The sequence below is a fragment of the Nicotiana attenuata genome, chromosome 1 (assembly GCF_001879085.1).
Source record: "Nicotiana attenuata strain UT chromosome 1, NIATTr2, whole genome shotgun sequence".
NCBI lineage: Eukaryota > Viridiplantae > Streptophyta > Magnoliopsida > Solanales > Solanaceae > Nicotiana > Nicotiana attenuata.
In genome coordinates this window covers 29508212-29580300 of record NC_031989.1, presented here as the reverse complement: position 1 = coordinate 29580300, position 72089 = coordinate 29508212, and the positions used below count along the sequence as shown (strand labels likewise).

The following is a 72089-nucleotide window of genomic DNA, read 5'->3' as shown; positions in this document are numbered from 1 at the left end:
TTCAGCTTTAGAGCTGAATTTTGACAGTTACAAACAAAAACTTCAGCTCTAGAGCTGAAGTTCCCCAGTTACAAAAATAAAAACTTCAGCTCTAGAGCTGAAGTTCGCCAGTTACAAAACAAAAACTTCAGCACACTTGGTTCAACACACTTGCTACTTCAGTCCCGTATACTAGAATGCTGAAGTTTTGCGTGATTGCCTTTGCTACTTCAGCCCCGTATGCTGAAGTTACGCGAAAAAGTTGGTACGCTTGCAATTTTTTTTGCAAAGGGGGCACAAGTTAAAACGTGACCCAAAAAGCGGGTATAGATGCAAATGCCCCATAATAATCTTAGCTTTAGTACAAGCAAAGGCCTAAAACTAAATCCAGTATGTCTGATTGGCAAATTAATCAGTAGAAGGAACGCATGGAAGTATTAGAAGTGTGCTAAATAGTAATTCTTGGAAATATTCCAATTTTGGAAGCTTTAGAGCTATTGGACAAAGGGCACGGTATCTTTTGTGCTATATCGAAAGTGATTAGAAACGAAGATGCCTATGTCACCTTCCTCTCCTACTAAATTTCATATTATCCCATCCAATTACACTTCCAATATGTGCATTTAGCTCTAGGAATACAAGAGAAACCAGCAGATTAAAAATTAAAATATTTTGAACAATATTATGCCATGGAGAAGGTATTGAAAACAAAATCAAATGTTAAAGTAGGAATTAAGGCCATATGGAAGGTTCTTGCGATGGATTTAAGCTCTGTGATGCCCAAAATTATACTCCACTAGTAAAAGATTTAGAAAGGATTCAGGGAGATGGTAGCTAGCCCTGGTAGTGTCTATCTCTTCAATTTTGACTCTGGTCAGTTTTACTTATTCTGCTTTCCTTCCCCTTCCCCACATCCCACACCTCTCTACAAGTAATTTGGCTTCTTCTTCCTTTTTTTTTTAAACAAATTTTTTGATGTATCAGTAGGTATATCCTATATCAACCTGCACCAGTCTACACTACAGGGGTGAGCAAATATGTTAAAAACAGGATAAACTCGAACTAAAATCACATGAAAATAAGTTGTTTCAAAAGAATTAAATTCTCTTAGAATCCATATATAAATAGTAAAAAATGGTGGTACAATATACTAATGAACGTGGGAATTATGTTTTAATCATGTTAGTATGTTTATTTTATGTCTGTAAAGATATAAAATATAGTTGAGACATTTTGTACATGTGTTATTTAATGTGTACTCTTCTAGATACATCCATTAGTTAGTTAGTTAGCACACATTAATGACTTTGTATATATTAGTTATACTCTGTATATTGTGTAAATAACTGAAGGAATACAATTTACATTTTCTCTCTCTCTCTCTATGTTCTATCCTTTCTTACTCTGTATCTTCTCTCTTCTTATCACCGACCTTGCCTCCATTTCCATGGCAGATCTAGGTTAGTTTTAACATGGTATCAGAGCAGGTCAAGTACGATCTGGAATCTGAAGCTTCAAGTTATTCTCAATTTCTCCAAATCAAGTCTCCTCTTTTTCGATTTTCATCCTAACCCTAATTTTCTGACCAATGACGAATTCAGCTACGATGACGAGTGATTCTCCCCAAATTAGAATTGGAACTTCACGCAAGCACTTAATTGCTTGATTGCAATGACTCGTTGTTTTTTCATCCCTCAGACACGCCGGGGATTGCGTTGGTTCCTCAATTAATGGTCGGAACGAAAAATTACTCGAAATGGAGCCATAATGTCACTTCTAGTGAAGAACAGAATAGGTTTCATCGACGGAACTTAAACTAGGGGGAAATATGGAGCAGATTCATTCAAATTACACCAGTGGGATCGATATAATGTCATTGTATAGTCGTGGATCATGAGTTCAGTGGCTCGAGAGCTTAGGAAAGGAATTGTTTACTCCTCGAATGCGCAAAATTTTTTGACAACATTTAGAGAAATGTTTGATAAAGTAAACGCGACTAAGGTGTATCACATGAACATGTAGTTGTTTGACTCAGGGAATATCGAGTGTCTCGATCTATTACTCAATATTAAGTGATCTCTAGGCTGAGTTTGAGTCGATTATACCATTTCCTGGGTGCGATTGTGTGAAATCTAGGGAGTTTGTTGAACTTTTACGCCAACAAAAGTTGATGAATTTTATAATGGGGCTAAATGACACATATGCTACACAGAGGAGCCAGATCCTGATGATGAATCCTACACCTACAATATACAAAGTCATTAATGTGTGCTAACTAACTAACTAATTGATGTATCTAGAAGAGTGCACATTAAATAACACAATGTACAAAATGTCTCAACTACAAAATGTTAATCCAGGAAGAAAGCTAGTGATTGAATAGCAATTTAGGGGTGCAAAGTGGAATTCTAGGGAGTACACCTATGAACGGAGAATCCGGTGCTATGATATCGATTAACACCTCTAATATAAAGCCTAGGAGGAATGAGAATCTGCAGTGTGACTATTGTCACATGAGAGGACACACAAAGGAGAATTGCTACAAGCTGATTGTTTATCCAACAGGGCCCAAGTTCAATAAAAACAATAGGAGAAGAGCAGGATATAATAGTGTTCCAGCAGTGTCACATAACGCCAATATAAAGGCACAAAGAGAGGTGCATGCTACTGGGACAACAAACACTGGACATACAAGAGTTCTGGTATCTGCACCTATTTTTACTCATGAGTAATATCAACAGATACTCATGTTGCTGGACAAGAATAAATGATCAGCTGCAATAGAGATGGCAAATATAGCAGAGTCAACTGCAAATGAGACAGCTAACATGGCAGGTAAATCCGGTACTAACTATGGTTGTTGGATAATTGATTATGGAGCCTCTAATCATACGGCTTCCTCCTTGCATCAGTTTTCTCCCTCACAACCTATATCCACTGATTCTAATTCTAATTCTGTGCACTTACCAAATGAAAATAGCACTAAGATTACTCATTCATGGTCTTATTCTCAGTCCAACTCACAAGTCTTGCCCAATGTATTATATGTTGCACAATTTAAATACAATCTGTTGTCTGTCTCCAAATACACTAAGGATTTAAAGTGCTTAGTAGCTTTTTATCCTGATTTCTGCCTGTTTCAGGACCTCCTTAGTAGCAAGGTGAAGGGGATTGGTAATGAAAAGAATGGGCTGTACATTCTCAATCCTTGCACACCTGTTGCTGCTCCTGCCTCCAAGTGTTTTGTCCTCTTCCTTCTAGAATAATTCCAATGTTTTGTGGCATCAAAGGCTTGGTCATGCTCCTCAAACTGTTCTACAGAGAATTCCTGCAATTAAAAATCATTTGTCAAAGCCCAATGATTGTAGTTGTTAAATTTGTCCTTTAGCTAAAGAACTAGGTTACCATTTCCTATTAGTACTTCAAGGTCTACTTCTGCATTTGAATTGGTGCATATGGATATTTGGGGTCCATATAGAGTCTGTACTCATTGTGACTTCAGATACTTTCTTACACTTGTTGATAATTACTCTAGAATGACATGGACCTTCTTGTTGAGAGTCAAAAGTGATGTATTTGTTGTTTTGAATGATTTCCTTCAACTGATTGAAAACTAATTCTCCTCCGGTGCTAAGATTTTTCGATCAGATAATGATTTTGAATTCTTTAATATACTTTGTTCAACTCTTTTTAAATCCAAAGGAATTATACACCAAAGCAGTTGTGTCCACACTCCTCAACAGAATGGGGTAGTGGAAAGGAAACATAGACATCTTCTTGAAGTTAGTTGAGCCTTGAGATTTCAAGCTCAAATTCTTTTGAAATACTGGGGGTGAGTGTATTCTTGAAGCCTCTTACATCATTAGTAGATTACCCATTAGTGTCTTGAATGGAAAGACTCCTTATGAGTTGTTCCATGGTCTATCCCCTAACCTACATTATATGAGAACTTTAGGATGTTTGTGTTATGTCAGAAGTCCACACTACAATGATAAGTTCTCTGCCAAGTCTTGGCTTGCTGTCTTCATGGGTTATTCCTTAAATCAGAAGAGTTATAGACTATATGATATTGAGTCTGAGAAATTCTTTGTCAACAGGGGTGTTGTGTTCAAAGAATACATTTTTCCTTTCAAATTCCCCAGATCCCACTTCCTTCCTTCTAATGCACCAACTCATGCACCATATCATCTTGAGCCCCTTCTTAATCCTATACCTGAACCTTCCTTTGATCTATCTTCTCCTAATAAGTTTACTATTTCTCCAGAATCATCATCACCTACTCCAACCTCTCCTGCTCTTCCTCCTATCTCTATTACCCCAGTCGACGCCACTCCTGATCAACCTAGAAGATCAGGAAGGGTAACCAAACCTTCCATTTGATTAACTGATTATGTACATCTCATTCAATATTTTATCTCCTACTCACATCTGCCATCACACTTTCAGTCCTTCCTTGATTCTTTTTCTTTAGATACTGAACCCTCTTATTTCTCTCAAGCTAGTAAAGATGTTAGGTTATTAAAGCCATGCAATTAGAAATTGAGGCTTTAGAGCAAAACCACACATGGGAAGTAGTGGATTTGCCTGTTGGTAAGGTCCCCATTGGCTGTAAATGGATTTACAAGATTAAGTATAGTGCAGATGGTTCAGTAGAGAGGTTCAAAGTCAGACTGGTTGCTAAAGGCTACCTACAACAAGAAGGTATGGATTTCCATGACACTTAATCCCCTGTGACCAAGCTCACCACTGTGAGGTCTGTAGTTGCCATTGTAGCTCTTAAAGGCTGGCCTATTTTTCGAATGGGTGTTCATAATACCTTCCTCAATGATGACATTGAGGAAGGGGTGTACATGTCCCTGCCTCGGGGTTTTAGTAGCCAGGGGGAGCATAGAGTATGTAGGCTACTAAAATCTTTGTATGGTTTAAAACATGCATCTAGGCAATGGAATTTAAAATTAACTCAAGCTCTCTTAGATTCTGGTTTTATTCAAAGTAAACATGATTACTCATTGTTTACTAAGGCTAACACGAACAAGTTTGTACTTGTGCTTGTATATGTGGATGACTTACTTGTAACAGGGGATGATCTAGAGGAGATTCAGAATGAAAAGATTGCGTTACACTAGAAGTTCAAGTTAAAAGACCTAAGGGAGTTAAGGTACTTCCTAGGGATAGAATTTGCAAAGTCTAAAGAGTGCATACTGATGTCACAAAGCAAATATGCACTGGAAATGATCTCAGATGTGGGACTAGTAGGCTCAAATCCTAAAGATACACCTATGGAGCAGAATATAAATCTCACAAGTACATAATTTGATGAAAGTATTAATGCTGGCAACTATGATGAAGTAATGGAAGACAAGGGGAGTTTCCAAAGGTTAATAGGAAAACTTTTGTACCTCACAATAAACAGACCGAACATATCTTATGCAGTTCAGTGCCTCAGTCAGTTCATGCATGCGCCCAAGAGATTTTATTACGAGGCAGCTCTACATGTAGTTAGATACATAAAAAGATAGCCAGGTTTGGGAGTCCTCATATCAAGCAAAGGGACACAACAGATTGAAGCCTACTGTGACTCTGACTGGGGATCTTGTCCCATATCAAGGAAATCTATGGCTGGATACTGTATTAAACTAGGAGATTCATTAGTCTTTTGGAAAGCTAAGAAGCAAAATACTATCTCTAGAAGTTCTGCAGAGGCAGAATATAGAAGCATGGCACACACGGTGGCAGAGTTGGTTTGGCTCATTGACTTGCTGAAAGAGTTGAGAATGGATGTGCAGTTAATAACAAAGTTGCACTTCAAATGTAGCAAATACTATGTATCATGAGATAACAAAACACATAGAAATAGATTGCCACTTCATAATAGAAAAAATACAAGAGGCGTTGATCGAGACTTCACACGTATCAAGCCAGCAACAACCAACAGGCATTTTGACAAAGCCACTGGGGCATCAACATCATACCTTTCTGTTATCCAAGTTGGGAATGAAAAATATTTTTCATTCTCAACTTGAGGGAGAGTGTAGAGATATAAAATGTATTTGAGATATTTGTACATTGTGTTATTTAATATGTACTCTTCTAGATACATCCATTAGTTTGTCAGTTAGCATACATTAATGACTTTGTATATATTAGTTACACTCTATGTTGTAGAAAAAATTGAAGGAATACAAATTAAATTTTTCGCTCTCTACGTTCTATCCTCTCTTACTCTGTATCTTCTCTCTTCTTTTTACCAGACCTTGCCTCCATTTTCATGGTAGATCTAGGTTAGTTTTGACAATGTTCACTGTTGGCTAGGAGTCTTTTTATCTTATTATAGATTTATAGGCCAATAGGGAATGTTGAGAACTTCTAGTACTTGAAGCACTAACTTTTTATAATATCTGACTATGACAAAGCTTAAATTAATAAAGCGACATGAACAGTAAAGATTTATATAGTCAATCCCAAATTTCTTGGGACTGAAGTGTATAATAGTTGTTATTATTATTTTTATTTCTTTAGATGTATCAACTGTAAGGCAAGGAGAAGGTTGTGGAGTTTGATGCATCCGTTCATCGAATTGGGTTGGGTTGCAAGTGGTGGAAGGAGGTCATCTTGATCACGGATATTCTTTCTACAAGACTAGCTTCCAGCTAAATAGACACTAGGAGACTCTGTTGATATTATGGTCATGTGGTCTATAAAAGTAATGAAGAAGAAACAACAACTCATATGCCCTGGGAGATGACAAAATTCATACTTCCCTTCATCAAGTGCCTCGAAAAATTTCTGTTGCACTAAGGTTTATAGATTTTTATTGTTACTATTCTCGAGTGTCTTTCTCATCTGAATTAAACCTTAGTCTCATCAATCTCATGATTTAGAGATAAAAATGCACGTTTCATACTTGTGAGGCAGTGCTGATCAGATTGCTGTGGTATCTGAAGTTAAAGGACACAAAAAGAAAAAGAATTAACCTAAATAGCTGCTAATAGAAAAAAAAACTACACCCAATCATTTTTATTCAAAAATAGTCACCGCATGTATAATATATGTATAATTTATATATAATGTGTATATAATTAGTGTATACCGGCTGAAAAAAGTGAACACAAAAATAGTGGCATTTGTAGCTGAGCATATTCATAGCTCAAAATATGGGAAGATTAAGAGCAACAACAACCCTTTTTGTTCTTGCTGATGAATGGTAAAACAGAGAAACAACATATGGGAAACTAATTTGGATTATAAATTATAGGTAAATGAGACCAAAAGGTAGTAGAATGAGATGCGATTAAAGAGAGTACATAAAACTTTCTACTGTAATCTTTAATTGAATTTTTTAATTTCAGACTGCTGACCAAGTAGGATGGCCTGAAAAATAAGTAGGTCATTCAAAGTAAAGCAAAAAATAGTCCATATGTTCAATAGGGCGATAGCTAAATTTCAAGGGAATTCTTGCCAACCAGAATGTTCAATTGCACAAAAAGGGATGTAATGTTGAAATTTATCAAGGTATAGTTTCCAATCTGAAACATTCTTATCTTGACAGCCCAAAGGCCACAGAGCCATCATTCGAACTAACTGCACGAGTTCAAATCTCATACCATTACTATTTTAATTAGGCATTCTCTAATCCTCGTAGTTAGAAATTCTTTTTGAAACATTCTTAACTAAATGTGTAACTAAAATGAGGAGATAATAATATCATTTTTACCGCACCCCAAAGTGATTAATCAAAACAATGAATCTGGACAAAATTTCACCAAATTTACACATACATGAAATTGTACATATTACTATTTCATATAATTCACCGAGAATAATAGAAATACTAGAATTGTAAATATGAGGATATTTGAAATAAATGTTTTGTGTATCTTTAAAGAATAATCGAAATTTATCAAAAAAATTGAAAGTTTAGTCGCCTCAAAATCATATTTCAACATGCACATTACGAGCTCAATATATACGACTGTTATTCAGTGAAATAAATTGAATTTCAAATCTCATACCTCATTTCTAAAGTTTGAATGAAGTTTACGTTAAGACATAAGGTCTAAAGAAGTTTGATTTTTATTTCAAACTTCAAACCTTCGGGGTGTAAAGTTAAGCTTGGCACAATAAAGCCTGTATGTGCCAAAACTACAGAGAATTTAGAGGGAAAGAGCGTAAATAATGTAAGATGAAGTTGAAGACTGGCATTGATATCTAGCATATTTGAAAATATCAAACTTGCAAAAATACGACAAAAAAATTCCTACATCCGTTAATGTTTCTAGAAATCGACAATCCTAAATATCCTAAAAACTAGCTTTCGAGCTTCCATTGTTTCATTAAGCAAATTGTTGTTACAAAAACATGGATTATTGTAGTAGTTCAGAAGAAATAGTAGGTGCGAAAAGAAGCAACACCATCGCTGATTTGTCCGAAGTTGCCATATTCATACTAAAATTTAAATAGTTTTTGGCTAGGCTTTAAATAGTTAAAATATCCTGGTATAGCCAGTTTTCACACTGGTCAATGAAAAATAGCCAGCGTTTATCAAGTCAATGAAAAATAGCCACTATTTTGCTGCAACAGGGACCGGTCCAGTATAATATACGGGAGTTCTGGTGCATTTGTGTACGAACTCCAGCATATTATGCTGGACCGGTATACTTTGCTAACTCCTGTAAAATTTGCGGGAGACTGGAGCACCAGTGCTCCAAACTCCAGCCAGATTTACCACTGGTCGTTGAAAAATAGCCAAGTTTCAAAAGTCATCGAAATTTAGCCACTTTAAATAACATATGTAAAAGCAACTAACTAGAAGCTTGGGCCTTTTACATTTAAAATCACAAGACCTTGTCTCTTGGCAAAAGACATAAAGAGATCTTTACACAAATAGTCGGTCATATTCATTGTTTACTTTTTTTGTCATATACATAGATTATACACAATTATACATATATAATACATAAATTATGCATATCATATACCTGCACTGCTATTTTTAGTTTAAGCAGTTGGATGGATGGTTATTTAGGTTAATTATTCAAACATAAATGGCCATTATTCTTGTCTTTTTCCCAAAGTTGGTCCTATTGAAATAGCATTGATCACACCCAACTATGCCTCTTAAGAGGTCTAGCGGTCATTGCAAATATAATTCGATTTACAAGTCCGGAGTCGAATCCTACAAGGAACTAACCTACTAATCACAACTACTAGTTTCGCAAGAATTCAAGTAATCAACCTTCAGAAATATTAAATAATGATTTGAGTGGTTACTAACTAAGAGAAAAGTATTTAGAAAGCTGTAATTTTATTACTAACAAAGCAAATGTTATAGATAAGATTGGAAATGTCTAGGGTTTTGATTTCTCCTATTTTCGAAACCTCTCCCGCTACGTTTCCTATGAATTCGCCCAAGTATTCTCTACCGATAGTGAGTACTTTGAGTGCGGTATCTCTCTCTCGAGCAACTACCACAATTTACTAGACGTATTCTCTCGAACTACACTAGCTGGCACTAATTCCCGCGCACTATGATCGCACCAAAGTTTTGTTATCTCTAATCCCGCCTTTAAACCCTCCTTATCGATCTCCCAAATACTTTAGGAGTGGTGTTGTTCAACAGTTACCTAAATATGTACTCTATCTCGAGTAGTACACACTAAATAGGCACAACAATTGTGGGCCCTTTAACCAACAACAATAATAATATAGTTGAACAAGTACAGAAAAGTAAATGGCAAATTATATCAAACTCAGTGGAAAAATCATCCTTCAATAGGTTCCATCAAACCCTAGATGAGAATTTAGCTATTCATAGTTGTTTGCACAAATACAAGACTAGAATTCATAACAATAGAAAATAGGAAGAAAGAGGAAAACACGTGAAGTTGAATCCTTCTCCTTGATCCAAGTGTGTTCTTGCCTCTCCAAAGTCTTCTCTCCATCCAAAGTAGTGTCTCTCCCTTAAAAGCACGTTTTAGGATGTATCTATAGCGACTAGAGTTTGTAAGAGGCGGAGTTTCCTTCTTCTATTTTGGATTGGAGAAGCTGGTTTCTTCTGCTCCGATTTCGGTCTAGCGAAGTGAACCTCGCTTCGCTGTCCGAAACTTTTCTGATTTCTTCTGCTCCGATCCCGGTCTGGCGAAGTGAACCTCGCTTTGTTGTCTGAGACTTTTCTGGTCAGCTTTTTTTTTCACCAATTTTTCTCCTATTTGATCCTTTTCCGCATAAGTTTGTTCCTACACATAAGAAACACGTAATGAGCATATTTTAACTTCAAAAGCGGTGTGAACTCCCGCAAGTCCCACAAGGTATAACACACAAACACACTCAAAACATGCACTTTTCATTCTTTATCACCACCCCACACTTAAATTCTTGTTCGTCCTCGAGCAACTTAAAATTAAGCTCATAGGCAAGAAATATCTTTCAAAACATACTCAAACATCACACCAATGACAGTGGTTTATATCAACGCTTAGAACCCAACATATGCACTCTTCATACATTTCCTCAAGTTTTAAACTCATGCCACGATTACTTAAAAATATTCATGTGGCTCTTTCTAACATGCTCGCCTTAAAACTTGACTCCAATGCATTTCACACCATGACTCGCTCCTTGTGTCAACTCAAAAATCAAGGTCTGCACTAATCCTTTGCAAATCATGTGCCCTCACCAATAAACCACAAGAAAGTAGTTCACACACTCAATATAAGTTCAAGTTTATTTTAAGGACTTAAATATTGAAAGAAATTGCTCACTCTCACAAGAAACTCTTATGCCACCAAAGCTCGTACCATAGGCTTGCCCGTAGTGTAAGTCTCTACTAATTTAAGCTCGCAACATCCAGGATCAAGTAGGACTTTATAGGTTGTAATGTAGGCTAAAGACGGGTAGGATAAATTTGAGAAAATAGTGACTAACCCTCCTAAGTACTTTAATACACTATACTTCACTTCTAAATACTTCTTGTCATAACCAATTCAATGTCTTGCCATGAAACCATACACATGTAGGCCCTTATTCATTAAGCACATCAACATATAGATATTTACTGGCCCAGACAAAGATATAGAGCTGTTATTCCTTTTTTTCACTCTCCTTAATTTGGTATTTTTGGCTAGTATCTTTTTTTTGTTTGTACACAAGTGCACCTTTTCGGCCTTTCTATGGTTCCACTCAAAATCTTCCTAATCTCTTTTTTTGCTCTTCTAGTTACTTAAGTGCTTTCGGAGGTAAAGGTTCAACAAGATTTGATTAAGAATAAAGGGGATCCGGCTCGTAATGTGGTTACCAAAGAAAAGGTCTACAGGCTCAAAAGGGGTGACTACAGATAATATTAGCACTGGTAGGGAAATAAGCTAAATGGTCAATCAAAGAAAGCCTACATCACTACTCAAACTTACAAAACTTATCATTTCGCTTTGACTCACACACGGGGCAAGTTCTAGATTAGCAAGGATGGCATAGAGTACACCAAAATCTCACCTCACACAATGAACATGACCCACTTACGACGGCTTGGACCTGACTCTCGAGTTAAAGCAACTAGCACAGTCATCATAAAATTTGAGCACACAAAAATTAATCACAAGAGTAAAAAAAATGAGCCTCGATGTCAAAAAAAGCCACACATATTATCAAGGCACGTAATTATAACGATCATGAAGAAAGTTCTTAGTTCAAATGCTCCAGACTTAAGCCTCGATATAAAACATGTCAAAAAGCACAAATTACTCAAACTTCTTCCAATTCCATTGTCAGTTCAACCAGAAAAAAAATGTATTTTTCTCTAGACTTTAGTCCCTCAAGAAAACTGTCTAGGTAATCCATCATCGGGGAATGTCCATAATTCTTTAAAAGTTTAAAAAAAATATACCTAAAAATACCCGGTTCAAGAAAAATGACATCCTCGGGAAAGAAAACATGGTTTAAAGACAACCTGGGATTAAGCCACAAAAAAAAAAAAACTACTACAATTATATAATTACAATGGCCATAAGAGTGATCATGCAATTCAAAATGTATCACTAGCAATTAAGCACATACCACAAAAATTGAAGTCTGACACCCCACCCCACACTGAAGAATGTGCACTGTCCTCAGTTACACAATATCACAAAAATACAAATAAGCAACATCAAAAGTAGAACGGGTGTCAGAAACTCCTTCAAAATCACTCGGGTCGTGGTAAGGACCGGGTGTGAACCTCGGTCCCGTATCCTCTAGTGCGACGCTAGGCACGTCAACTTCATCGATCAGCTCGCCCTCCGCAATAGGAGGAACCTCAGTCCCAACATTCCCCACGCCCGCTACAGTCACAGTGGCCAGTCCTGGCTCCTCCGCAATAGTGCTATCAATAGAACTCAAATCAACGATGTGGGTCCCCTCTGCATTAGTCTGCATACCAATAGAATGGGTCAGCAGGGTACCTTTAAAGACAACAATCAAGTGTGCAAAGTGAGACTGCATCCTGTGCTCCCAAGACTCTGCTGCATTAGCCAGTGTGCGATCTCGAGCCTCTAACTCCAGTCTCAACTGGTGTATCTCACTCTTTATCGCTGTCAACTGCATATCCTTACTGATCCTCTGGACCCGCTCCTCATTTGGGTCCGACACATCACATATATCATGCAATACTCCTTCAGTGCCAACTCTAATATCATCTCCAGGTCTAGCTAACTTATATTTGGCCAAGAGTGCGATCAAGGTATGCACAAAGTAAAGGCTGAGTTGCTGGTTACCTCGTGTTCGGCGCATCTAACTCCGCATCACCTACCCAAGATTCACGAAGATATTCGCCATCAATGTGTATACCAAGAACATATGCTCCCAATATATAATCGATTTATGTGTCGTCGGTATCAACTTGTTACTCACCCAGTTCAACCAAGTCCTAGTCTCCCTAGTCATGCATCCCTTTCCCAGACCTCTGGTGTTGGTCCACGACGGCTCCGTCATTGGGTCACACATTAGCTGCAACATGTGGCGCTGGTCTGGCTACTTAAATTACCGTAAATACTCATCATGAGCTTGGAATGGAATACAGTAATGCTTATATTACATCGAGAGATGTCAACCTTACGACTGCGGACCCACACAATATCATCACCCTTTTCTGGGTCCTAAATCCTAATTAACATATAATTCCTGTACGAGTGCCACATTCGCCTCACCCTCGGGTCCTTGAGCAAAACATGTCCAACCATACCTTTCAATCTTCTGCACGATCGGCAAGAAATATTTCCTAATTAACGGCCTCAAAATTCAACGGCCTCTCGAATAAAGCTGGGTTGACTTGCTTTCCTTTAAGTGTCTTCCAATGTAGCCACGCCTTCTAATCATATCCAAATCCACGCCTCTAAAGAGGTATGACTCGGTCGTTTGCAATAATAAAATCCAATAAAGAGTCGGGATCGAATCCACAAGGAGCTAAGATGGGAGTTAGTAGTATATATTCGGAATGAGTAAGTGAAGTATCTAAATTGCACTTCCACAAATAGGGTTGTTTCTACTTCTAAAATTAAGCTAACAATTGCAAATCTAAAGATATAAAACTAAAGATGATTGCTTTTTTTTTTTTTTGGTGTTTCCAAATATATAAAAGTCCTAGGGCTGTGACCATGACCCAGGTGTTTGACTAATGAGATAAAGACTTTTATGCTCGTTTTATTGACTGGGGTGTATTATAGCTTACAACACTACGTTGCCAACTCAATACCTCTCGGTCAGAGAGTGGTTTTTGCCCAAATTAGCTTTCTCAAGTCCAAAAGAGTATCTACTAAAATAGTTGAGAGCTCAAGTCGGGTTGTAACTATCTCTAGGTTGAATCCTTTAATTGGGTTAATCAATCTCTCAATTGACCTAATTCCTTGTTAGCTAAGTTAACCTAGACTAGGTCCCTCTTTCTCAAGAAGAGACTAAGTCAAATAGGCATGAATCAATATTTGCAACCATTAATTCTACAATTGAAGCATGAACCTAGCTAAATAACAAACAACCATTCATAAACAAGCATAAAATAATCACCCATAAGGTTTACACACTAGGGTTGGGTCACAACCCTGGTAAAAATCTATCTACTCATAGTGGGTGTAGAAGAAAATAAAGAAGAAAAGATAATAAAACTCATATTGAAGGATTAAAATAGAGAAATCCAATGTTAAATCACCAAAATAAGCTAAAGTTGCCTAAAGAGGCAAAGAGAAACGGCTACAGTACTTCAAATATTCAAAACTTGACCTAATTTCGTGAAACTCTTCTATTTATACAAAGCTTACAATTTCGGACAAAATTGTTCCTCGGAATGTTTTGCGGCCGCACAATTCTTGACATTGGCCGTGAGGCATCATTTCTGCGGTCCGCAGATTTATCAATGTGCCCGCAACTTGGTCTTCTACGGTCCGCACCTATACTTCTGCGGCCGCAAGGCATTTGTTCCGCAATTCTGAGGGACTAGGAACTTGGGAATTTGCACACTCTTTGAACTTTGTTCCTAGCCCAGCTTTTGCGGCCGCACAACTCATGTGCGATCCGCAATATGCTCAAAGTTTGCTGGGCTTTCCTTCATCATCTGCGTCCGCAAATGAAATTCTGCGGTCCGCGCTTTGTGAGCTTCTGTGCCTTTTATTGCCTTGAGTTTAGATTACTCCTTTTTGAGCCTGATTTCATCTCGGGAGTCCAACTTCTAACATTCCTACAATTTAGCACATTTCATCAGTTTCGGGAACACAATTCAATGCTTTTAGACTAAAACAAAAGCTAAAAGGCGCTAATAAGTAGTTAAAATCACCACTTATCACCTTCTTGCTAACAAAGATCTTATTCCACATTGAATCATCCACTGGTTCACTAGGTTCATCATCACCATTAGATAGGGTAACCTCTACATACTCCTCTTCATTGGACTGGTCCTCCTCAGGATCAGGTTCCGTATTGACTACAGTTTTGCCTCGCCCTTTCACATCAACCATCTTGCGCTTCTTAGCCTTGGGTAGCCTCAAAGCTCCTTCACGAATTAGGAGTGGAACATCTCTCGAACTAGACGAGCGTGTGTGCTACACTTTCTGTGGTACTGCTTCAGAAAGATCTCGTACATCCCTATCGTTCCTTGTCTTTGTTCGAAGCTCAGTAGCACGCTTAGCCCGTGCCCCAGTTTTAGTGGAAGGCTTCTCTGAGGGTAGGTTACCCTTACCATGATTACTTGTCCGTGTCTTGGAGGTGGTCATAGTACCTGGAAAGAGCCAAGAAACAACATTAGTTCACTCTAGCCACATCAAGTCATAGTGGTGTATGTCGTATCGCACACGCAACATTTGAGCATATGTGCACAAGAAGAGTTACGAGCACTATTAAACGCTTTATACTTATTCCATGTTAATTAGCACCATGTAACAACATGTGGGTAAGGCAACATGTAAGCCATGCCTAAGTTGGCCGCGGATGACACTTGTCTTAAAAAGAGCACAGTTGAAGTACATAGGACACCCAACGGTCACCCCACACTTAAGATATGTCCGTATTGCCAATAAAGTTAGGTTAGCTACTCAGAATTCACGAAACCTTACCAAAAAACTCATTCGGGCAATTCATCAAACTATTTATGTGCACAACTTTTGTTAAGCTTCATTGGTTCAATTTGCCAATAGTGTGCCCTCCCAATTAGAGTGAGGTGGTGAGAATTGTAGTTTTTCACCTCAATATGTATAACCACCAATAAATTTTAGAGAAAAATATGCTCCACCATTCAAAAAAAATCTCATTAATCATCATACCACATAAACAACAACACAACTAGAGAGAGAGAAAGAAAAAAAGAAAACAAAAAAATAACTAACCTAAGGAAAATAACCGGTAGGGACTGTGGGTGGGAAATAAAGACGAACAAAAATAAAGAAAAAGAAAGAAAGAAAAAACTGAGAGGGGGAGGGGGTCGTACCTGGTGGAGGAGGCGATGGGGAAAAAACAAGAAATCTGAGAGGGTTTATGTTTTGAGTGTGTGTGTGCGTGCGTGTGTGTGTGTGTGTGTGAGAGAGAGAGAGTTTATGTTTATATGTTGCTTTTCTCTTCTTTTTAATCATTATTTTTATTTGGAAAATTAACGTAAAAACAGAAAAATAAAAAATAAAAAAATGCAAAGTTACCAGGGGTCATGCCAGGACAGCGCGACGCGTGACCTGGATACGCACCCCTTTACCTGGTTAAGTTGTGCCCGGTCCCGGTCTCGCGAAGCCATGGGCACTTCGTTGTCCCCTCATATCTTTTTCTTTCTCTTTTGGTCCCGGTCTCGCGAAGCGAGACACACTTCGCTGTCCCCAAAAGTTTTCTCCTCAACATTCTTGGTCTCAGTCTCGCAAGCGATCTTCGCTTCGCTGCTACCTCCCCACTTTTTTTTTGACTAAGTGACAACTAGATGAAAACAAAAATATTGGGTTGCCTCCCAACAAGCGCTTGATTTAACGTCGCGGCACGAAGAATTACAATATTACAATGGGTCACGAAGCGCCTGATTTAACGTCGTGGCACGACGCAGACTTTCGGGATTATACTTCGCTCACATATTGAGGTTCGTTCAATCGTATCACATCTTTTTCTGATTTTTCTTCACTCATTCCAACGTAGTATTTCAAACATTGCCCATTCACTCTAAACATGTTCGTCCCATCCTCGGACTCAATTTCTGCAACTCCATTTGAGAGCAGCTGCACTACTTTAATTGGTCCTGACCATCTAGATTTCAGCTTACCCGGAAATAATTTCAGTCTTAAGTTATATAGCAACACTACGTATCCAGGTTTAAAATTTTGCTCAAGAATATTTTTATCATGCATCATCTTCATTCTCTCCTTATGTAGCCTTGTGCTCTCAAAATCTTGGTAACGAAACTCATCAAGCTCGTGCAACTCTGTGACTCTACTTGTACCCGCTATTTCTATATCGAGATTCAGCTGACTCAATGCCCACAAAGCTCCATGCTCCATCTCCACGGGTAAGTGACATGCTTTCCCAAACACCAGTTTATATGGAGACATGCCAATTGGAGTTTTAAAAGCGGGATAGGCCCAGAGTGCATCATCTAATTTTTTTGCCCAATACATTCTTGTAGCATTCACAGTCTTTGTTAACACACTCTTTATTTCTCTATTCGACACCTCCACTTGCCCGTTTGTTTGTGGATGATATGGGGTGGCAAACTTGTGGCGAACACCATAGTTTTCTAACAACTTTGCGAATGCTCGATTGTAGAAGTGAATGCCTCCATCACTGATTATTGCCCTTGGGGTGCCAAACCGGGTGAATATATTCTTTCTCAAAAAACCAATTACTCCCTTTGCATCATTTGTAGGGAGTGTCGCTGCTTCCACCCATTTTGACACATAGTCCATAGCTACAAGTATGTACTTGTTTCCATATGAGCTGACAAAAGGCCCCATGAAATCGATTCCCCATATATCAAACACTTCCACCTCCTGAATTGGGTTCATGTGCATCTCATGTTGGGGAGAAATATTCCTGGTCCGTTGGCATTCATCACAACTCTTCACCCAGAGGTGTGCATCTTTGAACAATGTCGGCCAATAGAAGCTCGACTCCAACACTTTCGCGGCTGTCCTTACTCCCCTGAAATGGCCACCATATGGGGATGCGTGACAAGCCTACAAAATAGAAGATTGGTCTGTCTCGGGGATACATCTCCGGATCATGTTATCAATACAAATCCCGAACAGATAAGGCTCATCCAAATAATACATGCGACAGTCACGGAAGAAAATTTTGTTTTGAACAAAGGAAAGGTCATAGGGGACAATACCACTAGCCAGGTAGTTTGCAATGTCTGCATACCATGGCACTACCTCAAGGCTCGTGGCCAACAGTTGTTCATCCGGGAAATTTTCCACAATCTCTTCCACTTCAACCTTCTTCTCTGCTCCTTCTAGCCTAGACAAGTGATCATCCACTTGGTTCTCCGTTCCTTTTCGGTCACGGATTTCCAAGTCAAATTCTTGCAGCAGTAGCACCCATCAAATCAGGCGCAGCTTTGACTCCTTCTTCTCAATTAGGTACTTGAGAGCAGCATGGTCAGTATAAATAAGTACCTTTGAGTCTATCAGGTATGGCTTGATTTTGTCAAATGCGAACACCACTGCTAGCATCTCCTTCTCGGTCACTGTGTAATTTAGTTGAGCACCACTCAAGGTTCTACTTGCATAGTAGATTGGATGCATGACTTTATCTTTTCGTTGCCCAAGAACTGCCCCGACATCATAGTCGCTTGCATCAGACATCAGCTCAAAAGGTTGCTCCCAGTCAAGTGCCACTATGATTGGTGCAGTCACCCGCCTCTTCTTCAATTTCTCAAAAATGCAGTCATTAGAAAACACAAAGGAGTGATCTTTTTCAAGCAATTTACACAAAGGGTTAGCGATTTTAGAAAATCTTTTATAAACCGCATGTAGAAGTCGGCATGACCAAGGAAACTTCTTATGGCCTTGACGGGAGTGAGTGGAGGAAACTTCTCAATTACATAAACCTTAGCACGGTCTACCTCAATGCCCTTACTTGACACTAGGTGTCCCAAGACTATACCTTCCTGTACCATGAAATGGCACTTTTCCCAGCTCATACTAGATTAGTCTCCATACACCTCTTCAATACTCTTTTTATATTGATAAAACAGTCATCGAATGAGTTCCCCACCACTAAGAAGTCATCCATGAAAACCTCTATTATTTCTTCTACCATATCTGTGAATATGGCCATCATGCACCTTTGGAATGTGGCAGACGCATTGCATAGTCCAAACGACATTCTCTGAAAGGCACAGATGCCATATGAACAGGTGAACAACATTTTCTCTCTATCCCCCGGGGAAATAGAGATCTGGTTATACCCCGAGTATCTATTCAGAAAGTAAAAGTGGGACCTCCCAGCCAATCTATCTAACATATGATCAATGAATGGCAGCGGGAAATGGTTTTTTCGGGTGGCCTTGTTCAACCCTATGTAATCCGTACAGATTCATCATCCCGTGACTGTCCTTGTTGAGATCAACTCGTTGTTCTCGTTTTGCACTACAGCATTCCACCCTTCTTTGGCACACATTAAACTGGGCTGACCCAGTTGCTGTCAGAGATGGGAAAGATTATTCCCGCATCTAACCACTTGATCACTTCTTTCTTCACAACTTCTTCCATGTTAGGGTTCAGCCTTCTTTGATGTTCTTTGGAAGGTTTGTGCCCATCTTCCAGTAGAATCTTATGCATACAAACGTTGGGCTAATACCCTTTATGTCTGTAGTGGTCCACCCAATTCCAGTCTTGCATTCCTTCAGAACCTGCAAAGTTGTTCTACCTGCACATTTAGCAAACCAGATTAGATAATAATAGGTAATGTCAAACTAGGTCATAAGAAAGCATACCTGAGGTGAGACGATAATGGTTTTATCTCCAACTGAGGTGGATCTTCAATTGATGGCTTAGACGGAGGGGTCTTTCTTTCTTCTAAGTGTAAAGTCTCGAATCAGAGCTCTCTTTTCTAGTACCCTTGGCATTCAAGGGCCAAATTCCATTCCGCCAAGTCCTCACCATCTACCTCTTCTAAGTTCATCAGGCAGGCTGCTAATGGGTCTTATATGTTCAGTGCCTCATCTTCCTCCTCCAGAATCACATCCACAACTTCAATCAGAGAGCAGTTAGCAAACTTACTAGGTCACCGTATAGACTTCTGCACATTGAGCGTTATTTCTTCATTGTTCAGTCTCATCTTTAGCTCCCTAATTTCACAATCAATCAGAGCTCTTCCTGTGGCCAAGAATGTCCTTCCCAAAATTATGGGAATCTCTTCATCAACCTGACAGCCCAGAATGACAACATCTACCGGAAACACAAACTTTTCAACCTGCACAAGTACATCATCAAGTATACCTGATGGCCTCTTCACCGTTCGGTCGGCTAGCTGTAGTAATATGGATGTGGGTCTTGCCCTTCCAATGCCTAACCTTTTATAGATAGACATTGGCATCGGGTTTATGCTCGCCCCCAAATCACACAATGCTTTGGCAAAAGCATAGTTGCTTATGGTGCACGGAATTATGAAACTCCCTGGGTTGCATAACTTCTCCGTTATAGATCTTGTCATGACAATACTACAGGTATGAGTCAGTGTCACAGTTTCCAAGTCTTGAAAGTCAAACTTGCGAGACATCAATTCCTTCATCATTTTTGCATAATCGGGCATCTCCCTCAAGGCATCAATCAATGGAATGTTCACCCGAATCTGCTTCAACATCTCCATGAATTTCTTATATTACTCATCCTTATGATATTTGGCCAACCTCTGCGAGAAGGGTGTTGGTGGTCGCTTCTTTCCTGTGATTTGAGTTAGATCCTTCTCAGGCACTTTTTCTATTGCTTTCTCTTGCATTTTCTCAGTCTCCTTTGCAACCTATTTCTCTTTTGTTAGTTCCTCCTAGGCTAGCTACACTCTTACTTCTGTTAACTTAGTTGACTCATCTACCTCAATTGCTCTAGATCAAGATCGCTACCGTTTCTCAAACTCACCGCCATCAACTACTTTGGGCCCTGCTCTTTCAGATTGACATGTGTGTCCGCAAGTAACGTCCCAGTGAGGATGATTATTTAGAGCCATAGATATCTTCCCCAATTGAATCTCAATGCCTTTTATCACCGAGTCATGTGCTTCAGCCTTCTCTTCCATTTTTACATTGGACCCAATCAATTGTTGCAACATTTCTTTAATTTCAGACAACCCATCATCTTGTCTCACTATCTTTTGTTGAGGCTGTTGATAAGCTAGCTGCTAATTTTGCTGATTGTATTATTGTTGCCTTTGGTAAGGCACAACTTGACTCTATGGTCGCATAACTCCAAGATTGTTGCTGTTATTGTACTGTTGTTGTGCTGGTCTATACTGTTGATTCTGCTGCCCCCAATTCTGACCACCTTGCCTCTGGCCTCCATAATTTCCCACATAGTTCATATTCTCTTGATAGTTCTGATTGTCACTCTCAACACTCCACGAGCATACATATGGTTGGTTAATGCATGGTGTGCGTAATCCTCCATTTTTCGTGTTAGCTATGTGCACTTGCTTTTGGACCGACTCATTAATCTTTTTTGGTGAGGATACTCAATTGCGTCATCATAATAGCCATATTCTCAACCATGGATTTGTTTGGGTCTAGAGCTACTGAGTGAACTAGCGGAGTGATTGTAGAGTCCCTTGTCATCCATCCTGAGTTTTGAGCCATTTATCAAGCAAAACCTTACACTCTCTGAATGATTTGCTAAAAAATGCTCCACCTACTGAAGCATCAACGTTGGCCTTCAAGCTGTCTGCCAACCCCATGTAAGACCTATGTCCCAACATCTGATACGGAATGCCATGGTGTGGACACTTAACCAGCATTCCTTAGAATCTCTCCCACGCCTCTTGCAATGTTTCAGCTGGTTTCTGCCTAATGCTCAATATCTCATCAACTTGCTTGGCAGTCCTATTGGGTGGGTAGAATTTATTCAAAAACTGCTTGACTAATTCCTCCCAAGTAGTGATGGAGTTTATGGGGAGCGAATTGAGCCAAGTCTGAGCCTCTCCCATCACTGAGAATGAAAACAACAACAACCTTATTGCTTCCGGTGTCACATTTGGTTGCCTTTGTGTGGCACAAATCGACAAGTACTTTTTCAGATGTTGCTGAGGATCTTCAATGTAAGACCCCGAGAACAAACCATTGTTCTGCAACAAATATAGCATGTTGTTTGTGATTTGAAATGATTTTGCTTGTATTTGAGGGACTGCAATTGCGGTTGCCAGATTTTTAGCGGTGGGTTGTGCCCAATCATACAAGGATGCTTCTGCAACAATAGGTACCACAGCCTGATTGTTCGGGTCATTCGCATTGTTACTATTGTTTTGATTGTTTATGACGTCACCCATGTCTAGTTCAATTTGTTCTCTTGGGTACTGTTGTTGTTTGTCTTTCATGTTCGCACGATTTAATGTCTTGAAAGCTTTCTCAGGGTTCGGTAATGCTTCAAACATTTCACCAGTTCTCGAGTAGTTTCTAGGCATGTACCTGTAATGCACAAGACAACAAACGTTAGAATTTCAATGTAATGAAACTAAAGTCAAGAAAGTTGACTAAACTAAGAATCCTAGAAATTCTTCTTGCTATAATTAATAATACTGTTAATTCCCCGGCAACGACGCTAAAATTTGATCACACCCAACTATGCTTCCTAAGAGGTCTAGAAGTCGTTGCAAATATAATCTGATTTACAAGTCCGGAGTCGAATCCCATAGGAAAGTAACCTACTAATCATAACCACTAGTTTCGCAAGAATTCAAGTAATCAACCTTCAAAAATATTAAATAATGGTCTGAGTGTTTACTAACTAAGAGCAAGGTATTTAGAAAGCTGTAATTTTATTACTAACAAAGAAAATATTGTAGACAAGATTGGAAAAGTCTAGGGATTTGATATTCCCTATTGTTGGAATCCCCCCCTCTACGTTTCTTATAAATTCGCCCAAGTATTCTCTACCGATCGTGAGTACTTTAAGTGTCGTTGCTCTCTCTCAAGAAACTACCACAATTTACTATACGTATTCTCTCAAACTACGCTAGTTGGCACTAATTCACCGCTCACTATGATCGCACCAAGGTTTTGTCATCTCTAATCCCGCCTTTAAATCCTCCGTATTGATCTCTCAAATACGTTAAGAGTGCTGTTGTTCAACAACTACCTAAATGCATCCTTTCTCTCGAGCAGTACACACTAAATAGGCACAGTCAATTGAGGCCCTTCAACCAACAACAATAATATAATAGTTGAACAAGTATAGAAAAGTAAATGGCAAATGCATATTAAACGCAGTGGAAAAATCATCCTTCAATAGGTTCCATCAAACCCTAGATGAGAATTTAGCTACTCATAAGTTGTTTGCACAAATACAAGACTAGAATTCATAGCAATGGAAAATAGGAAGAAAGAGGAAAACACGTAAAGTTGAATCCTTCTCCTCTCCAAGCGCGTTCTTGCCTCTCCAAAGTCTTCTCTCCCTCCAAAGTAGTGTTTCTCCCTCAGAAGCACGTGTTAGGATATATTTATAGCGACTAGGGTTCTATGGGGCGAATTTTTATTTTTCTATTTTGGATTGGAGAAGCTGGTTTCTTTTGCTCCGGTCCCGGTCTGGCGAAGTGAACCTCGCTTCGCTGTCCGGGACGTTTCTGATTTCTTCTGCTCTGGTCCCGGTCTGGTGAAGCGAACCTCACTTCGCTGTCTGCGACTTTTCTGGTCAGCTTTTTTTCACCAATTTTTCTCCTATTTGATCCTTTTCCGCATAAGTTTGTTCCTACACATAAGAAACACGTACTGAACATATTTTCACTTCAAAAGCGGTGTAAACTCCTGCAATTCACACAGGGCATAACACACAAACACACTCAAAACATGCACTTTTCATCCTTTATCACCACCCCACACTTAAACTTTTGCTCGTCCACGAGCAACTTAAAATTAAGCTCATAGGCAAGAAATATCTTTCAAAATTGAAGTTTTGACCAAGCTTTTCAAAATTGGAGAAGCTTGACCAAACATGCTATAAGTCTAGCAAGATTTGGCACCTTTAGACTATTGCTCTTCATCTTTCCTCCTCCTTTGCCTTCTTATTCTCTCTTTTTTTTATTTCAGACCTTTGAGTCTGAAGTTTTGAACTGCCAGATCCTAACTAAGACCCGGAGAGGGCTAAACTTTAAAATGTTTATAAATTTCGACTATAAATTTTTGTTGTTACTTATGAATTTATAAAATATTTTATAATCTACTTATATTAGAACTACAAATTCTACAACAAAATATAAAAGATACACTCTAAAAATATGGTAGATTCCTTTTAATGAGGAATCCTATTTGGAAACGTATCCTTATTTTTCCCTAAAATTTCTCCAATTTATTAATATTGATTACCACTATAAAAACCCACTTGCCTTAATCATTCGTGTATTATGCATCAATCAAATCATATCCCCTTGTATTATGCATTAATCAAATCATATTCCTTACCAAAAGAAAGCCTTTTTTAGTTTTAAATTTTTTTTACGAAATTATTTCTCTCTATTAGAACCCCTATGCTATACACCATCCAAAAATCTCAAAGGATTCCCCCAAATTTGATTCTTCTTCACCTCTCTGTCAACGCAAAACCTTGTTTCGCCCAAGTTCTCTTATAATATAATATTGTATATTTTTTAATATACACATGTATATATATACATGATATATATATATATATATATATATATATATATATTATATAACATATAATTCATACAAGAAATATACAATATATTAATGGAGAAATTAGGAAAAAATTAATATGATAGATATTTTTAGATGAGAGAAAATTGTAAGAGAGACATTAGGACATTTTAGGTGAGAGAATATTAAGATAGATATTAAGAATATGAAAAGTTGTAAATTTTAAAATAAATTGTATATATGTAATTTTATCAAAGCAGTTGTAGAAAGGTCATATTCTATGTAAATTCCTCTAAAAAATATGGGTTTGTGCACTTGGGCCGAAAATAACAAATGAATGGAGTTTTAAATTCGGACCCTAATGCCGATGAATGATTTTGGCCCGCCAATTTCAAATGTCGCCGGAGTAAAGCTCTCTGCTGTCAATCTTTGCTTCTCTCCGCCTGAATCAAGCTGTAAGTTCCCCTTTTTCATTCCTGCTCTTTCCCTCTCCTCCTCCTCACTGTTCCTCACGAGACAAAAACCCTAATCCCTGTATGCCATAGTATAGTTTGAATTGGGAATTGAGATGCAGTACTTTATTACTCCTTCGGTCCTTCCACAAAACGACTGCCTCTTTTAGTAGTAAATGGTCAACTTTTAACACCCCCTTTTTCTGGAAAATTTCTTTTACCTTGCCGAGATTGCTCAAGACTGAACTAAATTGATATGTTGATAGCAAATTACCCAGACAGTTGAACTTTGAAGTAAATATGGACCGATAATTAGGTTGAATTCACATTCACCGCTAAAATTCATGATATCTGAAGCCATAATAGGCTAAAAGATCCATTTGTTTTCGAATTGGATCCATCATTTAGAGCTTGGAAGAAAAGAAAAAAGGAAAGAAAATGGAGACCCCAAAATCACAGGGTTCGATCTCAAAGAGACCTGTCAGAATGAGGGTAGCTTCAAGGAATTATAATGAGAATTTGATGGATGAGTTGATAGAGGAGCAGTTGGGTGGCTCTGTGAGGAAGAGGAATAGAACAAAGAAAGATTTGGAGAAAGAAACTGAAATAGAGGCCATGATTGCTATTTCTTTGGGCTTCCCCATCGATGACCTTCTTGAAGAAGAAAGAAAGGCTGGAGTCGTAAGTGAACTGGACGGGAAAGAGCAAAATGATTACATTGTTGTGAGAAACCATATCCTTGCAAAATGGAGAGAGAATGTGCATATTTGGCTGTCCAAAGGAAAGATAAGGGAAACTGTAAGTGCCGAGTATGATCATCTGGTGGCCGTAGCATATGACTTTCTTTTGCATAACGGGTATATAAATTTTGGGGTTTCACCGTCAATTGTATCTCTTATTCCCGAGGAACCTAGTGAAGGGTCTGTAATTATTGTTGGTGCTGGACTCGCTGGTTTAGCTGCAGCAAGGCAACTGATGTCATTTGGATTCAAGGTGGTTATCCTTGAAGGTAGGAACCGACCCGGAGGGAGAGTTTATACTCAGAAAATGGGGCGGAAGAGCAAGTTTGCTGCTGTGGATCTTGGTGGCAGTGTCATAACTGGTATCCATGCAAATCCTTTGGGAGTTTTGGCTAGACAACTTTCCATTCCGCTTCATAAAGTTAGAGATAAGTGTCCTTTATACAAGCCTGATGGAGCTCCTGTTGATGCAGAAATTGATTCCAGAATTGAACTCATTTTCAATAAGCTACTAGATAAAGCTACCGAGCTAAGAAAAATAGTAAGTGGATTGGCTAATGATATCTCGTTGGGCTCCGTTTTGGAGATGCTTAGACAACTATACGCTGTGGCTAAAACTACAGAGGAGCGGCAACTTCTGGATTGGCATTTTGCAAACTTGGAATATGCAAATGCTGGATGCCTCTCAAAACTCTCTGCTGCCTATTGGGATCAGGATGATCCTTATGAAATGGGCGGTGATCATTGTTTTCTTGCTGGTGGAAATTGGGGTATAATCAGAGCACTGTGTAAAGGAGTTCCTATATTTTATGGCAAGACTGTTCAGACAATAAAGTATGGAAATGAAGGAGTAGAGGTCATCGCTGGGGGCCAAGTTTTTCAGGCAGACATGGTCCTCTGTACTGTTCCTCTTGGGGTACTAAAAAGAAAATTAATTAGATTTGAACCAGAGTTACCTGAGAAGAAGCTTGAAGCTATTGATAGGCTAGGATTTGGGTTGCTGAATAAGGTTGCCATGGTATTCCCTCATGTTTTTTGGGGGGAAGACTTGGATACCTTTGGTTGCCTCAACCATTATAGCCATAGACGAGGAGAGTTCTTCTTATTTTACAGTTATCATACTGTTTCTGGGGGTCCAGTTCTTATTGCACTTGTTGCTGGTGATGCTGCTCAACTTTTTGAATCCACAGAGCCAGCCACTTTAATTAATCGAGTTATGAGCATTCTCAAAGGTATCATCTTCTTTTTTGTATTTTTATATTTTTCTATCGGTGGTGTCTGGGTCAGCCGACGAGCACCTTGACTAATCCACCAGACAGCTCATCCAGCTTACAAGCAGCAGGTTTCCCAGGTAATCCTGCTCAATAACATCCAAAAAAGAAAAAGATCCTGCTCACTTAGGCTGGAGCGGATGGGTTCATACCAAGTGTTTAGTTGGTATTCCAGCCTTATTCCCATGTCTCAACCACTTGGCGATCTCCTTGCGGATGTATCGTCCATCTTTATGCAGGACTAGATAGATTTAATTTTCTTTTCCCTGTTTTTGTTCTTTGAGGAAGAACATGAAATCTGGTCTCATATTCATCTGGCTGCGTTGACAGGCATCTATGAGCCAAAAGGCATAAACGTGCCTGATCCTATACAATCCATATGTACAAGGTGGGGAAGTGATCCCTTTTCGTTTGGATCATATTCACATGTTCGCGTTCAGTCTTCTGGCAGTGATTACGACGTACTCGCAGAAAATCTTGAAGGTCGGCTGTTTTTTGCTGGAGAGGCTACAATTCGACAACATCCAGCCACCATGCATGGCGCCTATTTGAGTGGCTTAAGAGAAGCTTCTCGCATTTCCCAATCCATGAAAGGGAGGCAAAACAATCCAAGGAAAACTGTACCAAAGAATGTCGGACCAAGCAATGATGTATTGGAAGAGTTGTTCAAGAGGCCAGATCTAGCATTCGAGGACTTCTTGTTTGTATTTGATCCTTCGACCTATGATTCTAAATCTTTAGGACTCATGAGAGTTACTTTTGCAAAATTCAATGATGAACTTAATGCAGAACTGTCTTGTGGCAAGGAGGCCGATAATATGCCTCAGCATTTATTAAATCAACCATTGCAGCTTTATACGGTTGTGTCTCGTGAGCAGGCGGTTGAGTTGCAGTTGGTGAAGGGTGGAAATGATTGTAAATTGTCATATTTGTTTAAAAGTCTTGGCTTGAAGTTACTGGGAGCTAATGCATTAGGAATTCTTGGCAACTCTTTAGCTGCTAACATTTCTAATTCTCGAAGAGGCAAAGGCCGGAATCGAAGTTATGGTGCCCAACAGAATGCAGGCTACACGAATATTCAGCTATCTTGAATAATGCTGAATGTATCTTCAAATTTGTGGAGGAATGCAGTAAAGATGGCATCTTTTACATCTTACATTGACTGTGTGTCGCTGACTGACCAGATCAAATATTAGTATGTTAGTTAGTCATAGCATGTGCATTCATGTTGCTCGCTGGTACATCTTGTGCAACTGGCGTCGTAGTATGTGCTCCAAGACCTCATTCAGATACATATTATTTAGCTGTGAAGTTGAGCAGTCCTTGGTGAAAAAGGCTCGAGGATTCTGCACAGTTTGCATAGAGTTTCAAGCCTTCCTGTTCTATATCTGTTGGTTTTGTTGTGGATATTCTTTTGTATGTTTGTCCTTTGTACTCCTGGAAAATGCAAAGTGTAGACTAAAAAGTTTGTTGGTCCCTTTTGTAGGCGAACTCGTATAATTTTTGGAAGAAAAGAAACAAGTAGGATGGGGTTAGACTTGTTGTAAACTTGTACCAGTAAAGAGCTGAAAATGAAAAAGAAACCAGTTGAACGCATGTCAGCTCTGTGTCAATTTATTTATTTCTTGTTTAACTTTGTTTTACACAGATTATCAGCTCCTAGATGTCTCTTGTTATATATACCGCAGTTTATTAGCTATTTAAGCTAGTTATCAGTTCTCTTTCTCTATCTCATTTTTCGTTTAAATAAGAAATGTCTAATAAACTATTTATTTAAGTTGTACTCAAACTATGAAACAACTGAGAAGAAATACCGTTTGTCCGTTAAGAGAATGTTGCATTTCACACCTTTGGTCACGTTTGAATGTTTCTGGATATTGGACCATCCCGATTACATTTCTCTTTTTGCTATTAATAGATATATATAATAATCTAATTTTGGACCAATCTCATAAAAATCATAAAATCTATAAAATCTTAAAAGGTAATGTTGTATACAACGCCTCAATCTCAAACAACTTGAATCGGCTATATGAATCCACACTATGAGACGTTGTATACAAGCAAAAGAGCAGGTAGTCGTCTAACATCAAATGTTCTTAAGAAAGTCAACACATGCACGGCAATTGCAGTCCTCGAATTTGCACATGCTACAACCAAAGCAAACACACCTCACGCAACCATTGCATTTAGCAGTTCTGGGACAAGCCCTGCATGCTTTTCTACTTTCTCTTTCTTCAGCATCATTGCAACTCATTCTGGAAAGAAAAAAACACACACACACACACACACACAGTGTTGTTAGTAAAGTAATTTGATTTGTTCGAATATCAATGTAAACTCTTCAATTAAAACACCTCTTTATCTCACAAATCCAAGGTATCAGTTATTATACGCCTAAACCAGTTGTATCTCATGTCCTATATATCCGAAATGCATGTAGGTTATGTGCATGTGTGATTTTGTTTGAATATTTGTAACAGATAATCAATTAATCAGAAAATGCTGGTAATATGTTTCTTTGATTATGAAAAATAATCAAGAAACGAATCATTCAAGAGCTGAATTGCTGTTCTAAGGCTGAAAGATTACCCACATCAAGTACAAGCTACAAGCATGTATCTTCTATGTCACTGTACGATATATAGTTCCAAGCATTATTTTATCAATTGATTGTCACTTTTTCAATAATCTATTTAGCCATTGAAGTAGTATATATTTTCTAGTTATTACCAACTAATAGTAAACCTATTTCACATAACATAAAAACAAACAAACTGAACAAATAAAGCAGATTACCTGTTACAACATATTAAAAGACACTAATACTATAACACAAGAAATCGGGAATTAATATTACCTTTTGTGAGGCATATCAGAGCATTTCCAATCCTTGTTAGCAACAGCATCATGATAAATCCTGCATTCTTCTTTAGTCCGTAGAAGAAATCGACGTTCTTTGTTACAATTAGTGCAGCAAATGAACTCATCACGATGTATGATTTGGCCACGAAGAGGCCTACGGAATGTATCGGTGTGATACTTCAACAAACATGTCTTCCACAATTTTTCTCTTCGCCCTTCCTTATTATTTACCCAAATTTGGCTTTTCCAATTCTGAATTGCCGTCTTCCTCCCAGCATGTTTTGCAAACTCAATTGGTGATAATTTCACTGCCAAAAGAACCAAAGAAACAAGTTTTCTAGGGGGACAATTCAATAAATAAGAGGCTATAATTCAAACTATAATACATGGTATCGAATCCCTTTTTCGCTTAGTTTAGTGGTGAATTCAAGATTTAAAGTCAGAGAATTCTGCTCTTTAATAGATGTGTCAATATTTTTCTAACACACATATAGTTTGAGCTAAACGTATTGGATTCTGTTCATGAACCGTTGTGTCTAGTATAGATCCGTTAGTGGGACGTTTTCGGCTCCTTGTTAACTAGGTGGAAAAAAAATCTATGAAATAATAATAATAATGAAAAATAAATAGGACCTTGTGGGCAACCACGATAGCATTGACAATCAATTTCAAGCCTCCCGTCTGGGAAAATTCTGAGCTTTCCATTTGTGTCACCAAATTTGGTAACAGTACAGCCACATTCGATCTCGACATAGTCCGATCCTCTCTTTAACACACCCATGAAGTTTTCTAACTCTTTTTCTGTAAACATGTCTGCAACCTTATAAAGACAAAAAATTGGTACAAATATGTCATTTGAGGATCTAGTCACAGAATGTCGAAAAATCAAAAGAAAATAAAAAAAATCCTTTTATTGACGCGACATAAATCGTCAGATCTATTAATTAATATTTAAAGCTCAAACATTGAACGTTTTCTATTTCGTACCATAGCAATCAATAGAGTTAATGTCTTGATACTATCACAAAGTTACTTGAATGCATAACAATTTATTGATCAAGAAGATACGCTAGTTATGTTCCTAAACAATAAAAGAAAAAAGTAAATAATAAAAGTAAAAGAATAACAGTACTTGTACACTTGGTGCAAATTAATAGAGCCGCTAAAATAGCCTTTTTTGAATAGACATCTGAAATAACATCAAGTCGAGCACAAAAACATATCTAAGTCGCTAACAAGAAAAGACATACCTTTTTAAACTCGAAACCTCAATTGTTTATGAGAATTCTATTAAGTTATGTTCAATTTTTGTGAATTCTTATATAGAACTATGCGCCTCCAAAACCTTTTAAAGTGCTAATTTTCAATTTCTCATATTCATGTAATCAGAGTTTTAAATAGTAATATATCTATAAGGTATATAATTAAAATGAACAAGATTATGTCTTACCTGGAAAATTGACCGTTGACGTTAGGGTGGCATATTTCGGTCAGAACCGAAGAAATCGACCGAATCGAAAATATTTTTATTTCGGTTTCGGTTATTCGGTTTTTTCAGTCGATTTCAGTTTAAAATTTTAAAATTTCAATTTTTCAGTTCGGTTGTTGATTATTAATTTATTTGGTTCGGCCAACCGAAAAACCGAATTATTAGCAGATAGATTTTTCAAGTTATATATAGGCTAAGCCCATAGGTAATAATATAGGCCCAATTTTGAAGTCTATCAAAGACCCAAACCAAATAAGTAACCCAATCGGCTATTCCTAATTTCTCATTCCTTATGACTTTTAACTCTACCAATACTTACCATTTTTTTCTGAGTTGCCACTAGGGTTCTTCAAGCTTCAACTGTGCCTCTCTATCGCCATTGATATGCTTGTACCAGTGGTGCTCCATCAGTTTTCGTTGTCGTCGGATTTCTTGTTGCTGTCCAGGTAAGCTTATCTTTTGTTATATTTCTCTCCTTCTTGAACAATAGTATTTGGCAAATCAAATTTATAAAAATAACAAACCAAATTTATGATTTGTCACATTCAAGCGACAAAAGAAGCCGAAATTTTGAAAGAAAACCAATAAATTCGCCAGTCCAATTATTATATAGAAAGAGCCCAATATAATAATGTTCAAATCGAAAATCGATTCGAAATAAACCAAACTGAATCAGAAAACCGAACTGAACCGAACTTATTTCAGTTCGATTTTGTTAGAGTAGATGAAGGCCTAACTTAGTTCTGTTTTCTTTTTTATGTACAGGCCCATACTATAAGGCCCAATTATTTATTCTGTTGTAGTAACATTACAGGCCCATACTATAAATAGTTAGATGATTGTAATTACTAGACCAATTTTGTTCTTACAGAAGAGAATGAGAAATATCTTTCTCTATGTCGTCTTTTTCTCTCGAACATTCTAGGTCTCACCTTGCTAAATTTGGTTTGATTTCTTTCATTTTCTTTGATTTTAACATGGTATCAGAGCAAACCTGGTTAATTCCGGGAGGAACTACGTTTCTATTGTTCGATTTTCTGATCTAGAACATTTTTTGTTGCACCGTCGATTTCTGCAAATTTTGGTGATTTTTGTTCGTCAGAGCTGCGGTTTTCAGTATTAATGTCAATTTTGTCTTCAATTTGTGTTGTTGATGCAAAGTTTGTTTGAAATTTCAAGCTTCGCGCCATCAACATATTTTAGGGGTTTCTCGCACAATTGGTGACATTACTTCTCAATCTTTGCATATTCTGATAGATATTTTGTGTGAATTGTTGTTTTCCTTATGATTTTTTCATAATCATGGCTATTGATTCTGAAACACCTATTGTGCCTGAACCTCCAAACACAAATTTAAACCCTAATCTCGATTCTTTTCATCCTTTATATCTTCACCCTTCTGATACTTCGGGTACAGTGTTAGTCTCTGTTCCTTTTGCTAGGATAGGGTATGTAGAGTATGATTATCTCACTCTCAGCTAAAAACAAACTCAAAGTTATCAATGGTTCCCTACCCAAACCTGCACCTACCTCAGCACTCTATCCTCATTGGGGGAGATGCAATAACATGGTTAAATCTTGGATTATGAATGCATTATCTAAGGACATATCCAAGACTTTATTGTATTACAAAACTACTAAGGAGGCTTGGGATAATCTAGAGGAGAGGTATGGTATTGCAAATACCTCTCAATACTATAGTATTCAAAGAGCCATAGCATCCACTACACATGGATCTTCTGATATAGCTATGTTTTTTACAAAGTTGAAGGGTTATTGGGATGAAATTGGTAACTGTACTTTTGGTAGGCCTTGCACTTGTGGTGCCTTGCCTGAGTTTATTGAGGGACAACAACTTGTTCAATTTTTGTCTGGGTTGAATGATACATATGCTACTATGCGGAGCAACATCCTGATGATGAGTCCAGTACCATTAGTTGCAAAGGCATACTCTATTTTGATCAGAGATGAAAAGCAGAGAGAGATCAAATCTGATTCCCCTATGTTCTCTTCTGATTCAGCCTCATTCCTAGCCCACTCTCCTGCTCCTCAGATTGGTTCCTCTCAAGTTAATAACTTCAGAAATTATCCTCAAAGAGTGAATTTTGATTCTAAGAAATCCATGCTATTCTGCAAGTACTGTAAGAAGTCTGGGCACACAGTAGACAAGTGTTACAAGCTTCATGGATTCCCCTCAGATTTTAAGTTCACTAAGAATAAAAGAGTTGCAGCTTCTGTACATATGGGTTCTACTCCTGAGACTCCTCCTCTTTTTGATCCTCAACAAGCTGTTGATAATCCACATGGTTTCTCGAAGGAGCAATATGCTCATATTCTGTCACTTTTTCAGCAGGCACAACTCTCATCCTCTGCTCTAACATCATCATCATCATCTACTACTTATGCCAATTTTGCAGGTTTGGTAAACAGTACTGTTTTTAACTTTGATGGTTCGTTTGCATCTAGTGCTTCTAAAACATATTCAATATCTTGGATTTTGGATTCTGGGGCCACTAATCACATGACCCCTCACAAGCACCTACTTCATAATATACAACCTTTAGTCACACCTTCTCTTGTTACATTGCCAAATGGATACAAAGTTAAAGTTACCTCTCTAGGCTGCCTATCACTGTCTTTTACTATCACCCTGAATAATGTACTTTTGGTACCTTCTTTTTAATTCAATTTAATCTCTATACATTAACTTCTCACTGAACTCAGTTTCTATGCTATTCTCACTACTATTTCCTTGTTCCTACAGGGCCCTTATCTGAAGAGGCCACTGGAAATTGGTAGAGTTGAGCATGGCCTATACATTCTGCATATGGGTTCCAGCAAATCTGACTTTGTTTCTATTTCTTGTTCTGATGTAAAATCTAGTGATTGTTCTTTTCATTCTGTCATTAGTTCTGTTCCCTATCCCCCTGTTATTGATAGTTAAGTGCTTCCTACTTCTTATAATTCTACTTCCATTAATAAAAATGATGTTTTGTGGCATCAAAGAATGGGACACATTCCTTTTGTTAAAATAATCTCTATCCCACATCTATCTTGTAAATTTTCATCTAAACAATCCTTTGTTTGTTCAATCTGCCCCATGGCAAGACAACAAAGGAATCCATTCCCTGCTAATATTACACATCCTTCAAGTCCCTTTGAACTTGTTCATGTTGATCTTTGGGGCCCTACCATACTGCCACCTACAATGGTTACAAATATTTTTTGACCATTGTAGATGACTATAGTAGGGTCACCTGGACACATCTTCTCTCTTGCAAAGGAAATTCTTTTTCCATCAAAGAGCATTTACATCCATGGTTTCCACCCATAACAATAGTAGTGTCCAGACCATTAGAACAGACAATGCTTCTGAACTAGGATCTTGTTCCTCCTAAACTGATTTTCTTAGTTTTTCGGGTATCTCTCGTCAGACAACTTGCTCTCATACTCCACAACAAAATGGGGTTGTGGAGAGAAAACACAAGCATCTCTTAGAAACTGCTAGAGCCCTCTTGTTTCAGTCCAAATTACCTACTAAGTATTGGGGTGAATGTATACTCACAGCTACATACTTAGTTAATAGATTCCCTTCCACTGTTATTTCAAACAAAACCCCTTATGAGGTCTTGAATGGTCAACCACCCTCTTATGATCATTTAAGATCTTTTGGATATTTAGCCTATGCTTCTGTCCCTATGCCTCATAGAGACAAACTCCAATCCAGAGTTATACCTTGCATTTTCTTGGGGTATCCCTTTGAAAGAAAGGGTACAAACTCCTTCACTTACACAGATCTATTATATACTCTAGAGATGTATCTTTTGTTGAACACATTTTTCCTTCTACCTCTTCTCCTTCTACTTTCTTTCCTTCTTCTTCTGATACAACTTTTCCTTATTTTGATCTCTCAAATCCCCCTTCTTCTCCCCATTCTTCTTCTGTACCAACATCATTGCCCTCTAGTTCTTCTATTACACCTTCTCCTCCTCCACTTAGAAGGTCCTCTAGACCACATAACCCTCCAGTTCATCTTCAGGACTATGTTTGTAACTCTGTTCCTCAGTCTTCAGCTCTTCCTGTCACACATGAACCCCAACATTATCAGCAAGCTATCTCCAATCCTGCTTGGCAAGAAGCTATGCTAAAAGAGTTTCAGGCTCTTGAGGCTAATCAGACTCGGAATATTGTCCCCCTTCCTCTTGGCAAGAATGCCATTCCCTGTAAATGGGTATATAAGATCAAACAGAGGTCAGATGGGACCATTGAGAGATACAAAGCAAGACTTGTTGTTAGGGGTGATACTCAACAGGCTGGGATTGATTACAGTGAGATATTTTCCCAGTTGTCAAGTTCACAACTGTCAAATGTCTCCTTGCTGTTGCAGCCAAGAAGTCCTGGACTGTTTACCAACTTGATGTCAACAATGCATTTCTGCATGGGGACCTTTATGAAGAAGTGTATATGAAGGTTACCCTTGGGTTGTCTATCTCTGGTTATTCTCCTGATGATTCTCCTCTTATTTGTAGACTTAGAAAGTCTCTTGATGGTCTCAAACAAGCATCAAGACAATGGTTTGCCAAGCTCTCCAGTGATCTTATATCCAAAGGATACCAGTCTAGTCTTAATGATTACTCCCTTTTCACAAAAATTTCTGCCACTTCTACTGTTGTCCTTGCAGTATATGTGGATGATATATTGTTAGCTGGTGATGACATTATGGAGATGAGGTCTTTAAAATCTTTTCTGGATGCTCAATTCAAGATCAAAGATCTTGGTAATGTTCACTATTTTTGGGGCTTGAAGTTTCTAGTGTTGTTGAAGGCTATCTTGTAGATCAAAATAAGTTTGCCAAAGACCTTTTGGATGAATTCATTATTCTGACTGCACTCCTATTGTGGCTCCTTTAGATCTGAATAGTAAGCTCACTCCTACTTCTGGGGAGCTGCTTCCTAACCCTTCTCTCTTCAGACGACTGGTTGGGAAACTCAACTTTCTCCAGCACACCAAACCTGACTTGTCCTTTTCAGTGCAACATCTTAGTCAGTTTTTGAATGCCCCCAGGTATCCTCACATGCAAGCTGCTTTGCATGTCCTTAGATACCTGCTTAATGATCCTGCCAAGGGCATCTTGTTCAACAGTTCTATGAACTTCTCTCTCAAAGCTTATCCTAATTCAGATTGGGCCACCTGCTATTCTTCCAGAAATCTATTACTGGATTCTTCGTTACATTGGGTGATAGTCCTATTTGTTGGAAATCAAAAAAGCAGCCTACCTTGTCCCCGTCTTCTACAGAACCTGAGTACAAGGCTTTGAGGAAGACTGTTGCTGAATTAACTTGGCTTGTTCGACTCTTGGGTAATCTTGGTGTTCATGTGTCACATCCTGTCCCTATTTACTGTGATAACCAAGCTGCCCTAAGCATTGCCAAGAACCCTGTGCAGCATGAAAGGACCAAGCATATAGAGCTTGATTGCCATTTTGTCAGGGAGAAGCTTGGAGATGGTCTGATTACTCTTCATTACATCCCCACTGCTTCTCAACTAGCAGATATCTTCACAAAATCCTTATCTGGTGTTCATCACAACAATTTACTATCCAAGTTGGGGGTTCTTTCACCCCACAGATTGAGGGGGGGGGGGGGATGATAGAGTAGATGAAGGCCTAACTTAATTCTATTTTCTTTATTATGTACATGCCCATACTATAAGGCCCAATTATTCATTCTGTTGTAGTAACATGTACATGCACATGCTATAAATAGTTAGATGATTGTAATTAGTGGACCAATTTTATTCTTACAAAAGAGAATGGGAAATATCTTTCTCTATGTCGTCTCTTGCTAGATTTGGTTTGATTTCTTTCACTTCCTTTGATTTTAACAAATTTTGGTTACTACTTTTACAAAACCGAAAACCAAATAACCGAACCGAATTTCTTCAAATCGAACTGAACCGACCGAACGTCCACCCCTAATTGACATCACAACAACCTAATAAACGTAAGAAAATTATATTAAATAATTATTTTTCCTCTTCCAAATGACAAATATGATCCCATTTATTCTAGAGAAAATTGAACCACCAACTTGTAAATTGAAAATGAAAGAGCTTACTCCTTGCTCATCTTCACTCATCTTACTGAGTCAAATAGTATAAGGTATGTGTATTGCACGTGTAGTTCATATAATATTTGAAATTTATTATCTAAAGTAAGTTAATTTTACATTAGAATTGTAACGACCCAGCCGGTCGTTTTGAGAGTAATAGCCCCGATCCCCTATCTACTGCTATCCCCGTATCTTTCCCTGCTTATGTGACTTGCCAGGAGGTTTTGTTTTTGATTTCGGAGCGTTTTGGGACACTTAGTCCCTAAAACGGAAGCTTAAGACCGTAGTCAGAACTATGTGAAGACGACTCCAAAATGGAGTTTTGTTTGTTCTATTAGCTCCGTTGGGTGATTTTGGACTTAGGGGCGTGTCCGAATTGTGTTTGGAGGTCTGTAGCTGATTTAGGCTTGAAATGGCGAAAGTCGATTTTTTGGAGATTTTGACCGGTAGTGAACTTTTTGATATCGGGGTCGGATTGGATTTTCGGAAGTTGGAGTAGGTTCGTGGTGTCATTTATGACTTGTGTGCAAAATTTGAGGTAAATTGGACGTGGTTTGATAGGTTTCGGCATCGATGGTGGAAGTTTGAAGTTTCAAGTTTATTAAGTTTGGATTGGAGGGTGATTCGTGCTTTTGTTGTTGTTTGAGGTGTTTTGAGGGCTTGGCTAAGTTCGTATGGTGTTTTAGAACTAGTAGGTATGTTTGGTTGAGGTCCAGGGGGCCTCGGGTTGATTTCGGGTGGTTAACAGATCATTTTTGGACTTAGAAAAATTTCAGATTTCTGGTGTTCTTCAGTTCTGGTTTCCTTCTTCACGTTCGTGAGGGGAGAGTTGCGTTCGCAAAGAGGAACTGGTGGCAGGTGAGATTTTGTGCTTCGCATTATCAAAGGAGGTCCCGCGTTCGCGAAGCACTGGGTTAGTTGGCCTACGCGTTCGCGATGGAGGTCCCGCGTTCGCGTAGAGGAACTGGCCAGCTGGGTCCCCAGGCCCCTTTGCCTACGCATCCGCGATGTTGGTCCCATGTTCGTGTAAGGTTGAGTTGTGAGACTTCCTTGTTCACAACAAGAGGATCGCATTCACGATGAAAGAATTATGGGGAAAAGTAAGTTGCTCTTTGCGAACACGAGGGGTTTTCTGCGTTCGCGAAGAAGGGAGCACTTGGGCAGAATATAACATTTCAAAATCGAGGCTTTGGCCATTTTTATAAAACCTTGAGTTTGAGAGCTCAAATTTGGACGAGATTTTGAGGGATTTTCAGAGACATCGATTGGGTAATGATTCTACACTTGATTTTGGTTATATCCCACTAATCTATCATTAATTCCATCTTTTAATTCGGATTTGGGTTGACATTTTGGGGAAAATGGGAAGAAGTTCTTCAACTATGATTTGGTTTTGATAGGGATTTTGACATCGGATTTGGATAATTTTGGTAGGAGTGAACTCGTGAGTGAATGGGTGTTCATATTTTGTGACTTTTACCCAATTCTGAGACGTGGGCCTGGGTCGACTTTTTAGGGCGATTTTCGAATTTCTTATTAAAGTCTCGATTTCATTAATTAGATTAGTCTATTATAGTTGTATTTATGATATGTAATTGCTTTTGGCTAGATTTGGGCCATTCGGAGGTGGATATTCGAGGAAAAGGCATTGTTACCGATTGATTGAGCTTGGTTCGAGATAAGTGGCTTGCCTAACCTTGTGTGGGGGAAATCTCCTTAGGATTTTGGTACTGTTGTGATATATGAGCGCCGTGTACGCAGGTGAAAAGTGCGTACGCGGGCTATTTGTTGTAAAATCCGTTTTTACTGAGTAATAACCTGTTTTCTTCTTATTTGAGTTATACCAGCATGTGTAATTATCCTGTCTAGCCTAGAATAGCATGTCTACGTGCCTTAAATACTTATCTGAACTCTGTGCAACATGCTTAGTGGTTTTCCTACTTTTCCTTGACTTGTACTTAGCCTAAACTGTAGGATTTTCTTGTTGTAACTGTTTCCTCCATTGTTTGAGTTGTGTATTGATAACTAGGGATTTTGACGCATTTTATACTCCTTCTTGCTTATGCTTTGATTAGAAATTCGTACAAAATAGTCCCAAAAGGCTCACAAGTTGTGCTTAATTGCAGGTTTGATCAACAAAGTGACAAGATGTCAAAAATCAGCTCAAAAGGAGTGAAACTTGCACAAGCGCCAAAGACAAGACAAAGCTCAGGCTAAATAAGGCCAGTGCGGCCGCACTACATTCTGTGCGGTCCACACTGGGAGATTCAGAGAGGTGGATTTTCAGGCCAAGAGGCAGTGCGGCCGCACTACAATTTTGTGCGGTCCGCACTGAGATCAATGCGGCCGCAGTCCATTCTCTGCGGTCCGCAGTGAGGAGAATCAGAGAGCTGCAATTTCAGGATGTCAAGCCAATGCGGTCCGCGGTCCTTTATATGCGGACCGCACTAGAAGCCTCCGCGGCCGCAATCCATTCTCTGCGGTCCGCGATGCCAAGGTTCAGAGAGCAGTTTTTCAAGTCCAAAGCCCTAGTGCGGACCGCGATCCATTCCGCACTAACCCCGCAGGGGCATTTTTGTCCAGAATTGTCAGCTTAGTATAAATAGCTTCTTTTCCATTTTTAGGTCAAGCAGATAGTATCAGAACATAGCTGCACTCGTGACTTCAGTTTTCTTAGCTATTTTGGGCAATTTTATCTTCATTCCAACATTAAATCTTCTAGTTTATCTTAGTAATTAATTAATATGAATTGTTTTTCATCTATTTCTTGCTTTTCTTCTTTAAATATGAGTAGCTAGACCCATAAGCTAGGGTTGTGGCTCAACCCTAGTGTGGGTAATTGATGGGTCTTGAATTTTAGGGCTAGATTGACTATGGGTGTTTGATATTTGGGCAAATTTCATGGTTAATTGCTGAATTAGTGGTTGCAAACACTAGTTTGTGTTTAGTTGCCTTGAGCTCTTCTTGAGAAAGAGAGCCTAAGTCTCCGAAATTGGTCCAACAAGGAATTGGGGCGTACTCAAGAGATTGATAGCCCCAATTAAAGGGTTAAACCTCGAGAGTAATACCCGACTTAAACCCTAGTTGCTCGTGCAAATTTGCATACCCAATTGTTCTTGAGAAAGTCAATTCAGGCATAATCACTCGAACCACCGAGAGGTGTAGAGTGGGTAAAGTCGTGCAATGGTTATATCATACTCCCCAAATATGTCAATCGTGCCTTAGATTCAAGTACCCGTCAATTGACCACCTAGGCGAAAGTCACTACCCTAGTGCCTTTTTCACGTATTTGAACAACTCATAGCATTATAACTCTTAGCATAATTTAGTTGCAATAACCTATTTGAATAACTCGTAGCATTATAACTCTTAGCATAATTTAGTTGCAATTACCATTTGTAGTTTGATAATAGTATAAGTAAACAAAAACTTCAAAAATGTTTAGGAGTGCAATTTGGAGCACATATGCAACTCTACACTAGATAGATACTCGATTCCAAATTCTAGCTCTCTGTGGATATCGATCCCGACCCTAAATCGGGTAAAAGCTGCTGCGACCCTCTCTCGCTACTTAATTAGTAGTGCGGAGTAGGCCGCGATCACCTCTTTGGCGCCGTTGCCGGGGAGCTAACGGTTTTGGCTATCTATCTAGATAGACTTGTGTTTTGTTCTTCTTTCCTTCTTTGTTACTAATTTGTTTGTGTCAATATTTCAGGTACAAAATGGCATTAAATGCTAATGACCCTCTGGGAAACGTGAATGCGGGGGAGGAGGTAGATTACAATGGAGATGAAGAGGTGCCTCTTGTACCTCAAGGATAACGTAGAGGCCGCCAGGCCAATGCAAATGAGAACGTCCCAGACCCTCCTCCGCCACCTCCAAGAGTGGTTCCTAGAGTTCTTCCCAACCAAGGCTATGCAAGTGCAATTGTTCCGCCCCGGATCCGGGCAAGCAATTTTCAAATAACCAACGTGATGCTGACATTGCTGGAGCAGCGTGGGTACTTCACAGGCTGCCACTCAAAATGCTTACAAACATCTCAAGGGGTTCGTGGATACCTGTTGGGGGAGCAAGCAAACCAATGTGTCCGAGGATGCACTTTGATTGAGGCTTTTCCCATTCTCACTTAGGGGGAAAGCATTGGATTGACTTGAGCGACTCCCCAACCATTCCATCACAACTTGGGATGAGTTGGCGGATAAGTTTATTGCCAAATTTTTCTCACCAGGGCACATGGCAGCACTACGGGATGAGATCTTAGCCTTCAAGCAGGAGCCTACTGAACCATTGCACGAGATTTGGGAGCGATATGGAAATATGGTGAAGGAATGCCCAACAATAATATGACAGAGGCAATGATACAACAAACCTTCTATCGGGGCATCAATACAACGAATCAGTGCATAGTGAATCAATTGGCTGGGGGAAATTTCATGAAGCTGCCTTATGATGAAGCTTGTGCTATTCTTGATGAAATGGCTGACACATCCTCCGCTTGGCAAAGTAGAGCCAATGTGCCATAGGGTGACCCATCGGTCACTCATTTACACAAAGAACTACATGATGATGGACAGGCTATAGCAGAACTTACAACAACAATGAACCAATTAGCAAAGGCACAGTTGCAACAAGTTCAGAATCCTCGCCAAGTAAATGCCATGGAGGGTGTTAACATGCTTGTGAACAATAGAAGACAGAGAGGTCAACAGAACCAAGGGAATTAGGATCAATTTGACAATGATTGTGGTGGATTCCAAGATGATTGTTATGATGGGCAGAACGAAGAGGTACAATATGTGAATAATTACCAAGGCTAAAGAGGCACCTCTTCCAACCAACAACAGTAGTGGAGGTCCCAAGGCAATTGGGGTAACCAACAACAAGGCAACAATAACTGGAACAATCAACAACAAGGGAACAACAATTGGGGAAATCAAAATAACAATTGGAACAATCAGGGAAACTGGGGCAACAACAACAATTGGGGTGGAAACAACAACAACCAGGGTGGATGGAACAATAACCAAGGAAATCAGGGGCAAGGCTTTCAAAGGCCCCCAATGTACCAACAACCGAGCAATCCACCACCTTTTCCATACCAAGGTCCTAGTTCGTCCAACAACGAAATGGGTAGAATTGAAATGATGTTTGAACAGATGATGAAAAAGAATGCTGACTCCGATGCGCAATTGGCTTCTCACAATACTTTAATTAGGAATTTGGAGGTCCAGCTAGGCCAAATCTCACAGTCTTTGAATACTCGCCCTAAGGTGGCTCTACCGAGTGATACGGTAGTGAACCCGAAGGGTGGGAACAATCATGTTATGGCAGTAACTACACGGAGTGGAAGAGGCAGTGATGTGAATGCCTCCAAACAAAAGCAAGTTTTGGGTGACGAAGTTGAGTTGCAAGAAGATGAACTTCCTTTGGTGGTTGATAATGTGGTTGATGAGAATGTGAATCAAGAAGTAAGGATTGATATTCAAGATGCCGAGGTGGAAACACAAAATTACGTGAACCCGTCTAGGGAGCACGTAATAGATATGCCGGACCCGGTTGTGCAAAAAGCCAAGGCACCCTTGCCTAGGCCACCTCCACCTTATCCTCAAAGGCTAGCCAAGCAGAAAAATGAGAATCAATTCAAAAAGTTCATTGACATGATGAAGAGATTATCCATTAATGTTCCTTTGATGGAGGCTTTAGGATAGATGCCTGGCTATGCTAAATTCATGAATGATTTGGTGACAAAGAAAAGATCCATGGACTGTGAAACTATCAAGATGACCCACCAAGTTAGTGCTATAGTACATTCAATGGCTCCGAAATTAGAGGATCCCGGTGCTTTTACTATCCCTTGCACTATAGGGAGTGCAGACTTTGCTAAAGCTTTATGTGATCTTGGGGCAAGCATCAACTTAATGCCCTACTCAGTTTTCAAGACTTTGGGTATTGGGCCACCGAGGCCAACTTCCATGTGATTGCAAATGGCAGACAGATCAATGAAGCGACCATTGGGTATTGTTGATGATGTGCTCGTCCGGGTGGACAAATTTATCTTGCCAGCTGATTTCGTGATCCTGGATTGTGAGGTAGATTATGAGGTCCTGATCATGCTAGGGAGACCTTTCCTTGCTACGGGGAAGGCTCTAGTGGATGTGGAAGCAGGCGAACTCACCTTTAGGGTGGGTGATGAAAAGGTCATTTTTCATTTGTGCAAGTCTATGAAGCAGCCCAATTGTACAGAAGTGTGTTCATTTGTGGATCTTGTCGCGGGTGTGATAATTGATGATACCAATGCAATGATCAATGCAGAGGACCCTTTGGAGGCCGTATTGTTGAATCTTGATGTCAATGATGATGAGGGCCGAGTGGAGTGCGTGAATGATTTACATGGAATGGGCTCTTATTCTTATGAGCCTAGGAAACTCTCTTTGGATCTTGAAAATAGAAAGACCCCTCCAACAAAGCCTTCAATTGAGGAACCTCCGGTGTTGGAGTTGAAGTCATTGCCTCCACACCCCAGGTATGAATTTTTAGGCCCTAATTCAACTTTACCAGTTATTCTTTCCTCTTGTCTTACTAACATGCAGGTAGGTGCCACATTGGCGGTGCTCAAAAAGCGGAAAAAGGCAATTGGATGGACTTTGGCTGATATTCGGGGAATAAGCCCCTCATTCTGTATGCAGAAGATTATTCTAGAAGATGATGCAAAACCCTCCTTGGAACATCAAAGGAGGCTGAACGAGGCAATGCAAGAAGTTGTGAAAAAGGAGGTGATCAAGTGGTTACATGCCGACGTGGTGTATCCTATCTCTGACAGCTCATAGACTTCACCGGTGCAGTGTGTGCCGAAGAAGGGTGGTATGACCGTGGTGACCAATGCTAATAATGAGATTATTCCACCCGGACAGTGACCAGATGGAGGGTGTGCATGGACTACTGCAAGCTGAACAAGGTGACCCGCAAGGATCACTTCCCATTGCCTTTCCTTGACCAAATGCTTGATCGTCTTGCTGGGCGTGCCTTCTATTGTTTCTTGGATGGTTATTCAGGGTACAATCAAATTTTGATAGCTCCAGAGGATCAGGAGAAGACAACCTTTACTTGTCCATATGGCACCTTTGCTTTCTCTCGGATGCCCTTTGGGTTGTGCAATGCACCGGCAACATTCCAACGGTGTATGATGGCCATTTTCACCGATATGGTGGAAGATATTTTGGAGGTGTTCATGGACGACTTCAGTGTTGTGGGTGATTCATTTGATGAGTGTTTGAACAATTTGGATAGAGTGTTGGCCCGGTGTGAAGACACCAATCTTGTGCTAAATTGGGAAAAATGCCACTTCATGGTTGAGGAGGGCATAGTGTTGGGTCATAAAATTTCAAAGAATGGTATTGAGGTTGACAAAGCCAAAATTGAGGTGATTTCAAGACTTCCTCCCCCCACTTCTGTCAAGGGGGTTAGAAGTTTTCTTGGGCATGCGGGGTTCTACCGGCGATTTATCAAGGACTTTTCGAAGGTAGTGAATCCTCTGTGCAAGCTGCTAGAAAAGGATACAAAGTTTGTGTTTGATGAGGGATGTATGCAAGCCTTTGAACTTCTCAAGCATAAGTTGACCACCACCCCGATCATTACCGCACCCAATTGGAGCTTGCCTTTCGAGCTCATGTGCGACGCGAGTGATGTTGCGGTTGGGGCAGTTTTGGGTCAAAGAGTGAACAAAATGTTTCATCCAGTGTACTATGCGAGCAAGACAATGAATGAGGCTCAAAGGAACTACACGGTGACTGAGAAAGAATTGTTGGCTATTGTGTTCGCAATGGAAAAATTTCGGCCATATCTTATGGGAGCCAAAGTCATAGTGCACACCGATCATGCAGCTCTTAGATACTTGATGACAAAGAAAGACTCCAAAGCTAGACTGATGCGATGGGTCTTATTACTCCAAGAGTTTGATTTGGAAATTGTGGACCGGAAAGGTAGTGAAAACCAAGTGGCGGATCACTTGTCCCGCTTGGAGGAGGAAGGAAGGCCGTGTGATGGCCTAGAGATCAATGATGCATTTCCCGATGAGCAACTACTTTCTGTGTCGATGAGTGATATGCCATGGTTTGCGGATATTGCTAATTTCCTTGTGACTGGCATCATCCCGTGTGAGCTCTCTTCTAACCAAAGGAAGAAGCTCAAACGGGATAGTCTGGACTTCTATTGGGACGAGCCATACTTGTTCAAGATTTGCACCGACGGAGTGATCCGGAGGTGTGTACCTGAGGAGGAGCAATTTAGCATCCTAGAGGCTTGTCATTCCTCCCCCTATGGTGGCCATCATGGAGGGGCGAGGACAACTTCAAAAGTTCTGAGTTGTGGTTTTTATTGGCCAACCTTGTTCAAAGATGCAAGTGATCTCGTGAAAAGGTGTGACCAATGTCAGAGAGCGGGCAGTATTTCTAAGAAAGATGAGATGCCTCTAAACACCATCCTCGAAGTGGATATCTTTGATGTATGGGGCATTGATTTCATGGGCCCATTTATAAGCTCGTACGAAAACACCTACATTCATGTAGCGGTTGATTATGTCTCAAAATGGGTCGAGGTTGTGGCTTTGCCCAACAATGCTAGGAGTGTGGTTGCATTTCTAAAGAAGAACATTTTCACAAGGTTTGGAACTCCTCGTGCAATTATAAGTGACGGAGGATCGCATTTTTGCAATAGAGCTTTTGACACCTTACTTGCCAAGTATGGTGTCAACCACAAAGTGTTTACTCCTTATCATCCTCAGGCGAGTGGCCAAGTTGAAGTCTCAAACAGGGAAATCAAGAATATTCTGTCTAAAATGGTCAATGCAAATAGGACCGATTGGTCTAAGAAGCTGGATGATGCTCTATGGGCGTATAGGACTGCTTACAAAACTCCGATTGGTATGTCTCCGTATCGGTTGGTGTTCAGGAAAGCTTGCCATTTACCGGTTGAGTTAGAGCATAAGGCCATGTGGGCCTTGAGAAAGTTGAACCTTGATTGGGATGTGGCTGCAAATCTCCGGGTTGAGCAACTCAATGAACTTGATGAATTCCGTTTCCATGCCTACTCTAGTTCGTCCCTGTATAAGGATAAAATGAAATACCTTCATGACAAATATACTCGGGGAAAGGAATTCAAGGTGGGAGATTTGGTGCTCTTATTCAACTCTCGGTTACGGTTGTTTCCGGGAAAGCTAAAGTCAAAATGGAGCGGACCTTTTGAGGTAGTGTTTGTGACCCCGTTTGGTGCCCTCGATTTGAAGAACAAAAATGGGGAGATTTTCCGGGTTAATGGTCACAGGGTCAAGCACTACTTGGGAAAGTTTGATGATAGCCATGTGGTGGCACTTGTTCATTTCAAATGATTGGATGGTAACATGCGTCGTGCCACGACGTTAAATCAGGCGCTTCTTGGGAGGCAACCCATGTGTTTTTCTTCTTGTTTTTATTTGATTTTCATTGTAGTATAGGATTTATTTTTGGACTAACTGGTTGTGAGATGCTACAGGATTGTGTTGATGCAGTGCAGGACATAGTGAAAAAAGTGATCAGGTCTCTGAAGTTTCCAATGCAGCCGCACTACATTTAGTGCGGACCGCACTGAAGAAGGGTGAAAATAACACTCTCTGAAGTTTGCTACCGCGGCCGCAGTCCATTTTGTGCGGTCTGCGGTGGACCACTGCGGCCGCATTCCATTTTGTACGGACCGCAGTGGTTGCCTTCTCAAACTTTGAAAAATGTTGTGTAGTGCGGACCGCAGTCCATTTTGTGCGGTCCGCACTGGTAGGTAACATGCGCCCAAGGACTTTTTCTATAAATAGTACCCGAGGCCCTCAGTTTAAACTTTTCGATCTTTTAACTCTCAGACCTCAAAAATACTGTTCATCCTCTCTTTACTCACAACTAATTGCCAAGACTTATTAATCATCATACCATCTCACATATGGTAACTTCATCCAATTTAACTGTTAATTTTATTAATTTCATTAGATTTTAGATTTTCTTCTCTTCTTCCCGTATTTTCTTCAATTGATAGCTTAGGGTAATTAATCACTTGTTAAAGTAGAATTAGATAGGTAAAAACAACGGGCAAACACTTAGGGACCGTTATTAGGTGTAAAATTGGACTGAAAATCAAAATTCATAAACCCTAACTTAATGCCACATCTGGGCTTAGTGCGGACCGCGGTCGAATCGTGCAGTCCGCGGTGCCCTTGTGCGGTCCGCAGTAACATTCTGTGCGGACCGCATTGCTGAATGTTGGTTTTCTGAAGTTTGGGTACTACGGCCGCACTACATTTTGTGCGGTCCGCATTGGTCCCAATGCGGCCGCACTATATTTTGTGCGATCCGCAGAGCAATGTTCAGAGGTCCGCATTGACCTCTGTGCGGCCGCGATCGATTTTATGCGGTCCGCATTGACCCCCGTGCGGCCGCACACCATTTTGTGCGGTCCGCACTGTGTGACTTCTGCAACCTTTTGCATTTTTTTCTGCAATTCTGCTTCTTAACTGCTGCAACTGATACTAACAAATTTATTTGGATTGTGTTTGCAGACAATGGTGAAACAACGAGGTAAACAACCGGGCAGAGGAGAATCCTCCCGGGGAGGGAAGCAAAAAATGATAAAACTGACTCCGCAAGCCCGACAAAATATTAAGAAGACAAGAAAGTTGATAAAAGCTGCTAATAGAGCTGCTTCCCAGTCTTCGGGGAGTGAGTATGAGCCCTCCCGGGAGATTTCTTCAGACTACGTGCCAGAGTACATCGAAGACTGGCTGGAGAGGTTCCGGCTAAGAGACACACCTCCAGCATCCCCCACTGCCCGAGCGTCAGTGAATGTTTCTTCTAGGTTGTCTGAAGGCTCAGCTAAAGGTAGTGGGGGAATACTCCACCTCTCCCACAGCTTCATTATCTGGAGAGGGTGCAGTAGGAGCTGAAGAGGAAGTAGGAGGAGCGAGAGATGTAGGAGAAGGGGGTGAACCTTAGGTTGGCGGGGTTGATAGAACTAGGAAGCCGGAGGCATGGCAAGACCGGTTTGTGAGTGAGGTAGCATATCATAAATTCCGGGAATGGTGGCCGGTGAGGAGGTTGATCCCGGAAAGGAGTTTTGTGGATAGAGACTTGCTACCTCACAACCCCAATGTGAGGAGGCAGTTTAGGGAGAGAATTGGCTGGGAGTACTTTTTGAGTGATTGTGTAGATGCCAATGAGCACTTGGTCAAGGAATTCTACACCAACGTTACCCACATCAAAAAGGGCACCAAAGTGACCAAGGTGCGAAACCTGAAGGTGTTGTTTGACGGGAAGACTATAAATGAATACCTTGGCTTTGATGAGGAGGATGAGACATTGTACATGGCAAAGATGGAAATGGGCGAGGAGGTCCGTCCCTGGTTGGTACAGTATCTGGAAATCCAGGTACCCCCCGATTGGTTGACTGCGGCGTCAGATACTGAGACGTAGTTGTAANGACTGGACCCGACTACTCATGACAACACCCTCCCTCTTCACCGGGCAGTGTTGGTGGCCTCGATCATGGCGGGGTACCCGATCAATGTGGGGAATGTAATGTCTCGGATAATCTCTATTGTGGGTAGTGAGCATGATAGAAACTACCCTTTCCCCAGCTTTCTGACTATGTACTTCCGGGACCTCAAAGTGAAAAGAGGTCGTTCTACATAAGGTCAAAGCGAAGGCCCCATTCTCTTGGTACAGCATGTAGGGGGATGACAACCCCAAGAGCAAGACCTTTAAGGGAACAGCTACTGCTTCAACTGGCCAGTCTGAAGAGCCAGTTGTGGTAGTGGCTCCTGCTGAGCCTGCATCCACCTCCGCTGATATCCCTCCTGGCCCATCCACCTCAGTAGATCCGGAGATTCCCTCCTCCCGAGCTTGCCCGGTGATTGCCCACCGACCGAGCCAGGCTCTTCTTAGTATCAACAACTGGATGCAGACAGCGTCATCCAAGTTGTCCATCTTGACTACCACAGTAGAGGCTCAGCCGGCACCTCCACCTCCACAGGTCCCCCAGTCCATAGAGGATGCTCTTAAGGAGATTTTGGCCAACCAACAAAAAATCCTCGACACTCAGAAGGTGCTCACAGAGGCAGTTAATTCACATAGCAAGGCTCTCAAGGAGCTTGCTAGGGAGCACAAGAAGCTGAGGAAGACACAGGCCTCCAAAGAGTCCGTGAAGGAGTTGAGAGCTGATGTTGACAAACTGAAGGCAGATCAGCTGCCTTTAGATTTACTGCTCCAGGACCCAGTACCAGCAGCTCATTCCCAGCTAGAGCAGTCACAGAGGCCTCCCAAGAGGAGGAGGATGATTCCCCGAGCGGACGATGCAGTCATCCATTTGGCAGACCCACCGGAGGCCACCTCCAGTCAGCCACAGGATGCACCTCAGGAGCCTGTCCCAGTCCAGGCCCAGGTCCCAGCAACAGAGCAGCAGGCCACAGGGAACCAGTCTGAGGTTCCCGAGCACAGTGATGACCGAGGGACCACTCAGGAGCCCATGCAGACAAACAGGCCATAGGGAGTCTCTATATCCTTTTCCATTATCTTTTTGGTGCTTATTTTGTTTAGTTGGCATTGGGGACAATGCCAGCTTTCATTTAAGGGGGTAGGCCCTACAATTTGGATTCATTCGGATGATTGTATATATTTGATACTTTTTATGCTTTCTTTATTTTTCATCTTTGGTTTGTATATATTTTTAACATTTCGCTACATTTCTCGCACTTTTAGTTTACTTTGGGTCTGTATATAAAGTTATGTTACATTGTATATATTGATCCCATCTATTGTATATTCGACAAATCCTCTCTTGTATATATTCATTTTACTTTCCGCAAATTTTTTGTTCTGAGCTTCTTCATTATGTTCGTAACTTCTTACTTTGAAAGTTTGCAATAAGCCTTTGGTTTTCTTAATGCCACGGTTCTTTCCAAAGGTGGAATTTGTGTAAACTGGGTGGCTCTTCCCAATGATGGATGGCGTGACAACCTTCTTAAGGGTTTGAGTCCGTTTTTTCTTTTAGTTTTAGTAGTTAGTGGTTAAGGGTGCCTCAAGCAAAGCTTCACTTGGGCCTAGCACATTTGCCTTTGATCTTATGGTCAAAAACAAATTGTTATGTTTAGGATGGTGAAAGTAGTGACCTTGAGACTCTTGTGTTGACCGACAATCGTCAAGTGGTTGTTCAGGACCATTGTGTGCTCAAATCTTATCTAAGGTCGTTGTGGGTCCCTGACTCTATGTATTTAGTGATCCCATAGCGTGTGTGGTGAGAAATTGCATTGCAAGTCCAAGTCCCGAGCCATTGGTCTAGAACTTGCCCTGAATGTTTGTTGAGGCTAAATCCTAAGTGAATTTTGACTTGAGACATGACTATAGGCTCTCCTTGGTCCAAATGATAGCTTGAAAACATCCATAGCCTACCAAAGATAAAAATCCCTAGTCAACCCTTTTGAGCCTTAGACCTTTTTCTTTCAAAAACCATGATACAAGCCCTTACCCGTTCCAAAAGATACCCTCTCTTGGCACCCGATCTTTGCTTTAGCACATGGCAAAAGTATAAGTTGGGGGGAGAGACGAGTATTGCAACAAAGTGGTAAAAAGGCATGAAAATGAAGAAAAGGAAAGGCAATGAAAAAGTAAGAAAAGCAAAAAGACAAAAAGAATGTTCAATATGAAAAAGGGAAAAAAAAGGCATTCAAGAAAAGCAATGAATGAAAGGTGCGGAAAGTTGAAAGAGGAGAAAGGGTTTGAAATGTATAAGAAAGAGTGACAGTGTCTCTCTAACCCCTTAGAAAGAAGTGAAATGACTCAAAGAGTCAAGTGAAAGTGTGCCAAATGAAACAAAAGAAGTGCTTAAGGGAAGATGGAACCTACTTAGACCAAACATTTCCTACCCTGAACCAAAAGCCTTCACAATGTCTCCATATAAGCCTTATATGATCTTGAGTTGAATGGAGCTTACATTAGTGGATACTCACATAAGGGGCAAGCATATGGTACCTAGAGCCGGACTTGTGACTTTTTCTTGAGAGAGATGAGTGAGGTTACATTGACCTTGTTCTAAGTGCCACTGTTCTAAAGGTAAGGTTTGCTTAGGGAGAGTTGAGGATGTGTGAGTTTGGGTTCCACAATGACCGAAGTAATAGAAAAGAGTTCTTTGATGTGTTGAGTCAATTCTTGATGCTCTTGTGTCGCACTTAATCCATTGAGTTTCAAAGAGTAAAAGTTGTTAATGATTCATTTGTATTGAGGGCAATTGTTAGTCCCAATTGATGCTAGATGAGGTTACTTTAGGACAGCTGAAATTTTTTTAGATGTTCTCTTAAGGGGTGGGTCTTATTTTGTTTGCTTGAGGACAAGCAAAAGCTTAAGTTTGGGGGAGTTGATAACTAGGGATTTTGATACATTTTATACTCCTTGTTGCTTAAGTTTTGATTAGAAATGTGTACAAAATAGTTCCAAATGCTCACAAGTTGTGCTTGATTGCAGGTTTGATCAACAAAGTGACAAGAAGTCAAAGACCAACTTAAAAGGAGTGAAACTTGCACAAGTATCAAGACAAGACAAAGCTCAGGCAAAACAAGGCCAGTGCGGCCGCACACCATTCTGTGTGGTCCGCACTGTGAGGTTCAAAGAGGTGGCATTCATGCAAAAAGGGCAATGCGGCCGCACTAGGTATTGTGCGGTCCGCACTAGGATCAATGCGGCCGCACTCGATTTAGTGCGGTCCGCAGTAAGAAGGATCAGAGAGTTGCCAACTTCCGAGTTTCAAGCCAATGCGCTCCGCGCTCCATTTTATGCAGACCGCACTAGAAGCCTCCGCGGCCGCAGTCCATTCTCTGCAGTCCGCAGTGCCTAAGTTCAAAGAGATGGGTTTTCAAGTTCAGAGCCTTAGTGCGGTCGCAGACCATTTTGTGCGGTTCGCACTAGCCTCGCAGGGTTATTTTGTCCAGAATTGTCAGCTTAGTATAAATAGCTTCTTTTCCATTTTTAGGTCGGGCAGATAGATTTTGTACTGAGCTGCGCTCGTGACTTCCGTCTCTTTAGCTATTTTGGGCAATTTTATCTTCATTTCAACATTGAATCTTCTAGTTTATCTTAGTAATTAATTAATATGAGTTTTTCTTCATCTATTTCTTTGTTTCTCTCTCTAAATATGAGTAGTTAGACCCATCAGCTAGGGGTGTGGCTCAACCCTAGTGTGGGTAATTGATGGGACTTGTATTTTAGAGCTTGATTGACTATGGGTGTTTGATATTTGGGCCAATTCCATGTTTAATTGCTAAATTAGTGGTTGCAAACACTAGTTTGTGTTTAGTTGACTTTCGCTCTTCTTGAGAAAGAGAGCCTAAATCTCTAGTATTAGTCCAACAAGGAATTGGGGCGTACTCAAGAGAATTGATAGCCCCAATTAGAGGGTTAAACCGAAAGATCGTAATACCCGACTTGATCCTCAATTGCTTGTGCAAATTCGCATATCCCAATCGGTCTTGAGAAAGTCAATTCGGGCAAAATCACTCGAACTACCGAGATGCATAGAGTGAGTAGAATCGAGCAATGGTTATATCATACTCCCCAAATGTGTCAATCTAGCTTTAGATTCAAGAATCCGTCAATTGACTACCTAGGCGAAAGTCACTACCCTAGTGCCTTTTAATCATTTGAACAACTTGCAATAGTTTAATCATAGCTTATAGTAGTTAAATTGAGCATTGTAGTTTATAGAATTAGAATCATAATTAAAACCCATAAATGTGTAGAAGTGCAATTTGGAGCAAACACACAACTCCACTTTAGATAGACACCCAACTCCAATATCTAGCTCTCTGTGGAATTCGATCCCGACCCTAAATCGGGTAAAAGCTGCTTCGATCTCTCTCGCTACTTAATAATAGTGCAGGGTTGGCCGTGACCAGCGTCCATAAGCCATAGATTTTGACTTGAAGGACTCAAACCTTGCTTTTTCACTCGGGCTATAAAAGATCAACTTGTCCTCAGTTCCGAATTCAGTGTTCTCTACCTTTCCTTTCTTGCATGCAGACTTTTTGGAGGTTTTCTCCATAGGTCTTTTGCCTGTCTTTTTCTGGCTAATGGGAGGATTTTCAGAAGATTCACTACTCTCATTATCTGTTTTGAGGAAATCTGAGTCAATGGACGACTCCAGGTCTACAGGTTCTTCAGGATTGAGGGGTTTTTGAAACCTTCGACTTCGTCTGGTTGCAGTGGATGAAGAGAGGTTTCTTTTGGCCATGGTAAGAAGGTTAGCTTTGACAGGAATGGAGAGAGTAACAGGGTCGGAGGGGTTTTTATCGATACTTTTGGGAGGAACAAAGGGTCACCTTGGTTAAAGGAAAAGGCGGGTTCAGAAGGAAGTGATGCTTCTGAAGTGACTGATCGGCGGTATTGACAGAGAGGCAATTATTACACCTACATGAAAATTAATTAAGCCACATATACTTAAGGAAATAAAATATTCTAGAACACGGTAAAAAGATTTGTTTTACAAATTTGGCAGAATGCCAATCTTTTTCTTGAGAAAACGAAATCTTTCTTCCAAAAGTGGTTTTGTAAAAATATTAGCAAGTTGAGAGTCAGTACTAATAAATTCTAACACAATATCACCTTTAGCAATATGATCACGGATAAAATGATGCTTAATTTCTATATGCTTTGCTCTAGAATGATGCACAGAATTTTTTGATAAGCAAATAGCACTGGCATTATCACAAAATATAGGAGTAGGGGTAAGTGATAAATCATAGTCGAGAAGTTGATGCATAATCTATAGAACTTGTGTACAACAGCTTCCGACGGCTAAATATTCTGCTTCGGTCGTTGATAGGGCAACACAATTTTGTTTCTTGTTATGCCAAGACACTAATGCATTTCCCAAGAGTTGACACGTCCCACTAGTGCTTTTCCTATCAGTCTTGTCACCTGCAAAATCTGCATATGAAAAACCTTTTAAAGTAAAATTCTTAGAACGATCATCCCATAATCCTAGATCATAAGTACCGATTAGATATCTAATGATTCGTTTAACAGCAGTGAGATGGGATTCCTTAGGAGCCGACTGAAATCTTGCACACTTGCATGCACTGAACATGATATCTGGTCGACTAGCAGTGAGATACAATAGGATCCAATCATCTCTCTATACATGGTTTCATCAACCTTTTATCCATTGTTGTCTTCATCGAGCATCGTTGTTGGACTCATTGGAGTACCGATTGCCTTTGCATTTTCCACGCCAAACTTTTTGATAAGCTCCTTAGTGTACTTGGTTTGGCTAATGAAAATTCCTTTAGGAGACTGTTTGATTTAAAATCCGAGAAAGAATGATAGTTCTCCGATCATGCTCATTTAAAATTCTCCTTTCATGGAAATAGCAAATTCTTCACATAAAATAGAGTTAGGACTACCAAAAGTAATGTCATCAACATAAATTTGAGTAATAAGATTACCTGAACTAGAATGTTTAATAAATAGAGTTGTATCGATATTACCTCTTTTGAACCCTTGATTTAAAAGAAAAGAACTTAACCTTTCATACCATGCACGCGGAGCTTGTTTGAGACCATACAAAGCTTTAGTCAGCTTGTATACGTGATCAGGAAATGTGACGTTTGCAATCCTGGTGGTTGCTTTACATGTACTTCTTCAGAGATGTAGCCATTTAGGAACGCATTTTTAACATCTATTTGAAACAGCTTGAATCCTTTGTGAGCAGCAAAAGAAAGCAATATTCGAATGGATTCAAGTCTTGCTACAGGAGCGAAGGTTTATCATAGTCGATTCCTTCTTGCTGGGAGTATCCTTAAGCAACCAATCTTGTTTTATTTCGAACCACTTGACTAGATTCATTCAATTTGTTTCTGAATACCCATTTAGTTCCAATTATGGAGGAGTTTGAAGGTCTTGGAACCAATTCCCATACTTTATTTCTTTCAAATTGATCTAGTTCCTCTTTCATAGCTTTTATCCAGTGAGTATCTTTCAGAGCTTCATCCAATTTCTTTGGCTCAAGTTGAGAAATAAGAGCTACATGAGATTTGTTCTTCTGTGATCTTCTTGTAAGGATTCCTTCTTGTGGATCTCCTATAATGAATTTGTGAGGATAGTCAGGTTTGCTTTTCACATTCATTTGGAGTGTTTGAGGGAGGATCTCTTTCTACATTAGTTGACTGATCTGTTTGAGATGGTTCGTGAATTTCTACAGACTCTTCAACTAGTTGAGTTTGCTGATCAGCTGATCCTTTCCTGTAATGGCAGATTTAGGGACAAAGGGAATTTCCTCATCTTCAGGAAGTTTTTTATTCCTTGGGCGAGGGTTAGTATCAACAAAAACAACATGAATTGATTCTTCAATGCAAAGCATTCTTTATTATAAACTCTATATGATCTACTTGAAGAAGAGTAACCAAGAAGTACACCTTCATCACTTTTAGGATCGAACTTACCCAAATTGTCCTTTTCATTATTGTGAATAAAGTATTTGCATCTGAAAGGGTGAAATAGCTAATATTGGGTTTCTTACCATTCCACAGTTCATACGGTGTCTTTTTAAGGATTGGTCGAATCAGACACCTATTGATGATATAGCATGTTGTGCTTACCGCTTCTGCCCAGAAATGGTGAGGTAGAGAGTTTTCCACAATCATGGTTCTTGCCATGTCATGTAGAGTTCTATTTTTACGCTCTACTACGACATTTTGCTGCGGAGATCTTGGTGAAGAGAAGTTGTGAGAGATTCCTTGATCGTTGCAAAAGTTTTCAAAAGCTCTGCTTTCAAATTCTCCTCCATGATCACTTCTGATAGAAGAGATGTAGTAACGTTTTTCTCGTTGAACCTTCTTACAGAAAACTTAAAAATTCTTTAGAGCATCATCTTTATGACTTAAAAACATAACCCAGGTAAATCTAGAGAAATCATCCACAATAACAAAAGCAGATTTTCTACCACCTATGCTAGGAGTTCTAGTTAGACCAAATAAATCTATATGCAATAGTTGGAGAGGTTTTGAGGTGGAAACAAAATTCTTATTTTCGAAAGATGAGCGAGTTTGTTTTCCTAGTTGACATGCATCACAAATATGATCCTTTGAAAAATCTAGTTTTTGAAGTCCAATAACGAGATCACGTTTAGAAAGCTTTTGAATAGTATGCATGCTGGCATGACCAAGTTTTCTATGCCAGGCCTAGGGATCATCAATTATGGAAGCAAGACAGATTTGATCCCCAAGATTATCTACGTTGGTAATAGTGTAGACATTTCTATCTCTATTACCTGAAAGAATGACTTTACCTGATTCATCTTCTATAAACCAACCATGTTTCTTAAAACGAACCTCGTAATCATTGTCACATAGTTGACTAATGCTGAAAAGATTGTAGCCGAGTTCACCAACCAGGTAGACTTCATCTACATCACATGTTGAGCTCAGAGGAACTTTACCAACACCATTACATTTCCTTTGGATTTGTCTCCAAAATGTGACTATTCCTCCATCTAGTTTGGTGACGGTCTTGAACAATTGTTTGTCACCAGTCATATGTCTGGAACACGCGATGTCGAGATACCATTTTCCTTTTCGATTCTTCTTGCGGTGTTCCTGCAAAACATAATTACTTGTTTTTAGGTACCCAAGCTTGCTTGAGTCCTGAATGGTTAGAATGCTGAGTGTTAGTTTGATTTGAAGATTTGGGTCGCCAGACCCATCTCCTATCATCCTTGAACCTGCAGTGATTTGAGGTGTGACCCCTTTCACCATAATAAAAACAAGACAAACTATTAGAATCTTCAGAGTCTTTTTCTGCTTTGATTCTGTTCCTGCATTGGTTAGTACTATGGCCATTTTTACCACAAAAGGAACATGCATGAAATTTCTTTTGTTTCTGATGAACAATCTGATTATATTTGACTGAACTGTGACTAATGGAATTTTGCAATCCATTTGGTTGAAGTTGAAGTTCATTGACTTCTTCCTGTAGCATATCACGTTCAATTTCACAAACTTCTAGCTTCTTTCTTTTCTCTTTGAATCTTTCTGAGTTCATTTTGAACTCTTTCAATATCTGCAAGAGCAATATCAACAAATTCTTGAAGTTCATAACAATTAGGGCAATTGGAGGGATGTACCTCACTAGTTCTGAGTCTTCTTCATCATCTGCTCCTCTGTTTCCTGAGAATCCACGTTCTCCTAATTCTTCATTGCTATCATCTACTATGGCCATGAAGCACATATTGGCAATTTCTTCATGATCAGACCCTTCTTCATCACTCCAGGCTCCAAAAGACTTCTACCTTTGAAGGTTCTTGCTCAACTTCTTCTTTAGTTCTGGACATTCAGCTTGAATGTGTCCGTGTTTTCCACATTCGTAGCATCTTCCATCATTTTCATTGTTTATCCTTCCCTTTCTGATGTTTGGTTTACCTCTTCTGCTATTTCTATTATTCTTCATCATGCTGGTTAAAACTTGAGATAGCATGGCTATATTTTCATCATGTTCTCCTCCTTCCTCTTCTTCTTCTTCATCTTCTGGTTCAGCCACAATTGCTTTGAAGGCAACTATTTTTTTCTTTTCATGCTGAATCTGTCTATCCAAGTGAGTTTTCTTAAAAGCTATTAAGTCACCTCTGAGTTCATCATAGGATATTTTGTCAAGATTCTGACATTCGAGAGCGATTACCTTTGGTTGCCAAATCGTAGGTAGACTTCTAAGAATCTTTCTGAATTGTTCTCAGCTTTTTATTGTTCTACCAAAAGATTTGAGATCTCCAAGAATTTTTCTGAACCTGGAGAACATTTTTTCAGCAGATTCTCCGTCCTTCATTTTAAATAGCTCTTACTCACGAACCAAGAGATTTATCCTCGTTTCTTTTACCTTGTTGATCCCTTTATATGTGACTTCCAATTTGTCCCACATTTCCTTAGCAGTTTCACAGCTTGAGATCTTTTCATACTCTTCACCACTGATAGCATTGTACAACAGATTTTTTTTTTTGGCATTCATAGTTATGATAGCAACTTGCTCATCAGTGTATTCATCCAAATCAACTGAATCAATGACCATTCTCATCTTTCTTTGGGGGGAATTGAAAATTTTCCTTTTTTGAATCACCCGCCAGACTTTGATGGCATATGACATGGTGTATGCTTCCATACGCACTTTCTAATGAGAGAAGTGTTGTCCATTTAAGTATGGTGGTCGAACTTGAGAAGTTTCCTCTTGAAATAGTGCACCAACAACTGTGTTTGATCCCGTGATCTTTTCCTCACTAGCAGTTAAGCAAAGTTTTTGAGTCTTGCTCTAATACCGATTGAAAGTACAAGAGGGGGGGAGGGGTGAATTGTGTTCTATTAAAAATTAGTCGACTAACGATGATTTTAGTTGACTAGATTGAGAGCAATATGTAAAATAACAGTAAATGGAAAGAGAATGACACACAACGCTTTTATATTGGTTCGGTACCGGTGTGGTACTTACATCCAGTTTCCCTTGGGTCACAAGGGTTCCCTTTAGATCTTGAAAGTATTACAATACAAATGGTTTTGATTCGTTCACCACCAACGAAGTACAACAACATTGAATTTCGAATAGTGACACAACTCTCTTTTTGTGCTCTAACTCTTCCTATCTTCTGATACATTGGTAAACTAAGGATTATAATGTTTAGGCTAAGAAGTAGAGAGACTTAGAAAACAATGTGTGTAGTTGCAAAAATCTTCCATTTGATCTTAACAAACTTCTTATAAAAGAGGAAAGAGCTAGAGGCACAAGATCTTTAAAAGGATTTTACCCAAAGGGTGCCTCTTCGAATCCTGCTCTTGGGAAGGGCCGGATTCGATCGTGTCTTTCCTTGTCACAACTTTCATTCACGAGACAATCAAGCCTTTGATTGAGCTTAATTAAGGATACTGAATATTTGCTGGCAATAGCTCCTTGATTTGTAATCTGATTACCTTGATTGAGGCCGAATGGATCTGCTGATTTTTGATTCCTTCTTCTTGTCCATTAATTTAGCAATCACATCTTTCGACAGCTTCTCATTGGATTTCTTTCCTTTTGATGATTCCTGCAAAACAGGTAAGTGAACATTGTCATTATTGAAACCTTGGAATTTAACTTAACAACCTCCATGACGACTACTGTAAATTGAACAATATTAATTAATATATTTTTCTTTTTCATTGCTTAAATATATTGCAATACCTTTAATATTAAAATTTATTCGATATTTTTAATATATTGTTAATTATGTTGACAAATATTGGTTCTGGACTCGATTTTTGAGGCCCAGTAGTACCAAGGTATCCGAATTCTTGTGTTCATGATGAGAAAATTTTCCCGATTTATCACTCAACAGGGTTGTTATTTTATAATTTTATATGTAGTTTATTATTGTATATGCTATTTTATTATTTTATATGTTAATTTTATTATTTTATATGTTTGTTTGTTACTCACTTATTTTTTACTATATTAAAATTAAATAATTAATTTTCATAACTATACATGATTTAATTATTAAATATTCATATAACAATACTTAGTTTGACAAATATTGTTGTTTTCTCATGTTATTTTATTACGTTTGGTTACTAGAATTGGAGAGAGTTTGTGTTTGAACTATCAACTTTTTGGATGTATTTTTGGGTTTAAGAGATACTTAAATGATTAATTTCAATAACTACGAGGATACTAAATGACACTACATTTTACTACGCTAAAAGGCACTACATTACAAATACGAGCCATACATTAGGCCACAAGATACCACTATAGGGAACTAAACTAACAATTTATCTATTTTACTAGTCTTTTAACAAATAAATAATCTGAAGCGGATAACAACAACAAATTAATTTAATCAAAAAATCACGAAAATACATATACCACAGTAAAAAGTAACTGATTAATATTTTTTTTAACAACTAATAATAATTTCTCTATTTTACTAATTTTTTTAGCACACTAATACTATAGTCCGGATAAAAAATAACAAATTAGTTAAATCGCAAAACAATCACAAAATAACATAGAGCACATTAAAAACAACTAATATGCACTTTTTATACGAGTTTTAACAAAACTAAGTCGGAATACTTCGATTTATGATTTTTGGAAAGTTGAAGATTTGGTGATTTGGAGACGAAACGAGCAACCCACTACGAGATAACGCCTTAGCTAGGATGTGGGACCGAGAATCTATACTTTTTGTTGGACAGGTGGGCTCCACTCGAGCTTTTTTTTCGTTGTAGGGGGGGGTAGGCGGCTATTTTTTTTTGGTTTTTAAAGTTTGTGNTAGGATGTGGGACCGAGAATCTATACTTTTTGTTGGACAGGTGGGCTCCACTCGAGCTTTTTTTCGTTGAGGGGGGGAGGCGCTATTTTTTTTGTTTTAATTGTGGGGGGGGGGGGGGGGGTGAAAGTTTCTGGTTTGGTGGGGAAGGAAAGGGGACGGATTTTTATGTGGGTATAACGCCTTTTATTAAGACGCATATAGCGTCTTAATAAAAGGCGCTATACCTTTCCGTCTTTTCAAGTTCAACTATAGCGCCTTTTAAAAGGGCATCATACTTAACTAGGCAAACAACCATTAAGGTATAGCGCTCTTTAAAAGGGCTTTATATTTTTTCTACACATTATAATTCTTTGTATTCAAAAAACCACATTTTGGTTCGGAACTCCCTCGGGCCTCTATAGATTCGCCTCTGCTTTTGGTCGTTCTTTCTAGGATTTACTCCTATGTCCCAATAATTTACTACGCGTAACATTCTTTTCTTTTCCTTTTTAATTTGTTTAAAAATGAAAGGCACTTTTATCCATTTCATTAAACCGTTATAAGATACTCCAGGAAAGTAGTTAAGCAAATGATAAGACATACCGTAAACTCCATAGAAACGGACAAGAACTACACCTAACAAATAGCTCAAGTACAAATGTTAAAAACGCCAAACCTAAGATTCCAAAGCTTTGTATATCACGACAAAGCAAGGAAGAATTGCCCTTGGATTAAACACATATAACTCCTCGAGATTCGAGTAAATATCTGAATACCCAACTACAGAATCATAGAAATTTCCAGCAGCCGACAACCCAGAACCACCACTCTCCTCCTCCGTCGCCGCCGCATCCTCCGCCACGCGCTTCACTCTCCCAGCTATCACCCGACACACCAACATCGCCCTTCGTCCATCGCCGCCGCCACCGAGGCAGTCATGGGCCCTACCACTACCGGCCGTTGTGCGGACCCCACAAACCTTATTATTATTTCCTTGGAATCCATGTCGGATGATGGTACAAACTCCGCAGCCAGGTGTACATACCGAGCTGCACAAGTTAGATGTACCCTTGGGGCCGAGTGAGCACGTGAGGGTTGTGCAGTAGAACCTTAAGAGTTCGTTACCGTCGGCAGCGCAACGGGGGTTTTTCTTGCCGTTAACGGTGGCGCGTAGCTTCACGGCGTCCCTATAATCTTCGAATTTGTGGATGGTGCGTTTGGTGTTGTGGACTTTGAGTATACGTTCGATCTTGCATATTGGGTTATCCTTTTTGAGCCAGCTTGATTTGAAGATTATTTCCACTATGTTCCTGCTTGAATCTTCAGGACCCAATTCTGATACTGAAAATGTAACACTTATACCATTTTAATATCTTGATTAGGTAGAATTAGAAGCATGCTAATTAATCATGGTCACTTGATGAAGATGAGAACATTTATATAATTTCTTTGTAAAGAAAACGATAATGGGATAGGCTTAGTTGGTGTTATTATACTTAAGTTAGATATGTTTATTCAGCAATTTTTGGTCTGGTTAAAGACTTGTACATCAATGTAGAAATAAATTTAAAAATATAAAGAACCTCTAATTTTTTTAGAACACATGATTTTTCTTAGAAAAGTAATTTATCAGGTAATTTAAAATAAATAGATACCAATAAAGTGGAATACATTTTGATGACTCATATTGTAGACTCTAATTAGTTTTGAGTATTGAAGATATTTGTTCGATTGATTAGTCAGCTATAAGCTTCTTCAAAGTAGTGCTCTACTAGTTTTGGATGAAAAATTATAGGAACTCAAATACCAAAATAAAAACGAATAACAGAAAAGAAAATAATCAAAAAGGAAAGGAGAAAAAAAGTTTCATTATTGTATAAAGTTGGCTACCAAATGCTGATAATACCAAGACAAGTATCGCAGTTTCAAAAGAATCAATCCTTGTCGTGTGCATTATAATTTTGGCTTAAAGCCTTAAACTAAGGAGAACTATTTGCAAAATATAAACAACATAGTAATAAACTAAGGAGAACTATTTGCAAAATATAAACAACATATTAAGAGACGCTTTCTTGAGCCGAGGGTCTATCTGGATAGAGGTAAGATCTGTGTACACACTATTCTCCCCAAACTTCACTGATTTTACTGGATCGTTATTATTGTTGTAGTAATAATATAGTAGGAGGAGTAACTTCGGATTTCCAGTTGTCGATGGGGCAGACTATAAGTATATAATAGAGATGTATATGCAAGCTAATTAATATTTCTCGATTCACCATTTATTACTGTATAGTTCTTCTCGATTTTATGAAGAGGTAGCTGTAAAATTGTACTGAATGGTCCTTACAAATTGAAGTGGCATAGTACAGTTACTGTACCATAAAGATAGGCAAAGATTAATGGGGAGGGTTTTTTTTTTTTTACGGGGCGGGGGGGGGGGGGGGGTATTTAAAGTGCTACAAAATCCAAATGCTACATTGTATCACAAAATGCCGTTTTGCTTCCCCTAGGCACTGTAATCAAAGCCTTTTGGTTTAACTCTCTAAAAATGTGTGAGGAAGTGGCTGGGAGAAACGATGAATATTGAGTGCCAAAATTAATAATAATATTAGTTGAACAAATAATATAAAGTTAAAAATTAAAAACGATAAACGATTGATTTTAATTTCGTCCTTAAGTAATTCAAGTCATTTTCCCCTTTTTATAAAGTATCTCGATAACAAAATATCAGAAAATAAATTTCTTTTGAAAAATATTTGTCTCAAAAATAATTCCGGTCATACCAAATACAGATAGAAGGAAAAGAAAATTGGCCAATAATACCCCAAGAAAGTTGGCCTGTCTTAATTAAATAGAAAACGAATAGTACTTTTTTCATTTTAATTTATGTGAACATGTTTGATTGGGCACGGAGTTTAAGAAAAAAAATGAAGACTTTTGAAATTTGCGGTCATAAACACGTCAGAAATATTTGTATGGTTTAATCTTTTTGAAACTTGTGTTGACAAACATGTCAGAGTATTTGTGTGGTTATAAAAATTTCTCATTAAGGGTAGAATTGGAAGTATAAACTAAAGAGATCATTATTTTTTAATGGACCAAAAAAGAAATAAGTTCACATAAACGGAACGGAGAGAGTACTAAGTTGATCAATGCTAAATAAATAGAACGAACGTGCATGTATAGGAAGGAAACATAAAAATTAAAACATAAAATAGATCTGAATTTCGGACTATACACAGAGTGAGAAAGTACTTAATTTGTACAGTAAACGAGGAAATAAATAACAGCTTAAAGGAAGAAAAAGAATTACCAGCATGCCTTACTGCTTGATGATGTTCCAAGCTCTCAATTTTTGGAAAAACTTCGCCGCATTCAGGGCAGGCATATATAGTTGACCTTGGGACTGGGTACCTATAGTTGCATTTTAATTTGTTACTCAATATGCAAATGGTAAAAACAGTATTCATATATTTAATACTCATCCCTCTATCCCAATTTCAAGAGTCAAACAATGAAAAAGATAATGACAAAATAAAAACTTAAAGATTCTATATACGTTCTACACTGAGGTCAAACTTAAAAAGTTTAACTCTCGAAATTCGAACTACATCACAGGAGGGAATGTATGCTGACTACCTGCTGGGATCAACTATCATGTGACACTCATAACATCCAGAGAGCTTCCTAAATTGCATGCCTCTAGAAGTAGTAGTACTGCCATTTGATCTAGTAGAGCTACCAAAAGATCTCGAGGATGTTGACCCATAAGAAGTTTTCTTGCTCAGAAGCCGAGTTTCTTGGCCTAAAGTACTGCTGCTTTGATCTTCTAAAGAATTATTTGTATTATCATCAGCTATGTGAACCACTCTTGTGTTGTTGCCATGATGTAGTACAACATCCTTAAAGCTACATATAGAACTACAAGAACCCAACTTTGAATAATAAGCTGCTGCAGTAGGGTTCTTAGATGAGTCATGAACTGTTGAGTTTTCGATCTGCTTGCAACTCAATAAGTTCTTGAATTGATCCCATGAAGATGGTTGCTTTTTTCTCCGTTTCAATGGTTGTTTTTGGATCTCTGACGCTTCTGGTAAGAAAGTGAAGTGTGCCATTAAAAGTAGAGCTAGAAAATGGAAAGAGGTAGAGAGAGGGGCCTTTGAATTACTTTGAGATTTGAGAGGGGCATTGTTTGATTGTTTCTTTCTTTATTAATGGAGAGGGATCCAAGACGGGTAAATAAGGAGGCACATTGGGGTTCTTTACACTTTTATTTCTCTACTTTATGTAATATTCCATTTGCCCCTTAGCATAATAATGATGCATTTGTTTTTTGTCTCCTCTACTCGCGTCGTCCTTGATTAATGGAGTTATAAAATTATTAACTTTGACTTGCCCTTAGTCTCAACCTTGCATTTGATTTGTCTTTTTGGGTAGACAAATCAAGTCATAGATCGATATCAAGTACTAGCAAAGACTACACTATATATGAAAAAATCATCATTAGAAGTAAATTACTATTTTTTTTAAGGAAAAGTTGAAACTTAAATAATAAAGATTCTGCTTTAATTTTCACTTCTAGAGATTCATACGAAGTACCGACCTTTAAGTAACATCTTACAATGTATCACCATTTCACTATGACGAGAATATATTGTAAATTGTACGTAGTATTTTACGAGTTATATTTAAAGGAATTTTAATTTTAAAAAGATGAACACTAGTTAATTTGATTTGGCGTGGAAGTTAGTCAAATTGACTCTCAAAATATATGAGCAAATTGTCAAACAAATTGGAGTACGTTGATATAATGTTAAATTAGGAGCAATGTTTCAGAAGGTAAAATTGCAATCCCTCCTTGACGAGACACTTGCAAAATATGGTGGGTTCTTATATTGCGAGGCTTCCGTCTCCAGCGCCAAACATACATGCATATATTGTCTGTAATCATGTGTCATTAGTTTTGTAGTCCTTCATAATTGACTCTAAATAAGCTACTCCCTTTGTCTCATATTATGCGTCATGTTTTTCTCTTTATACGCCCCTTAAAATATATTAATTACGAAAGGAATTTGACTATTCTACCTTTATTGATATCTTAAGATATAATCTCTCTTTATTGAATATTTATTTTATTTATGTGTTATCTCCATCTTCAAGAACAATTATTACTGGGGGTAAAAAAGAAAAAACAATCAACTTTAATTTGCCTTCAACTTTTAAAATGATAAAGAATTTGAGATAACTATTTTTAGTAACCACGATTGTTAATATGAGGACGGAGGGAGTAATTAAAAGCAAGCAATTTACAATGGGCACAGTATAAATTAGCGCCGACTTTAACACGATTTTTTGTGTAAATTTACCGCTTTAATGTGCTTAAGCTTAAATGACGTAGATGCAAAAGTTAGATACCTGAACCAAAGAGAGATAATTAAGGCATGCAGGCAGTTTTTGGTCTCTATCACTTCTCATTGTAATTGTAATATATATAGCTTATGGTTGGAGAAATAATAGTGAGCATGTGGAATGCTGGGGCGGCTAACTTGGCTTATATTCAGAATAATATACAAAAGTAATATGTCCCAGCAGTGCTGTTCCATATATATTTGGTGCTATGCTCTTGTTCTTTCTCTTTTGTTTGTCATGATCTTAGAAAAATGGGATGCAGAGAACAAGCTCAGATTGATAACTATTTGGCTAAGGTGTACCTTTCTTCATCTCCCTGAATATATTACACCGAACTTCTAGTACATTTTTAGTTACTGCCAGATTGAGGGAGCTCGTTTTGATCGTTTATTTAATAGGCATTAGAACTTGTAAACATGTTTGATCACGCCGCGTGAAAATAGCCATCATACACCGTTGAAAAGTCGTCCGTGCATTACAAAAACCAAATGACATCCGCTTGAAAGCAAAAGTACCATAAGGACAAGTAAAGGTTGTTTTCTCTTGATCTTCTGGAGCAATGAAAATTTTGTTGTAGCCTGAGTACCCATCAAGAAAGTGATAGAAAGTACGGCCGGCCAATCTATCAAGCATTTGATCTAAGAAAGGAAGTGGAAAATGATTCTTCCCTGTGACTTTGTTGAGCTTGCGATCATCCATACACACCCTCCAACTGGTCAACGTTCTTGTAGGAATTAATTCATTTTTGTCATCGGTAGCCACCGTCACGCCCCCCCTTCTTTGGGATACATTGAACTGGAGAAGTCCATGAACTATGGGAGATGGGGTAGACAACCCCGACATCCAACCACTTGACAATCTTCTTGACAACTTCTTGCATAGCTTCATTGAGTCTTCTTTGATGTTCAATAGATGGTTTAGCTCCATCCTCAAACTTGATCTTATGCATGCAAAAGGTAGGGATTTCACCTCCGAATATCCGCAAGGTCCACCCAATAGCCTTCCTCCTCTTTTGTAACATCGCCAATGTGGAATCAACCCGCACGTTAGTCAAACGAGAGGAAAGAATAACTGGTAAAGTAGAACAAGGGCCAAGAAATTCATACCGAAGATGCGGAGGCAATAGCTTCAACTCCAAGGTAGGTGACTCTTCAATAGAAGGCTTTGTAGGAGGAGTCATCCTATTGTCAAGATCCAAGGACAATTTTCGGGGTGCATAGTTGTACGAACCCATTCCTTCCAAAGAGTTCACACATTCCATGAAGCCATCCATCTCGTCATCATTAAAGTTGAGCAAGACAGCCTCCAACATATCACCAACATTGATTGTAGCACTTGTATCATCAACAATGAGATCGGTCACCAAATCCACAAAAGAACACACCTCATTGCTATTTGGTTGCTGCATGGACTTACACACATGGAATACCACTTTTTCATCACCAACCCGAAAAGTGAGTTCTCCGGCGTCAATATCACAAAGAGCCTTACCCATAGCAAGGAAAGGTCTCCCAAGAATAATTAGTACTTCATAATCAATCTCACAATCTAGAATGACAAAGTCCGCCGGAAGAATGAATTTATCAACGCGGACCAAAACATATTCAATCACACCCAACGGCCTTTTCATGGTACGATAGGCCATTTCAAATCTCAAAGAAGTGAGTCTTGGTTTCCCAGTCCTCAAAGTCTTAAAAACTGCATCAAATTTATACTTGCCCCAAGATCACAAGGAGCTTTAGCAAACTCCGCACTTCCAATTGTACAAGGAATTGTGAAAGTACCGGGATCCTCTAACTTAGGAGCCATTGAATGAACAATTGCACTCACTTGATGAGTGACTTTGATACTCTCAAAATTCATTGACCGCGTCACAAGATCTTTCATAAACTTTGCATAAGCGGACATTTGTTCCAAAGCTTCGACCAATGGCACATTGATTGAAAGACTCTTCATCATTTGAATGAACATATTGAATTGATTCTCACCATTCTACTTGGCAAGGAGGGTATTGAGTTGGAGGCTTAGGCAATGGTGCCTTTGCCTTTTGAACTACCAGTTTAAGTATGTCAATGATGTGTTCCCTAGACGGGTTCACCTCCTCTTGAGTCTCTTCGGCACTATCATCAATATCAATCCGAACTTCTTAATTTGGTTGAACAACATTGTTCGGGATCTCTTCTTCTTGAATTACTTGGTCATCATCAACAGTTCGCCATCCACTTGAGGTGGGTGCATTCACGCATGCTCTACTTCTTGTAATAACCGCCATAGCATGCTCCGTATTGTTACCACCCTTTGGGTTTACCACGTGTCACTTGGTAGTGTACCCTTAGGATGAGAATATAGAGCTTGAGAGATTTGCCTCATTTGAACTTCTAGGTTGCAGATTGATGTGTTGTGTGTGGCAGGTTGGGCATCCGAATCGGCAGTTTTTTTCTATTATTTGCTTGAACATATTCTAAATACGACCCATCTTATTGTTTGAAGAACTTGAACCATGGGTTGTATAAGGAGATGGGTTGCTCGGTTGTTGATACATTGGGGGCCTTTGAAAATCCGACCCCCGATTGCCTTGATTGTTACTCCAACCACCTTGATTGTTGCCTCCCCAATTTCCTTGGTTGTTTCCATTCCAATTTCCTTGATTGTTGTTGTTATACCAATTCCCTTGATTGTTTGAATTCCAATTGCCATGATTGTTTTGTGGTCGCCATTGTTGCTGGTTTGGGCCTTGGAAGTTGTTTATTTGTCATTGAAAATTATTCACATATTGCACTTCCTCTTCTTGATCATTATAAGAACCATCTTGCTCAAAACCACCATCATCTTGCACATAATTCTCCACTCGAGTTTGCACTTGTGGACCCTTAGTCCTCCTCTTGTTCACCAAGACATTCACTCCCTCTTTAGCATGAAATTGCTTAGGGGCTTGCACTTGACTTAGTTGGGCCTTTGCTAGTTGAGTCATGGTAATGGTTAATTCGGCAATGCCTTGCCCATGGTCTTGCAATTCTCTTTGAAGGTGGATGATATTCGGATCACCTTGTGGGACATTGGCCCGATATTTCCAAGACGACGATATTTCTGCTATCTCATCAAAGATTTCACATGCCTTCGCGTAAGGCGTAGTCATAAAGTTCTCACCGGTTAGTTGACTCACTACACATTGGTTGGTTGTGTTAATCCCACGATAAAAGGTTTGTTGAATCATGTTTTCTGTCATATCGTTGTTGGGACATTCCTTAACTATTGTTCTGTAGCGCTCCCATATTTCGTGTAGCGGCTCATTCGGCTCTTGCATGAATACCAAAATCTCATCTGGAATTGTAGCCATGTTCCCGAGAGAGAAAAATATAGCAATAAACTTTTCCGCCAACTCATCCAAGTGTGAATTGAATGGTCCGGCAATCGTTTTAACCAATCTAAAGCTTTCCTCCGTAGAGAGAAGGGAAAAAGCCTTAGCCTCAATGCATCCTCGAAAAAATTAGTTTGCTTGCTCCCCAACATATATCCACAAATCCCTTCAAATATTTATAAGCATTTTGAGTTAGATCACCGGTTAAGAAACCCCGTTGCTCAATCAAAGTGAGCATCACATTGGTGATTTAAAGGTTGCCTGCCCTAATACGGGGAGGGAATATTGCACTAGCATAACCTTTGTTGGGCAATATCCGGTGTGAAGCCGCTCATGGTGGAGGTAAGGGTGGAACGAGCATGTTGTCATGAGGTACCTCCTCTACTTGTTCCTCCCCGCCGTCCAATTCTCCCAAAGGCAAATTTTCGGGCTCATTGTTCGCCATGTTTGTACCTACAATTTCTTAAACAAAATAGTAACATGGACGGGAAAGAAGATATTCCAAAAACACACTCAAATATATAGCTAACACCGTTTAACTCCCCAGCAACGACGCCAAAAATTGATCCACGTCCAATCCGCACTCAATAGTGAGTGGAAACGGTCGTTGGAAGAATAGTACTCAACAAGAGTCGGGGTCGAATTTCACAAGGAGTTTAATATGGGTGTTAGGGTGTAAACTTGATGAGAGTAAATGAAATAACTTAATTGCACTTTCAAACAAGGGATTTTATTTTCTACTTCTAAATTAACACTAACAATTGTAAACTAATGAGAAGAAACTAAAAGTCGAGTAATTATTTCTGTTGTTTTTACTAAATGGTTAAAAAGACTAGGGATATAACCTTTACCTAGGTGTTCGCCTAATGGTTTATGTACGTTAACACTTGTTTTATTGATCGAGGTGTATTATAGCTCTCAACACTAAGTTACACGCTCAATACCTCTTGGTCATAGAGTGATTTTACCCAATTTGGCTTTCTCAAGCTCAAATGGGTATCAAGCTAAATATTTGATATGAGCTCAAGTCAGGATTTTCCTATCTCTAGTTCAAACCCTTTAATTTGGCTAGTCAAATTCTTAACTAACTCAATTTCTTGTTAGCCAAGTTTTCCTAGACTAGGTCCTTCTTTCTCAAGTAAAGACCAAGTCAAAAAGGCATGAATCAATGTTTGCAACCATAAATTCTAAAATTAAAGCATAAACAAGGTTAAATAACAAGCACCCAATCATAAACAAGCATTAAATTAAATATCCATAAGGTTTACACACTAATTTGTCTAGTTCAAACCCTTTAATTTGGCTAGTCAAATCCTTAACCAGCTCAATTTCTTGTTAGCCAAGTTTTCCTATACTAGGTCATTCTTTCTCAAGTAAAGACCAAGTCAAAAAGGCATGAATCAATGTTTGCAACCATTAATTCTAAAATTAAAGCATGAACAAGGCTAAATAACAAGCACCTAATCATACACAAACATTAAATTAAATACCCATAAGGTTTATACACTAGGGTTGGGTCACAACCCTAGTAGATGTCTAGCTACTCATAGTGGAAAATAAAGAAAACAAAGAAGAACTACTAATTAAACCCATAATATAAAATTAAAATGATAAACTATGATGTTTTAATCTCAAAATGATCACAAATTTCCTAAAATGGAAAACTACAATGCTACAACTGCTAGAACTTCAAAACTTTACCTAAAAATGTGATTCTTGTCTCTTTTTAGTGGCTCAAAAGTTGCTAACAAAAATGCCCCTTTGGAGGTTCTGCGGCCGCACAATTCCATGTGCGATCCGCACATTGCTTGAGTTTGCAGGGGACTGGATTCTACAGCCGCATAATTTGGTCTGCGGCCGAAAAATTCATGTGCGGTCCGCACTCAGGCAAGGCTTTAGTCTTGGTCATTTGCACACTCTCTGAACTTTTTGAATTCTTGTCAGTGCAGACCATGTTCTGCGGTCACACAAATTGTGTGCAGTCCACACTTCTCTGCATTCCATCTTCTGAGCTTCACGAAGAGATCTGCGGCCACAGAGAGAATTCTACAGTCCGCACTTGCTTGTGCGATTGCAGAAATACTCATTTCTAATCTGTTGCGACGGAACACTCCTTTTTGAGCTGGTTTTCTTTATTTTTGCCCACATATCACATATTCCTGCAATTTGCACACTTTTATAAGTTTTGAGAATATAAATCAATACTTTTGGACTAAAACAAAAGTAAAAAGGTACTATAAGTGGTCAAAATCTATACTTATGAGGCGCCGGATTTTCTGGTATTCAGGTCTGCTCTCATCTTCAGCAGCCACTATATCTTTGTTCCGAGTTTCTCAAGAGCGTAGATTATTTCTGTAGGTGACAGACAAAAAGTGTGAGCAAATAATAAAAGGGGCATACCTCATTTGTTCTGGTGAGTCCGTGTCCTTGGCCTGGATGGGCCTTCTTCACAACGGAGGGAAGGTGCAGCAGCCGTCCTAATATATGGCTTGTGCCGTTCCCTATTGGGTCGCGACACCGGGTGATCCCTCCTGATATTGTATCTTCATTCCTTTCTGGGTCCGATTTGTAGCGATGTTAGCCGGTGAGTTGGTATGTTAAGGTCGTCTTCGTCTGCTCGGACCTCGGGCAATAAGCATTATGGATTTCATCCCAAGTTGTTGGAGGATATTTCATCAGTCAGCTTTGTTACATCTCGCGTTTTCATACGTTAAAGTTTCCTCTTCAGTTAATCAACGTAGACTCAGGGATAAGATTATCTTGAGGTTAACGTATTTATGCTATTTATAACAAGCGATAAGTAAGTGTCATGAAGGA

The 72089-nt window shown here is 39.2% G+C and overlaps 4 protein-coding genes across 4 annotated transcripts; 1 reads left to right on the top strand and 3 right to left on the bottom strand.

Annotated features, from left to right (window-relative positions):
• LOC109234409 lies at window positions 19687-20694 on the bottom strand. Its single transcript, XM_019400393.1, has 2 exons — window positions 20522-20694; window positions 19687-20122 (listed from the first exon to the last, which is right to left on the bottom strand). Exons 1-2 carry the CDS (start codon window positions 20692-20694, stop codon window positions 19687-19689), a joined length of 609 nt encoding a protein of 202 aa, XP_019255938.1.
• Window positions 24432-28377, top strand: LOC109223560 (lysine-specific histone demethylase 1 homolog 2). Its single transcript, XM_019387926.1, has 2 exons — window positions 24432-26680; window positions 27050-28377. The coding sequence occupies exons 1-2, from the start codon at window positions 25147-25149 to the stop codon at window positions 27808-27810; spliced, it is 2295 nt and encodes a 764-aa protein (XP_019243471.1). The 5' UTR covers window positions 24432-25146; the 3' UTR covers window positions 27811-28377.
• LOC109240499 (protein ULTRAPETALA 2-like) lies at window positions 28669-30645 on the bottom strand. The gene is made up of 4 exons (XM_019407158.1): window positions 30572-30645; window positions 30218-30404; window positions 29580-29892; window positions 28669-28977 (listed from the first exon to the last, which is right to left on the bottom strand). Exons 1-4 carry the CDS (start codon window positions 30572-30574, stop codon window positions 28809-28811), a joined length of 672 nt encoding a protein of 223 aa, XP_019262703.1. The 5' UTR covers window positions 30575-30645; the 3' UTR covers window positions 28669-28808.
• LOC109223548 lies at window positions 61099-64765 on the bottom strand. Its single transcript, XM_019387916.1, has 3 exons — window positions 64145-64765; window positions 63819-63919; window positions 61099-61846 (listed from the first exon to the last, which is right to left on the bottom strand). Exons 1-3 carry the CDS (start codon window positions 64618-64620, stop codon window positions 61182-61184), a joined length of 1242 nt encoding a protein of 413 aa, XP_019243461.1. The 5' UTR covers window positions 64621-64765; the 3' UTR covers window positions 61099-61181.

What these genes read in the sequence shown, in the direction of transcription:
- LOC109240499 (XM_019407158.1), bottom strand. An exon ending in CTATCGTGGTTGCCCACAAG is followed by an intron (nt 29,893 to 30,217) that starts GTCCTATTTATT and finishes TTCTTTTGGCAG; the next exon opens with TGAAATTATCACCAATTGAG. An exon ending in TCTGATATGCCTCACAAAAG is followed by an intron (nt 28,978 to 29,579) that starts GTAATATTAATT and finishes TTTTCTTTCCAG; the next exon opens with AATGAGTTGCAATGATGCTG.
- LOC109223560 (XM_019387926.1), top strand. Translation starts at nt 25,147, where the DNA reads ATGGAGACCCCAAAATCACAGGGTTCGATCTCAAAGAGACCTGTCAGA. An exon ending in AGTTATGAGCATTCTCAAAG is followed by an intron (nt 26,681 to 27,049) that starts GTATCATCTTCT and finishes CTGCGTTGACAG; the next exon opens with GCATCTATGAGCCAAAAGGC.
- LOC109234409 (XM_019400393.1), bottom strand. Translation starts at nt 20,694, where the DNA reads ATGGAAGAGAAGGCTGAAGCACATGACTCGGTGATAAAAGGCATTGAG. An exon ending in GGCGGTGAGTTTGAGAAACG is followed by an intron (nt 20,123 to 20,521) that starts GTAGCGATCTTG and finishes TCATACCTGTAG; the next exon opens with TATTGTCATGACAAGATCTA.
- LOC109223548 (XM_019387916.1), bottom strand. Translation starts at nt 64,620, where the DNA reads ATGGCACACTTCACTTTCTTACCAGAAGCGTCAGAGATCCAAAAACAA. An exon ending in ATGATAGTTGATCCCAGCAG is followed by an intron (nt 63,920 to 64,144) that starts GTAGTCAGCATA and finishes ATGCAACTATAG; the next exon opens with GTACCCAGTCCCAAGGTCAA. An exon ending in TCAAGCAGTAAGGCATGCTG is followed by an intron (nt 61,847 to 63,818) that starts GTAATTCTTTTT and finishes TTACATTTTCAG; the next exon opens with TATCAGAATTGGGTCCTGAA.